At 45.4% G+C, this 64,260-nt stretch overlaps 1 protein-coding gene across 1 annotated transcript; it reads left to right on the forward strand.

Annotated features, from left to right (window-relative positions):
* The first annotated feature begins 25,170 nt into the window (after window positions 1-25,170).
* On the forward strand, window positions 25,171-60,716 carry LOC137618770 (zinc finger protein 782-like). Its single transcript, XM_068348954.1, has 3 exons — window positions 25,171-25,346; window positions 29,086-29,207; window positions 51,377-60,716. Exon 3 carries the CDS (start codon window positions 51,535-51,537, stop codon window positions 52,522-52,524), a length of 990 nt encoding a protein of 329 aa, XP_068205055.1. The 5' UTR covers window positions 25,171-25,346; window positions 29,086-29,207; window positions 51,377-51,534; the 3' UTR covers window positions 52,525-60,716.
* Window positions 60,717-64,260: the final 3,544 nt, after the last annotated feature.

Genomic DNA, 64,260 nt, shown 5'->3' on the forward strand with positions numbered 1-64,260 from the left:
AAAACGTTTTAGTTTTTTATTCTCGTCCCCAGGCTATGTGCGGTGAGAGATTGAAAACGTAGTTATATGAACTAGTGTTTAGTCTCTTTCTCAGCCACTGATTTTTTTATCTTTAAATATGTTTTCTGTTTTTTGCTGGTATTAATGAGCTTGCATTTTACGACTGATTTCGCAATTACTACCTTTTAATGAAGGGTAGAATTGCGTGTTTCAGGTAGAAATCAGTAAAAATTTCAGTGAAATAAGTGCAAAACAGAAAATCGAAGTGATAAAGTGATATGCGCAAAGTGTTACAGTGTTGCGTCCGAGGGTTCGTCTGTTCGTGCCTGTCGTTCACCTAGTTCGGGACCTCTTACATGCTCCCAAGCCCAGGGGAGAAGTAATGTCAAACGACTTATGGGGTTCGAGAGGCCTTGACCAACGAACAGACGTTTTCCCTCTATGGTATCGGGTGTATCTTACCAAGATCTCCCCTACCATAAGACGAGAGAGACGTTGTTTCTCCTCGTCATCCGAAGGCTTTTCGCATAAGAAACCTGTCACAAGGTTTCGAAGCCCTTAAGCGAAAGTCAGTCCTTTCAGGACAGGTCCAGCGTCCTGGTTACAACCATTAGGACAGCTCTGACCCTATGCAGTCATCGGATAACTGCTCGCCGCCTAACAAAAGCGTAACACAGACTCCGAGAGTCTTTTTTTGTAGGCAAAGTGTTGCGGTCACAGGGACCCTCGTCTCTTACCACAACCATTTCCGTTGATCCTTAATGGGTTGTATGGCAAGACATGCAGTATATGCTTGCCTCCCTTATGGAAGACTATTCTGCCGATTAGTCCGTTGAGTCTAGCCGTTTATCTCATCGATATCCTGGCTTTCAGCCAACCTAACGTTCCTTTGTGCTTACTGTTGACGTTGGCGTAGCTTAGTCACGTCAGTCAGGTTGTTTAGAACCACACTCGATGCGGTCTCGTGTGGTTTTTCAGCCGCATTTGGACGTTAGGCCACTTGCTGAGGCTCCTGTTGACGTTCAAGACGTTCACTAACAATCGGAGTTGACTTGTTTTGACGCTGTGCGTCAACCTCCGCATTCTAGAGTTGTTTTGACTGCTCAGTCTAGGCAGTCAAAGCAGTCTCGAGTGGACGCTGTGCGTCCTCACGCACCTGTTGTGGTTGACAGTTCAGTTGTTGACAGTTCAGTTGTTGACAGTTCACAGACTGTCAAGCAGTTACATGACGTTGCGTTCTGGTCCGCTACTAATGCACCAGTGAGTGTGGACTCTGCTTGTAAAGCATTGCCACCACGGTAGGTCTCTCCCTTGCTTGAGACTCAGCTTTTATCGGACAAGGTTCCTGTAGATGAGGAAGTTGCTGTTCCCCCTCCTACTGATAATCCCTTGAGGACTCTGTCAGATGGAGAGGAGCCTAAAGCTGCTTAGCCTCCTATGGACTTTAATTAAATCATGATGATTTTTTTAAGGATCTTTGTCCGGATCTTTTTGTAACTGCTGCTCCTCGTTCGCCTAAACGTCAGAGCTTACACTAGGCCTAGCTACTTCGAAGCCGTTGTTTTTAAGCTAGTGCTCTCTCGCTCTCCTAGAGAGCTTTACGTTGGCTAGGCGACTGGTTTTTCACCAGGAGGAGTTTGGGGGATACAGCCTTTGCTTTCCCTTCTTTTAAACTGGTTTATAGAGCGAGAGTCTGATATGACACGAGAGAAGTTCTCGGCTTGGGAGTTCATGCCTCTGCCCAGATAGACTTCTCAATTCTCGTAGACTCTCCCTGGCGCCTGGCCAGGAGACGCTCCAAGTTGTTTACAGGTCAACTTCACAGCTGTTTTCGAGCCTTTGAAGTTTTGCTTTACAATTATGTCACGCATAACAAGGCTTTCAGGGATGGTAAACGGTACCGCCTCAGTCGCTAACCCCGTCTGTTGCCACACCTGCTCCCGTAGACCCTAAATGGGCTTTGCTGCAAGACGTGCAGTCCAAGCTTGCGTCCTTGATAGAGGACTTTAATGCGGAGAAGGTTGCTACCGAACCTTCTGGCCAACAACCTTCCAACCGGTCGGTTGTGCGCCCTGTTGACGCTGAGGTAACCTACTCGCGTCTGCCAGTTGAGGTGGTTCCTCCACCGATGCGACCCAGTGTGGGTTGCCAGCCGCACGTTGACGTTAAGCGACGCTCGGAGGTGGTTGTTGACGTTCAGGACGTTCAACAACCAGCAGAGGTGACTTGTTTTGACGCAGTGCGTCAACCTCAGCAACCCGGTAGGGTGTTGACTGCACAACCCAGACGGTCTAGACAGTCTCGGGTTGACGCTGTGCTTCCTCGCGCACCCATGGTTGTTGACAGTTCACAGACTGTGCAGCAGTTCCATGATATTGCGTCCGGCTCCGTCACGCATCCACCAGTGCGACCGGACTCAGCGAGCCAGACGTTGCCCACTCCGTTGCCGTTTCCTCATCAGTTTTCGGATGAGGAACCCTCTGATGAGGACGTTGCTGAACAACAAGACGATCAGCCCCCAGAATAGATCAAGCCCTGCTATCCATCCAGAAGATGCTGAAGAAGGAACGCTGCTCAGTCAGGCTGTGGATGAGTCTGGTAGGGACGCTGTCATCCGTGGAACAATTTGTGTCACTAGGAAGACTACACCTCCGTCCTCTTCAATACCATCTAGCTTTTCACTGGAAAAAGGACAAGACGCTAGAAGCGGTCTCGATCCCGGTTTCCGAAAAGATAAAGTCTTGTCTGACTTGGTGGAAGGACAATATCAACCTAAGAGAGGGTCTTCCCCTGGCTGTTCAGACTCCCAACCACGTTCTCTTCTCGGACGCATCGGACGTGGGCTGGGGCGCGACACTAGACGGTCGGGAATGCTCAGGACTGTGGAACTCGAGTCAGAGGAGCATGCATATCAACTGCAAGGAGCTGTTGGCAGTACATCTGGCCTTGAAAAGCTTCAAGTCTTTCCTTCGAGGCAAAGTGGTGGAAGTTAACTCGGACGTCACCACGGCCTTGGCGTACATCTCCAAACAAGGAGGTACCCACTCACTGACGTTGTACGAGATCACAAGGGACCTGCTCATCTGGTCAAAAGGTCAAGACATCTCCCTAGTAACGAGGTTCATCCAAGGCGACTTGAACGTCATAGCAGATTGTCTCAGTCGGAAAGGGCAAGTAATTCCAACCGAATGGACCCTCCACAAGGATGTGTGCAAGAGACTTTGGGCCACTTGGGGTAAAACCATCCATAGATCTCTTTGCAACCTCGCTGACCAAGAGGCTTCCAATCTATTGCTCTCCAGTCCCGGACCCAGCAGCAATACATATAGATGCCTTCCTCCTAGATTGGTCACATCTGGATCTCTACGCATTCCCACCGTTCAAGATTGTCAACAAGGTACTGCAGAAGTTCGCCTCTCACGTAGGGACAAGGTTGACGTTAGTTGCTTCCCTCTGGCCCGCGAGAGAATGGTTCACCGAGATACTTCGATGGTTAGAAGACGTTCCCAGTAGTCTTCCTCTAAGGGTAGACCTTCTACGTCAGCCACACGTAAAGAAGGTACTCCAAAGCCTCCACGCTCTTCGTCTGACTGCCTTCAGACTATCGAAAGACTCTCGAGAGCTAGAGGCTTTTCGAAGGAAGCAGCCAGTGCGATTGCTAGAGCAAGGAGAGCTTCTTCCATTAGAGTCTACCAATCGAAGTGGGAAGTCTTCCGAGACTGGTGCAAGTCAGTTTCTGTATCCTCGACCAGTACCTCTGTAGCTCAAATAGCTGTTTTTCTCTTATACCTGAGAAAAGGACGATCCCTTTCAGCTCCCACTATCAAGGGCTACAGAAGCATGTTGGCATCGGTCTTCCGGCATAGAGGCTTAGATCTTTCCAAACATAAAGATCTGCAAGACCTCCTTAAGTCTTTTGAGACCACCAAGGAGCGTCGTTTGGCTACCCCTGGATGGAATTTAGACGTGGTACTAAGATTCTTCATATCAGACAGGTTGGAGCCGTTACAATCAGCCTCCCTGAAAGATCTCACTCTTAAGACTCTTTTCCTGGTATGCTTAGCCTCGGCTAAAAGAGTCAGTGAGATTCATGCCTTCAGCAAGAACATAGGATTTTCGTCAGAAAAAGCCACTTGTTCGCTACAACTTGGTTTTCTAGCCAAAAATGAGCTGCCTTCTCGGCCTTGGCCTAAATCTTTCGATATCCCCAGCTTATCGGAGATCGTAGGCAATGAACTAGAAAGAGTCTTATGCCCTGTTAGAGCTCTTAAGTTCTATTTAAAGCGTACTAAACCTTTACAAGGCCAATCTGAAGCTTTATGGTGTTCAGTTAAGAAACCATCCTTGCCTTTGTCAAAGAATGCTTGGTCAGACTTTATCAGATTGTTAATACGAGAAGCTCATTCACATCTGAGTGAGGAAGACCGAACTTTGCTTAAGGTGAAGACGCACGAAGTTAGAGCTGTAACAACTTCCGTGGCCTTTAAGCAAAATATATCTCTGCAAAGTATAATGGACGCAACCTATTGGAGAAGCAAGTCAGTGTTCGCGTCATTTTACTTGAAAAATGTCCAGTCTCTTTACAAGAACTGCTACACACTGGGACCATTCGTAGCAGCGAGTGCAGTAGTGGGTGAGGGCTCAACCACTACAATTCCCTAATTCCATAACCTTTTTAATCTTTCTCTTGAAATGTTTTTATTGTTGTTTTTGGGTTGTCCGGAAGGCTAAGAAGCCTTTCGCATCCTGGTTGATTTGGCGGGTGGTCAAAGTCATTTCTTGAGAGCGCCCAGATTAGGGGTTTGATGAGGTCCTGTTGTATGGGTTGCAACCCTTGATACTTCAGATCCTAGGGGTCGATCAGCATCCTAAGAGGATCGCGAGGCTCCGTAAGGAAGACGTACTTAAAAAGGCAGAGTAATTGTTCAAGTCGACTTCCTTACCAGGTACCTATTTATTTTGTTTTTGTTATTTTGATAACTTCTAAAATGAAATAAAAATTCTTAGCTCATAATAATGTAAACATATTTTGCTGGTCTCTACCCACCCCCCTGGGTGTGAATCAGCTATTATAATCACCGGCTAAGTTAAATATTGAAAAATGTTATTTTTATAATAAAATAAATTTTTGAATATACTTACCCAGTGATTATAAATTAAAGGACCCTCCCTTCCTCCCCAATAGAGACGCAGTGGGACGAGGAGAAAATTGAGTTCTTTGTTTACATTGAGTACTGGGTATCTGGACGACAGATGGCGCTGTTGGGCACACCCGCAACCTGTGTAGCGATCGCTGGCGAATTTTACCTTAGAGTTTTCTGTCGAGCAACAGCTATTATAATCACCGGGTAAGTATATTCAAAAATTTATTTTATTATAAAAATAACATTTTTAAATATTTAACTTAGCCGGTGAATATATAATAGCTGCTACTCAGCGGCTCGACAGAAAACACACTCAAAAACTCGCGAGCGATCGCTATGAAGGTTGCGGGTGTGACCACCAGCGCCAACTACCGGCCAGATACCACTCTTGCATGTAAACAAACCCTTCAATTCTTCTCTGTCGACGTTGACGACAAGACGTATCATTACTCGCTGTAGAACCTGGAGTTTTCTCAACATATTTGGTGAAGTACTTCATTTTGGTTTGAGCTTTCGCAGTACAGGTGTTTTATCTTCAACTTAAATCTTGAACTCGTTTTTGGATAGATTTAATTTTTGATGACTTTGGATTGTTTTTTGGACTTTCCTTGACTTTTAAATGGCCGACCCTTTCCTTAGTACGGAAGTGTGTTTAGGCTTTTAGCAATATCTTATCACGTTATAAATTAATTATAGATTTTCCTCTATATATTTTATATCTCACCCGCCTTTATTAGGCCTCTTCGATTAGCTTTCCATTTATAATAAACATCAAGATAAATTTTTCAATATTAATCTTACCCGATGATCATGTAGCTGTCAACTCTGTTGCCCGACAGAAATCTAAGGTCGGGATACGCCAGCGATCGCTATACAGGTGGGGGTGTACACAACAGCGCCATCTGTGAGCAGGTACTCAAGTACTTCTTGTCAACAAGAACTCAATTTTTCCTCTGTCGTGCCACCGGCAAGACCTACTAATACGCCGTCCCTAACTGGATTTGTTTTCACAACTTTTTGGTGAAGTACACTATTCCAGTTTTGAGCTTTCGCTATGCAGGGGTTTTATCTTCATTTCAAAACTTGAACTCGTTTTGGATAGATTTAATTATGGTGACGAAGAGAGTATGGACTCTCTTTCACTTTTAAATGGCCGACCCTTCCCTTAGACGGAAGTGTTGGTGACGAAGAGAGTATAGACTCTCTTTCACTTTTAATGACCGACCCTTCCCTTAGACGGAAGTGTGTTTAGGTTTTTGGTAATTTTGCTTAACAAAGTTATAGATTTATTTTATATCTCTCCGCCATTTATAGGCCTCTTCGATTAACTTTCCATTTATTATAAACTTATAAAAATTAATTTTTCAATATTAAACTTACCCGATAATCATGTAGCTGTCAACTCCGTTGCCCGACAGAATTCTACGGAAGGGATACGCCAGCGATCGCTATACAAGAGGGGGGTGTACTCACAAGCGCCACCTGTGGCCAGGTACTGCAGTACTTCTTGTTGACACCACTTCAATTTTTCCTCTGTCGTGCTTCCGGCAAGACGTTCATGGATACGCTTATAATTTTGGAGTCTTGTTCACGGTTTTTAGTGAAGTATTGCTCTAAGATTTCAGCTTTCGCTATTCAGGAAGTTTTATTATTAGCTTAGCTAACTTTTGGAATTAATTTGTTTAATTATGGTGACGAAGAGAGTATGAACTCTCTTTCACCTTTAAATGGCCGACCCTTCCCTTAGACGGAAGTGTTGGTGTCTAAGAGAGTATAGACTCTCTTTCTTAATTTTGCTCACAAAAGTTATAGATTTATTTTATATCTCTCCGCCTTTTATAGGCCTCTTCGATTAACTTCCTTTTATTATAAACTTATTAAAATTAATTTTTATATTTGTTTATATTCGACCTTTCCTAATAGTAGGCGGTCTTTTCTTGGTTCCGAGTTTTATTAACATTGAGCCCGTCATTTCGGTTTTACCTGTTAACATATTATGCTATTTTAATGTTTTTGAAAGAATTTCTTTGATAGTCTCGTACTGTTTTCAAAGTTGAACTAACGTTTTGTTTTGTCTCTGCAGTTGTTGACGTTCAGAACGTTCAACTTGCGCTCTATCGTTACGATAGAGAGAGAATTTTCACGGTGTCACGTTGCAGTAAGAGTAACCGTGTCTAGCGTTTTGTTCATTCTTTCTTAACTTAATGGTTTTAATTCTAATAAAGGAACTTTTCATTTGGGAAATATTTCAGTTTTTTCCTTTAACAATATGTTTTAACGATATATATGATTGGGCTCTTCTCTCAGGTTCTAAGTCAAGAGAGAGAGAGAGAGAGAGAGAGAGAGATAGAGACGGAGGGAGAAAGAGGAGGATAAACGTTTCGTTCAAGCGAGTAACGTTGTTATCGTTTTTGCTCTTCTCCCTAGTCTCTTTAGGGGAAGAAGGTAAACGTTTCTAGAGTTTCTTCTTGTTCTCAAGCTTTATGCGGTGAGAGATTTTAAACGTAGTTTATTTGATCTAGTGTTTAGTCTCTTTCCAGCCACTGAATTATTTATCTTTCATTAGATTTTTCTGTTACATTGTAATTCTCTTTTCGCAATTACTAACTTTTGAGAAAGGATAGAATTGCGTGTTTCAGGTACAAACCACTTAAAGTTTCGAGTTCAGTGAAATAAGTGCAAACAGAAAATCAAAAGTGATAAGTGATTAGCGCAAAGTGTGTCAGTGTTGTGCGTGAGGGTACTTCTGTGCGTGCCAGTCGTCCTCCCAGTCCGGGACCTCTTGCAAGCTCCCAAGCCCAGGGGAGAAGCAATGTCGAAGGGCAGAAGGGTTCAGCAGGCCTTGATCGGCGCACAGAAGTATCCTCGGTGGTTGTGGGCGTGTCTTACAGAGACCGTCACTCCCACCCGCAGACGATTGAGCCCTTATTTTGCTCGTCTGCAGAAGAAATTTCGGGGAGAAAACGCTGGTCTCAGGTCTCAAGACCTCTTAAACGTAAAGTCCAGACCTATGCCAGACGTACGAAGTTAGAGTTCTACAACCCGGATGCAGTCATTGGGTTAGCTCTGACTCCTCAGTCATCAGGTGACTGCACACCTCCTAAGAGAGGTAAGGCGATGCCTCAACAGACCTCATATTCTATTAAGGCTTTGCCTCAACAGACCTTATCGTCTGTTGATCCCAAGACGACTTTGCTGCAGTCCATGCAGTAGCAGCTTGCGGTCTTAATGCGTGAGTTTCAGGCTGAGAAGGTTACACCTCCTCCTGCGAACGCTCCGCCTCTCCGCAGTCCAGTCTGCCAGGCGTACGAAGTTGAGGTTCCTCAGGCTACCTTACCGCGTTCTGAGTTGCTAGTTACCAGCGGTGTGCAGCAACCTCCGCCTCCTCCTGCGAGAGCTCCGCCTCACCGCAGTCCAGTCTGCCAGGCGTACGAAGTTGAGGTTCCTCAGGCTACCTTACCGCGTTCTGAGTTGCCAGTTACCAGCGTTGTGCAGCAACCTTAACCTTCCTTAAGGCAACCTCAGCAATGGGAGCAGGAGTCTTATGCCTTTCTTCCTCCGCTTCCGCTTGCGGTTCCACCAGCGAGGCAACAATCTCTTGAGGTACGACAACCTCTTCCATCAATGAGGCAGCCACCTCAGTACTCGCTGCAGTACCTCAACTCTCGCAGCTCACACCTCAGGAACCTTAACTCGTTCCTCAGGAACCTGCTACTGCGCATCCGCAATCCTTACAGCAAGCGCAACTCTTGAGGCAGCAACCTCATGCTATGAGTCAGCCACCTCAACGCATGCATCTGCCACTTTTTCCTCAACTTGAGCTTCTTCCCATTCAACTTGGGAATAACAAATGACAATAATAACACCTCATTACTTTCATAACTTGCATTTGTAATCATATACATGTATGCCTACACAAACATTATGATAATGGAGGTTATTTGTATTACTTATATAAAAATATATATGTATTCCTTGCAATATATTTTTAACAAATCGCAAAATATGGCAAAAATATCTTCTAAACAAAAATGAATCATGAGTTATGAATGTAAGGTAATATTATGTTGATTTTAAACCCCATGCAAGCATGCATGTAGTAATGCAGTGTTGCCAACAGGGCGAGTTTCCCTTTCCTGAGGTGAAGTAGATTATAGTACATTTAGTGTAGCTTAATTCTACGATTATCATGCCGGCTATCAAATTCATCAACAAAACAGTCTAAATCAATTCCCTCGGCACGTGCACTTTCAATGGACGGTAATGCGATATTACTCACTCCAGCACTGGTCATGGAATTTCTGAGAAATGTTACACGCCATGCAACACGCTCTGCTTACCTTACAGCATGCTCTACATACAGCATGCTCTGCATACAGCATGCTCTGCATACAACATGCTCTGCATACCTTACCGCATGCTTCTCAGTCACACATCTTTGGTTGTTGCCAACTCACTAGACTGTCAAGCAGTTTCATAACGTTGCCTTCTAGTCTGCTGCTTTTGCACCAGTGAAACCCTCACTGAGAGAACTTAGCTTTTCTCGGATATGGTCCCTGTAGATGAGAAAGTGCTTTTCTCCCTCCTTCTGATATTCCCTTGAGGACTCTGTCATTTGGAGAGGAGCCTTTAGCTGCGTAGCCTCCTATGGACTTTTATTTAAGCATAACATGCTCCCAGGGAAGGTAATGGTTCCACTTCAGTCGCTAACCCCGTCTGTTACCACACCTGCTCCCATAGACCTTGAGCTGTGTTGCAAGACATGCAGTCCTAGCTTAGTCCTTGTTAGAGGATTTTTTTGTTTACGGAGTCAGTGTGTCACTGGGAAGACGTTCAACAACCAGCAGAAGTGACTTGTTGTGACGCAGTGCGGCAACCTCAGCAACCCGATAAGGAGTTGTCTGTACGACCCAGACAGTCTAGACAGCTTCGGGTTGTCACTGTACTTCCTCGCTTCCCCATGGTTGACAGTTCACAGACTGTGCAGCAGTACCATGATCTTGTGTCCGGCTCCGTCAGACGACTGGCTTTTAAGAGCTCCCACAAGTCGTCGCTGTCTGGAGATTCTCAGATGGACTATGGATCTGACCAAGGAACTGGGCCTCCTGGTCAATTTTGAGGAGTCTCAGCTCGTCCCATCCCAGACCATTGTCTCCCTGGGTATGGATCTTCAAAGTCGAGCTTTTCGGGCTTTTCCGTCGGCCCCAAGGATCTTCCAAGCCCTAGAATGCATCCAGAGCATGCTGAGAAGGAACCGATGCTCAGTCAGGTAGTGGATGAGTCTAACAGGGACACTTTCATCGCTGGCCCTGTTCATCGTGTTAGGGAGACTCCACCTCCCCCCCTTCAGTATCATCTAGCTGCTCACTGGATAAAGGACATGACGCTAGAGACGGTCTCAGTTCCTGTTTCCGAAGAGAGGAGGTCTTCTCTCGCGTGGTGTAAGAACAGCTTTCTTCGCAAGGAAGTCTATCTTTGGCTGTTCAGAAACCCGACCGCCTTCTCCTCTCGGACGCATCAGACACGGGCTGGGGTGCGACTTTGGACGGACAGGAATGCTCGGGAACATGGAATCAGGAACAAAGGACACTTCACATCAATTGCAAGGAGTTGTTGGCGGTTCTTCTGGCCTTGATAAACTTCAAGTCCCTCCAGCTTAACAAAGTGGTGGAGGTGGACTCTGACAACACCACAGCCCTGGCTTACATCTTCAAGCAGGGAGGGACTCTTTCGTGAAGTTGTTCTAGATCGCAAGGGACCTCCTCATCTGGTCTAAAGATCGAAAGCTCACGCTGGTAACGAGGTTCATTCAGGGCGGTATGAATGTCATGGCAGATCACCTCAGCCGGAAGGGTCAGGTCATCCCCACAGAGTGGACCCTTCACAAGAATGTTTGCAGCAGACTTTGGGCCCTGTGGGGTCAGCCAACCATAGATCTGTTCGCTACCTCGATAACCTAGAGACTCCTGTTGTATTGTTCTCCGATTCCAGACCCAGCAGCAGTTCACGTGGATGCTTTTCTGCTGGATTGGTTCCATCTCGACCTGTATGCATTCCCGCCGTTCAAGATTGTCAACAGGGTACTTCAGAAGTTCTCCTCTCGCAAAGGGACACGGCTGACGTTGGTTGGCTCCGCTCTGGCCCGCGAGAGAATGGTTCTTAGAGGTACTGCAATGGCTGGTCGACATTCCCAGGACTCTTCCTCTAGGAGTGAACCTTCTACGTCTACCTCACGTAAAGAAGGTACACCCAAACCTCCACGCTCTTCGTCTGACTGCCTTCAGACTTTCGAAAGACTCTCAAGAGCTAGGGGCTTTTCGAAGGAGGCAGCCAGAGCGATTGCCAAAGCAAGGAGAACATCCACTCTCAGAATCTATCAGTCTCAAGGGGAAGTCTTCCGTAGCTGGTACAAGACCAATGCAGTTTCCTCAACCAGTACCACTGTAACCCAGATTGCTGACTTCCTGTTATATCTAAGGAAAGTAAGATCCCTTTCAGCTCCTACGATCAAGGGTTACAGAAGTATGTTGGCAGCGGTTTTCCGCCACAGAGGCTTGGATCTTTCCACCAACAAAGATCTACAGGACCTCCCTAGGTCTTTTGAGACCTCAAAGGAACGTCGGTTGTCCACTCCAGGCTGGAATCTAGACGTGGTCCTAAGGTTCCTTATGTCATCAAGATTTGAACCTCTCCAATCAGCCTCTTTTTAGGACCTCACATTAAAAACTCTTTTCCTCGTGTGCTTGACAACAGCTAAAAGAGTAAGTGAGATCCACACCTTCAGCAGGATCATTGTTTTCACATCTGAAACGGCTACATGTTCCTTGCAGCTCGGTTTTTGCTAAACGAGCTTCCTTCACGTCCTTGGCCTAAGTCGTTCGAGATCCCAAGCCTGTCCAACTTGGTGGGGAATGAACTGGAGAGAGTACTTTGCCCAGTTAGAGCTCTTAGGTACTATCTAAAAAGGTCTTAACCTTTACGAGGACAATCAGAAGCCTTATGGTGTGCTATCAAGAAACCTTCTTTTCCAAGTTCTAAGAACTCAGTTTCTTACTATTCAGGCTTCTGATTAGAGAAGCACATTCTCATCTGAAGGAAGAAGACCTTGCTTTGCTGAAGGTAAGGACACATGAAGTGAGAGCTGTGGCTACTTCAGTGGCCTTCAAACAGAGCCATTCTCTGCAGAGTGTTATGGATGCAACCTATTGGAGAAGCAAGTCAGTGTTCGCATCATTCTATCTCAAAGATGTCCAGTCTCTTTACGAGTACTGCTACACCCTGGGACCATTCGTAGCAACGAATGCAGTAGTAGGCGAGGGCTCAGCCACTACATTCCCATAATCCCATAACCTTTTAACCTTTCTCTTGAATACTTTTTATGGGTTGTACGGTCGGCTAAGAAGCCTTCCACATCCTTGTTGATTTGGCGGGTGGTCAATTCTTTCTTGAGAAGCGCCGAGGTTAAAGGTTGTGATGAGGTCCTTTAGTATGGGTTGCAGCCCTTGATACTTCAGCACCTTAGAGTTGTTCAGCCTCCTAAGAGGAACGCTGCGCTCAGTAAGGAAGACGAACTTATTTAAGGCAGAGTAATGGCTCAAGTCGACTTCCTTACCAGGTACTTGTAATTTCATTGTTATTTTGAATAACTGATAATATGAAATACGGGATACTTAGCTTCTTGATATACATGTACACTGGTTTTCACCCACCTCCCTGGGTGTGAATCAGCTACATGATTATCGGGTAAGTTTAATATTGAAAAATGTTATTTTCATTAGTAAAATAAATTTTTGAATATACTTACCCGATAATCATGATTTAATTGACCCACCCTTCCTCCCCATAGAACCTGTGGACCGAGGAAAAATTGAAGTGGTGTCAACAAGAAGTACTGCAGTACCTGGCCACAGGTGGCGCTTGTGAGTACACCCCCCTCTTGTATAGCGATCGCTGGCGTATCCCTTCCGTAGAATTCTGTCGGGCAACGGAGTTGACAGCTACATGATTATCGGGTAAGTATATTCAAAAATTTATTTTACTAATGAAAATAACATTTTTATGTTTGTTTATATGCGACCTTTCCTAATAGTAGGCGGTCCTTACTTGGAACCGAAGTTAATTAACATTGAGCCCGTCATATCGTATTTCCTTTTAAGAATTTATGCTATTTTAATTTTAATGTTTTTGAAAGAATTTCTTTGATAGTCTCGTACTGTTTTCAAAGATGAACTAACGTTTAGTTTAGTCTCCGCAGTTGTTGACGTTCAGAACGTTCAACATGCGCTCTATCGTTACGATAGAGAGAGAGTATTTCACGGTTTCACGTTGCAGTAAGAGTAAACCGATTCTAGCGTTTCGTTCATTCTTTCTTAGCTTAAATGGTTTTAATTCTAATAAAGGAACTTTTTATTTGGGAAACCTTTCAGTTTTTTTCCTTTAACAAATAATATGTTTTAAAGATATATAATTGGGCTCATCTCTCAGGTTCTTAGTCAAGAGAGAGAGAGAGAGAGAGATAGAGACGGAGGGAGAGAGAGGAGAATAAACGTTTCGTTCAAGCGGGTAACGTTGTTCTCGTTTTTTACTCTTCTCCCTAGTCGCTATAGGGGAAGAAGGTAAAACGTTTCTAGAGTTTTATTCTTGTTCCCAGGCTTTATGCGGTGAGAGATTTTAAACGTAGTTTATTTGATCTAGTGTTTAGTCTCTTTTCCAGCCACTGAATTCTTTATCTTTCATTATGTTTTTCTGTTACATTGTTAAACTGTTTTCGCAATTACTACCTTTTAATGAAGGATAGGATTGCGTGTTTCAGGTACAAATCACTTAAAGTTTCGAGTTCAGTGAAATAAGTGCAAACAGAAAATCAAAAGTGATAAAGTGATATGCGCAAAGTGTTACAGTGTTGCGTTCGAGGGTTCGTCTGTTCGTGCCAGTTGTTCACCTAGTCCGATACCTCTTACAAGCTCCCAAGCCCAGGGGAGAAGTAATGTCGAAGGACTTATGGGTTCCACAGGTCTTGATCGACGAACAGACGTTTCCCTCCGTGGTTTCGGGTGTATCTACACACGTTGCCGACGTGATCACCCCACCCACACAAAGACGAGAGAGCCCATTTATTCCTCGTCTGCAGAAGAGGTTTCTCGCTGAAACCATGGACCAAATCTTGCAGCTTTTAAGTGCAAGTCGGTCCCTTCCGCGCAAGTCCAACGGCCTAGGTGTAGCCACTGGGTCAGTTCGGACTCGCTCCAGTCATCCGACGACTGCACACCTCCCAAGAGAGGCAAGGTGGTACCGCAACAGGCAGTAACTCCGTCTGTTGCCGCACCAGCTGTTTTAGACCCTCAGTCACAACGGACAGTAGCTCCGTTTGTTGCCGTCTTTCATAGACCCTAGTGGTCCATGCTGCAGACTATACAGTCTCAGCTTGCTCCTTCATGCAGGAGTATCGTGCTGGAAGGTTGACAATGCACCTGTTTATCTACAACCTGCCACGGTTGTGCGCTCAGCAGATACTGCGGCTGCCTGCTCCCACACTCCACCTGTGAGAGCTCCACCTCCGATGCGCAGTCGACCCTGCCAGACGCATGTTCATGCTGCACCCTCCATTGACATGCGTGAGCTACCGCATCAGCAGTGGGAAGGTGCTGTAGAGCTGCCGTGTTTTGACACAATGCGGCATGCTCCGCAATCCATGCGGCATGCTCCGCAACCCACGGCAGTCCCTCCCACGCACCAACACTCTGCTTTTGTTGTTGCCAGCTCCCACACTCCGACTGCGGAGAAGGTTGACGATGCACCCGTGGGCCTACACCTACCACGGTTGTGCGCCCGTCATGGCTTCCTGCTCCCACACTCTTGTTGTGAGAGCTCCTCCACCCATGCACAGTCAACCCTGCCAGATGTATGATGACTCCCACAGACACACGGAGCACTCCGTTGCCGTGCGTGAGCTACCACAAGCTGCCGTGTTTTGACACGGTGTGTCAGCCTCCGCAACACACTGTGGTTACCGCCACTCGCCCGCAGCAAACTAGTCAGTCAGGAGTTGAGGCTTCCCCACACAACTTTGGTTGTTGCCAACTCACAGACTGTCAAACAGTTACATGACGTTGCCTTCTGGTCTGCTACTAATACACCAGTGCTGTATGTCCTCACGCTCCTGTTGTGGTTGACAGTTCAGTTTTTGACAGTTCACAGACTGTCAAGCAGTTTCATAACGTTGCCTTCTGGTATGCTGCTTTTGCACCAGTGAAATCCTCACTGAGATAACCTAGCTTTTCTCGGACATGGTTCCTGTAGATGAGAAAGTGCTGTTCTCCCTCCTTCTGATATTCCCTTGAGGACTCTGTCATTTGGAGAGGAGCCTTAAGCTGCTTAGCCTCCTATGGACTTTAATTAAAGCATAACATGCTTCCAGGGAGGGTAAATGGTTTCGCTTCAGTCGCTAACCCCGTCTGTTGCCACACCTGCTCCCATAGACCTTGGGCTTTGTTGCAAGACATGCAGTCCAAGTTTAGTCCTTGATAGAGGATTTTTTACGGAGAAGAACCTTCTTGCCAACGACCTTCCTACCGGTTGGTTGTACGCCCTGTTGACGCTGAGGTATCCTACTCACGTCCGCCAGTTGAGATGGTTCCTCCACCGGTGCGACCCAGTGTGGGTTGCCAGTCGCACGTTGACGTTAAGCTACTCTCGGAGGTGGTTGTGGACGTTCAGTGTGTCACTGGGAAGACGTTCAACAACCAGCAGAGGTGACTTGTTGTGACGCAGTGCGGCAACCTCAGCAACCCGATAAGGGGTTGTCTGCACTACCCAGACAGTCTAGACAGTTTCGGGTTGTCGCTATTCCTTCCTCGCATCCCCATGGTTGACAGTTCACAGACTGTGCAGCAGTACCATGATCTTGTGTCCGGCTCCGTCACGCATCCACCAGTGCGACCGGATTCAGCGAGTCAGACGTTGCCCACTCCGTTGCCGTTTCCTCATCAGTTTCGGATGAGGAACCCTCTGATGAGGACATGGCTGAACAAGACGATCAACCCCCAGCCCTGCTATCCATCCAGAAGATGCTGAAGAAGGAATACGGCCCTGTCAGGCTGTGGATGAGTCTGGTTAGGACACTGTCATCCGTGGTTCAATTGGTGTCACTTGGAAGACTACACCTCCGTCCTCTTCGGTTTCATCTAGCTCTTCACTGGAAAAGGACAAGACGCTAGAAGCGGTCTCGATCCCGGTTTCCGGAAGATAAGTCTGGTCTAACCTGATGAAAGGACTTTATCAACCTTTTATAGGGTCTTCCCCTGACTGTTCAGACTCCCAACCACGTTCTCTTCTCAGACGCATCGGACGTAGGCTGGGGTGCGACCTTAGGCGGTAGGGAATGCTCGGGATTATGGAACTCGAGTCAAAGGACAATGCATTTTAACTGCAAGAAGCTTCTGGCAGTACGTCTGACCTGGAAAAGCTTCAGGTCTCTCCTTCAAGACAAAGTAGTGGAGGTCAACACGGACAACTCCCTGCTTTGATGTTCATCTCCTAGCAAGGAGGGACCTACTCTCTGACATGGTGCAAGTTTGCTAGTGACCTCCTCTCCTGTTCAACAGGTCTAGACTTTTCACTAGTAACAAGTTTCTTCCAAGGCAACTTGAATGTCTTAGCAGATTGTCTCAGTAGGAAGGGACAATAATTCCAACATATTGGACCCTCCACAGAGATGTATGCAAGAGACTTTGGGTCACCTGGGGCCAGCCAACCATAGATCTCTTCGCAACCTCGATGTCCAAGAGGCTCTCAATACTTTGCTCACCTATCCCGGACCCATCAGTGGTTCTTTTAGATGCCTTTCTACTAGATTAGTCTCATCTAGATCTATATGCATTCCCTCCGTTCTAGATTGTCAACAAGGTACTGCAGAAGTTCGCCTCTCACGATGGGACAAAGTTGACACTAGTTGCTTCCCTCTGGCCCGCGAGAGAATAACTTACCGAGGTACTTCGATGGCTAGTAGACGTTCCCAGAACTCTTCCCCTAAGGGTGGACCTGCTACGTCTGCCACGCGTAAGAAGGTACTCCAAGGCCTCCACGCTCTTTGTCTCACTGCCTTCAGAGTATCGAAAGACTCTCGAGAACTAGAGCTTTTTCGAAGGAGGCAACCAGAGCGATTGTTAGAGCAAGGAGAACATCCACCCTTAGAGTCTACCAATCGAAGTGGGAAATCTTCCTAAACTGGTGCAAGTCAGTATCCGTATCCTCGACCAGTACCTCTGTAACTCAAATAGCTGACTTCCTCTTATCTCTGAGGAAAGAGCGATCTCTTTCAGCTCCCACTTTCAAGGGTTACAGAAGCATGTTGGCATCAGTCTTCCGTCACAGAGGCTTAGATCTTTCCAACAATAAAGATCTACAGGACGTCCTTAAGTCTTTTGAGACCTCGAAGGAGCGTCGTTTGGTTACACCTGGTTGGAATTTAGACGTGGTTCTAAGATTCCTTATGTTAGACAGGTTCGAACCACTTCAATCAGCCTCCCTGAAAGATCTCACCTTTAAGACTCTTTTCCTGATATGCTTAACCACAGCTAAAAGAGTCAGTGAGATTCATGCCTTCAGCAAGAACATCGGATTTTCATCCGAAACGGCTACATGTTCTACATCTTGGTTTTCTAGCCAAACACGAGCTGCCTTCTCGGCCTTGACCAATATCGTTCGTTATTCCAAACTTATCGTATGGTTGGAAATGAACTAGAAAGAGTATTATGTCCTGTAAGAGCTCTTAAGTTCTATTTTAAAAACCTTTACGAGGCCCGTCTGAAGCTTTATGGTGTTCAGTTAAGAATTCATCTTTGCCTATGTCAGAGAATTCTTTATCCTATTATTTTCAGACTGTTAATACGAGAAGCTCATTCCCTTCTGAATGAGGAAGACCAAGCTTTGCTGAAGGTAAGGACACACGAAGTTAGAGCTGTCACAACTTCCGTGACCTTTAAACAAAATAGATCTCTGCAAAATATATTCGACGCAACCTTTTGGAAAAGCTAATCATTGTTCGCGTCTTTTATCTTAAGAATGTCCAGTCTCTTTACGAGAACTGCTACACTCTGGGACCATTCGTAGCAACGAGTGCAGTAGTGGTGGGGGCTCCACCACTACAATTCCCTAATTCCAGAACCTTTTTAATCTTTCTCTTGAAATATTTCTGGGTTGTCCGGAAGGCTAAGAAGCCTTCCGCATCCTGGTTGATTTGGCGGGTGGTCAAATTCTTTCTTGAGAAGCGCCTAGATTAGAGGTTGTGATGAGGTCCTTTAGTATGGGTTGCAGCCCTTCATACTTCAGCACCTAGGAGTCGCTCAGCATCCTAAGAGGATCGCTAGGCTCAGTAAGGAAGACGTACTTAAAAAGGCAGAGTAATGGTTCAAGTCGACTTCCTTACCAGGTACTTATTCATTTTATGTTTGTTATTTTGAATAACTGCTAAAATAAGATACGGGATACTTAGCTTCTATGTTAACATGTATGCTGGTCTCCACCCACCACCCTGGGTGTGAATCAGCTACATGATCATCGGGTAAGATTAATATTGAAAAATGTTATTTTCCTTAGTAAAATAAATTTTTGAATATACTTACCCGATGATCATGAATTTAAGGACCCTCCCTTCCTCCCCATAGAGAACCAGTGGACCGAGGAGAAAATTGAGTTCTTGTTGATAAGAAGTACTTGAGTACCTGCTCACAGATGGCGCTGTTGTGTACACCCCCACCTGTATAGCGATCGCTGGCATATCCCGACCTTAGATTTCTGTCGGGCAACAGAGTTGACAGCTACATGATCATCGGGTAAGTATATTCAAAAATTTATTTTACTAAGGAAAATAACATTTTAATGATTTGTTTATATGCGACCTTTCCTGAGAGTAGGCGGTCCTAACTTGGAAACCGAAGTTAAAGAGCCCTTTCAATCGTAAATAACGTTTACAGAGCTAATGATTTAAAACTTATTAAATGATTTTTTTTTTTTAGTAGATATTTTATGAAAGATTTTCTTTGAATAGTCTTCGTACTGTTTCAAAGATGAACTAACGTTTAGTTTATTCATGCTACGCAGTTTGCGCTCTATCGTTACGATAGAGAGAGAGAGTATCACGGTTTCACTTTGCAGAAAGAGTAAATCGATTCTGAAGTTTTGTTCATTCTTCTTTCAAAGCTTAAATGTTTTAAATTCTATTTTAAAGGAACTTTTTAATTGAAAAACCTTTCAGTTTTTTCCTTTGGTCAAATAACCTGTTTTTTGACGAAACGTAAGTGGGCTCTTCTCTTCGGTGTGAAATCAAGAGAGAGAGAGAGATAGAGACGGAGGGAGAGAGAGGAGAGAGAACGTTCCGATCTTTATCTCGTCCCAAGCGAGTAACGTTGTTCTCGAGTTACTCTCGTCCCTAGTCTCTGTACGGGGAGAAAGGATAAAACGTTTTTAGTTTTTTATTCTCGTCCCAAGGCACTGTACGGTGAGAGATTGAAAACGTAGTTTTTGAATGAACTAGTGTTTAGTCTCTTCCCCAGCCACTGATCTTTTTATCTTAAAATATGTTTACTGTTTTTTTGCTGGTATTAATGTGCTTACATTATACGACTGATTTCGCAATTATAACCTTTTGATGAGGGTAGAATTGCGTGCTTCAGGTAGAAATCAGTTTTATTCATACCTAATGTGAATTGTTAAAAAATTCGATTTCAGTGAAATAAGTGCAAAACAGAAAATCTTAGTGATAAAGTGATATTGCGCAAAGTGTTATCAGTGTTGCGACCGAGGGTTCGTCTGTTCGTGCCTGTCGTTCGCCTAGTCCGAGACCTCTTGCAAGCTCCCAAGCCCAGGGGAGAAGTAATGTCGTACGACTTATGGGTTCGAGAGGCCTTGATCAGCGAACAGACGTTCCCTCTATGGTATCGGGTGTATCTTACCAAGATCACCCCTACCATAAGGCGAGAGAGACGGTTTTCTCCCCGTCATCCGAAGGCTTTTCGCATAAGAAACCGTGGAACAAGGTTTCGAGACCCTTTAAGCGAAAGTCAGTCCTTTCAGGACAGGTCCAGCGTCCTGGTTTTAACTATTAGGACAGCTCTGACCCTATGCAGTCATCAGAAGACTGCTCGCCGCCTAAACAAAAGCGTAACACAGACTCCGAGAGTCTTTTTGTAGGCAAGGTTTTGCAGTCGCAGACGTTACCCTCGTCTCTTACCGCAACCATTCCCGTTGATCCTAAATGGGTTGTACGGCAAGACATGCAGAATAAGCTTGCCTCCCTTATGGAAGACTATTCTGCCGATTAGTACGTTGAGCCTAGCCGTTTATCTCATCGAGATCCTGGCCTTCAGCCACCCAAACGTTCCTTTGTGCGTCCTGTTGACGTTGGCGTAGCTAAGTCACGTCAGTCAGGTTGTTTAGAACCACACTCGATGCGGTCTCGTGTGGATTTTCAGCCGCATTTGGACGTTTGGCCACTTGCTGATGCTCCTGTTGACGTTCAGGACGTTCGCCAACCATCGGAGTTGACTTGTTTTGACGCTGAGCGTCAACCTCCGCATTCTAGAGTTGTTTTGACTGCTCAGACTAGGCGGTCAAAGCAGTCTCGAGTGGACGCTGTGCGTCCTCACGCACCTGTTGTTGTTGACAGTTCACAGACTGTCAAGCAGTTACATGACGTTGCGTCCTGGTCCGCTACTAATGCACCAGTGCGTGTGGACTCTGCTTGTAAAGCATTGCCACCACGGTAGGTCTCTCCCTTGCTTAAGACTCGGCTATTGTCGGACAAGGTTCCTTCAGATGAGGAAGTTGCTGTTCCCCCTCCTACTGATATTCCCTTGAGGACTCTGTCAGACGGAGAGGAGCCTAAAGCTGCTTAGCCCTCTATGGACTTTAAATAAATCTTACGGATTTTTAAGGATCTTTGTCCGGATCTTTTTGTAACTGCTGCTCTTCGTTCGCCTAAACGTCAGAGTTTACACTAGGCCTAGCTACTTCGAAGCCGTTGTTTCATAAGCTAGTGCTCTTCTAAGAGAGCTTTACGTTTGCTAGGTGACTGGTTTATCACCAGGAGGAGTTTGGGGGAGACAGCCTTTGCTTTCCCTACTTTTAAGCTGGCTTATAGAGCGAGAGTCTGATATGACACGAGAGAAGTTCTCGGCTTGGGAGTTCCTGCCTCTGCCCAGATAGACTTCTCAAACCTCATAGACTCTCCCTGGCGCCTGGCCATGAGACGCTCCAAGATTTTATGGTCGACTTCAGAGCTATTTTCGAGCGTTTGAAGTTTTGCTGTACAATTATGTCATGCATAAACAAGGCTTTCAGGGATGGCTCCTATGATCTGACAGCCACGTTCTCTCTGGCAGCCATGTTCACTGCAGGAGTACGTAAGAGGCAAGTGCGCTCAATGTGTTCATTGTCAAGACAAACTTCACGATGAATTCTACCAGGCTGTCTTGACAGCATTTATGGAAGGCGACTGGATGGTCTCTCTCGACATTCAGGAGGCATACTTCCACATTCCTATACACCCGGATTCCCAACCGTTTCTGAGGTTTGTTTACAGGAATGTGGGGTACCAACGAGCCCTGTGTTTTGGCCTCAGTCCTGCTCCTCTCGGGTTTACGAGGCTCATGAGGAATGTGGCAAAATCCCTCCATCTATCGAGGATCCGAGCCTCCCTGTACTTGGACGACTGGCTTCTCAGAGCATCGTCCAGTCTTCGCTGTCTGCAGGATCTACATTGGACGTTGAGTCTGGCCAGGGAGTTGGGACTTTTGGTCAACCTAAAAGTCCCAACTGATCCCATCCCAGATTATTCTATATTTGGGGATGGAGATTCGCAGTCCAGTTTTTTTCGGGCTTTTCCGTCTGCCACCGAATAGAACAAGCCCTGCTTGAAGTCCAACTAATGCTGAAAAGAAAACGTTTGTTCAGTCAGGAGTTGGAACAGTCTCGTAGGGACTCTCTCATCCCTGGAGCAGTTTGTCTCACTAGGGAGACTACACCTTCTGCCTCTCCGGTTCCATCTAGCCTCTCACTGGAACTAGGACAAGACGTTAGAGACGGTATCATTCCCAGTCTCCGAACCAGTAAAGGCATGCCTGAAATGGTGGGACGGCAATATCAGTCTGAGAGAGGGACTAGCCCTAGCAGTCAAGAACCCAAACCACGTGTTGTTCTCAGACGCGTCGGATTTGGGTTGGGGTGCGACCCTGGACGGTCGGGAATGCTCGGGTCTGTGGACCTCAAGTCAGAAGAGCATGCACATCAACGGCAAGGAGCTATTAGCAGTCCACTTGGCCTTGATGATATTCGAAAGCTTCTTCGAAACTTAGTGGTAGAGGTCAACTCAGACAACACCACAACTTTGGCGTACATCTCCAAGCAAGGAGGCACACACTCCTTCACGCTGCTCGAGATCGCAAGGGACCTTCTCTTATGGTCAAGAAATCGAGGCATCTCCCTGTTGACGAGATTCATCCAGGGGGACTTGAACGTCTTGGCAGACTGTCTCAGTCGGAGGGGTCAGGTGATACACACGGAATGGACCCTCCACAAGGACGTGGGCAAGAGTCTTTGGGCTACTTGGGGTCAACCCACCATAGACCTCTTTGCCTCCTCGTTGACCAAAAGGTTACCAATCTATTGCTCTCCAGTCCTAGATACAGAAGCAATCCACATAAACGCGTTTCTACTGGATTGGTCTCTTCTGGACTTATATGCATTCCCACCATTCAAGATAGTCAACAAGGTACTGCAGAAGTTCGCCTCTCACGAAGGGACAAGGTTGACGTTGGTTGCTACCCTCTGGCCCGCGAGAGAGTGGTTCACCGAGGTACTTCAATGGCTGGTAGACTTTCCAAGAAGTCTTCATCTAAGGGTAGATCTGTTACGTCAGCCCCACGTAAAGAATGTCCATCAAAGCCTCCCCCGCTCTTCGTCTGACTTCCTTCAGTCTATCGAAAGACTCTCAAGATCTCGAGGCTTTTCGAAGGAGGCAGCCAGTGCGATTGCAAGAGCGAGGAGAGCTTCTACCATTAGAGTATACCAGTCGAAGTGGGAAGTCTTTTGAGACTGGTGCAAGTCAGCATCTGTGTCCTCGTCCAGTACCTCTGTAGCCCAAATCGCAGATTTTCTTTTACATCTGAGAAAGGTTCGCTCCCTTTCAGCTCCCACGATTAAGGGCTACAGGAGCATGTTGGCTTCGGTCTTTCGACATAGAGGCTTAGATCTTTCCAACAATAAAGATCTCCAAGATCTCCTTAAGTCTTTCGAGACCTCTAAGGAACGTCGTTTGGCAACTCCTGGATGGAACTTAGACGTGGTCATAAGGTTCCTCATGTCAGACAGATTTGAGCCATTACATTCAGCCTCCCTGAAGGATCTCACCCTCAAGACACTTTTCCTAGTGTGCTTGGCTTCGGCTTAAAGGGTCAGTGAGCTTCATGCCTTCAGTAAGAACATCGGTTTTTTCTACAGAAAAAGCCACTTGTTCACTTCAACTTGGTTTCCTGGCCAAAAAATGAACTGCCTTCTCGTCCTTGGCCTAAATCTTTTGATATTCCTTGCTTATCAGAGATCGTAGGCAACGAACTGGAAAGAGTATTATGTCCTGTTAGAGCTCTTAAGTTCTATTTAGCTCGTACTAAGTCATTACGAGGTAGATCTGAGGCATTATGGTGCTCAGTTGAGAAACCATCATTGCCTATGTCAAAGAATGCTTTGTCATATTTATCAGATTTTTTAATACGAGAAGCTCATTCTCACTTGAATGAGAAAGACCGATGGTTGCTTAAGGTTAAGACGCACGAAGTTAGAACTATAGCAACCTCCGTGGCCTTCAAGCAAAATAAATCTCTGCAAAGTATTATGGACGCGACTTTTTGGAGAAGCAAGTCAGTGTTCGCGTCATTTTACTTAAAAGATGTCCAGACTCTTTACGAGGACTGCTACACACTGGGTCCATTCGTTGCAGCGAGTGCAGTAGTGGGTAAGGGTTCTACCACTACATTACCCTAATTCCAATATCCTTTTTAATCTGTCTCTTGAAATGTTTTTTGGGATGTACGGAAGGCTAAGAAGCCTTTCGCATCCTTGTTGATTTGGCGGGTGGTCAAAGTCATTTCTTGAGAGCGCCCAGATTAGGGGTTTGATGAGGTCCTGTTAGTATGGGTTGCAACCCTTTATACTTCAGCTCCTGGGAGTCTTTCAGCATCCTAAGAGGATCGCTGGGCTTCGTGAGGAAGACAGACTTACAAGGCAGAGTAATCGTCTAAGTCAACTTCCTTACCAGGTACCTATATATTTTGGTTTTGTTATATTGATAACTGTCAAAAACTCTTAGCTTATACGCTGTAAACTTAATTAACTCTGGTCTCTACCCACCGCCTTGGGTGTGAATCAGCTATTATATATTCACCGGCTAAGTTAAATATTTAAAAATGATATTTTAATTATAAAATAAATTTTTGAATATACTTACCCGGTGAATATATAAATTAAAGGCCCTCCCTTCCTCCCCAATAGAGACGCAGCGGGACGAGAAGAATTGAAGGGTTTGTTTACATGCAAGAGTGGTATCTGGCCGATAGTTGGCGCTGGTGGTCACACCCGCAACCTTCATAGCGATCGCTCGCGAGTTTTTGAGTGTGTTTTCTGTCGAGCCGCTGAGTAGCAGCTATTATATATTCACCGGGTAAGTATATTCAAAAATTTATTTTATAATTAAAATATCATATTACAGTACAGTACTTCCAAATTTGTGATGTTTGTATGGTAGTCTGGAATAATACAGATTACTTTTGAAATTTGTGATATTGCTTCAAAATTTAGTTGTTCTTACAAATACAAACTATTTGCCTTTTACTATGGGTATGCAGTTCCGGCTTCGCTGGCAAACGTTTTCCAGCTAAGCCAGAACACTACTGTATATCTATAGTGAAGAGTGAAGGTTTTGTGTAGTTGGGAAAGATATAGATTACTTCTAAATTTGTCATATTTCTCTAGGTACTGTGTGCTATCCTGAGCCCTTCACCACCTCAACCACTCCTTTCAGTTCCGAGTTGAAGATCAAGAGTGAAGAGTCTTTGACAGAAAAGTGGACGTGGCTACTGCCCTCACTCAGATGCACTACGTACCTCATCGGTGAATCGATTGCCCTTACGGTAGTGCTGAAGACATACTCAGGTTTGTAGAGTGTGGGAGAAATAAGAAACAGAATTAAAAGGGTAAAATTTATTGTTTGTTCTGGCACCAGATACAAACCTTTCAACTCTACTATTTGGCAACAGCTGAAATTAGCCGTAAAACTTTTAGCAAGGTGTAACTACCCACAGCTAGTTAGCAGGGGGTAGGACCGGCCACCCTACTTACACACTAGCCATGACAAGCCACTTTTTATTTTGGCTCGTAAGAGAATAGGTGTTGTCTATGCTTTACTCTTGTATGTAAGAGTATTTGCATTTTTATGTAAAAATGCGGGTTTGTCCACGCAGGGAAGGGCTCTGTTGCGGAACCTTCATATCTGTACTGGAAACGGATCCTTAAGTCCTTTGCCCTGCGTGCAGAGGTCACGCTTGTAGGCCAGAGTCCGCCTTTAATGTGTGTTGGAGTGGCCTCCCTCCTAGTGGCAGCGATTTAGCAGACGGCGGAAGAAGGAAAAGAGGAAATCTTCGCCTTCGTAGTCATCCTTGAAGTCGAAGAAATCTAGCCAACTTTCTTTGCCGGCTCAGTCCTATCACTCCAACTCTACCCGATCGGTCTGATCTCGGGGCCGCTCAGGTATTAGTGGTGGCCCCTGACCCTCGAACAACCTTGCGTGTCTGAAGTCCCTGTTGCTTCCCATAGAGGATCAGCGCAGACTTTTTGACCGAAGGGTAGTTTCTCTCTGTTGACAAGGTGCATCAACTGTGGCCGTCTTTGGGGCTCCAGGGATCCCCTTTAAGGAATGGCTTTTTGAGGTCCTTCAACGATGACACAGGGTGATGGCATAGTTGCTGTACCTAAGGATGCTTACGATCCTTTCCCCTGATACTCCGTCTGGTACTTAGGGAATCTCTTGTCTCTCGCCGGAGTGCTGTCAGCGCCTGCTCTTGTTCATTCTGCTTCAGTGGACGGATGTCACTACTGTAGTTGCAGACGGACATCCTTCAGTGTCTCCGTCAAGGATCCCTTCGGAGGAATGCCTCCAGGTGTCGGACAACCGTCCCGTTTGCGGGATGGGTCCTTCCACAACTTCACCAGCTGTTGCGAGACTGTCTTCCCATTCGCAGAATGACCCTCCCACTTCAGCAACTGGTATTGATTGGCCTTCCCACCCCGGGAGAGACATCGTTCACCTACGTAGTCGCCCCTAAAGGCTTCCGGGAACGAGCACAAGATTCATCAGTGCCTTGTTCCACCTCTTCATAGCGTAGTTTTTTGGAGGAAGACAGTGGGTCAAGTGCACTTGACCTATTGAATAATGGATCAAGTACAATATGTAAAAGGAAAACAAAGAATGCAAAATAAGATAGGAATTCTTCCTCTAAAAAATACAAAAACTCTGGCTCATTGGAAGAGGATTCCTTGTCTTTGGCTTCACACTTGTTGCCAAAGAGAACTCACGAAGATGTTCAAAGAACGGAAGTTCCTTCATCGAAGATTAACGATGAATTGGCAAAGGAGTTGTGGTCCTCATTTGGATGGAATAAAACTCCATCATTAGAGAATTTAAAGAATTTACGAAAATATGCTCTTGTAGATGGCAAAGAGTTGGTGAGTCTGCTGGCTTCTCCTCTTGCTCCACATCCTCCTTCAACTCTTTTATCAGTCCCAGGTCCAAATTTCTAATCCCCAGTGACTCCTCCTTCCACTGCTACAAGAGCAGGGAATAGCATTGGACCTGCTGCAACACTGGGTAGGACACTGAATCTACCACAAAGGCATTGTAATCGTACGTCTTCCTGGGACAGGGAGGAGCAAGCTGTGAAATAGGAGAGATCGCCAAAAGATCTGAATCACCTGCCGAAGGGGACCGAAAGACCCTGTTCATCTGACATGATCCTAGTACTCACGAAGGTCTTTTGCTGTAACAATCGTTGCTAGGAAGATGAGTGCCACGTGATGTATTGTCACTATGGAGAAGAGCGGGCAAGTTCGAGCCATTCTATTGGGGTTTACTCGCCCTTATTACGGTTACCAAAAGATCGTCATCAATACATAGACGATCCTTTTAAAATGAGAATGGGTACAACACGAGGGAACCACGTGGTAACACCAAGGGTCAGACGGGGTGTGAGAGAGTGGCGAGATGTGAACTACGCCGCGACCAGAAGCTTACTGACGACCGAGACCTAGCACCATGCTCTCGCACGCTGACCCGGGTCGCCTCAGGGCGAGTATCCATCTGCCACAGAGGGACCCCACTAGGAAAAACGGAGATAGGGGAAACTACACAAAATTCTGGTCGGTTGGGAGGAGAATCCCAGATACTCCTAAGAAAGTAGTTCAAGGTAAGTACTGTTAGGAACAATAGAAATTACTTAAAATTGTGATGTTTTTGTCGCAGGCATCATGACCGGCACTCATAGCAAGGGGATGACTGTTTGCAGTCATCCCCTTGCTACGAGTGCCGGTCAATGGCACCTGCGCTGTGGGTAGTAGTTTAGTAAGAAGAATATAAAGAAAACTGATTTGTCAGCTTTTGACTTGATAATGCCCAAACTGGTGCCAAAGTAACTCATTAGTAGTTCCTTTTTCTCCTTCCTCTTCCTAACCTATTGTGTCTCCTTCGGATTCATACAGGCCCAGGTTCTCGGGAGGAATTCGTAGGGGGTGATAGAACCCTGGCTTGTGCTTGAAATATGCATCACGAAAAATGAAAGAATCGCCTTTCCCTCCCAAGTTAATACAGTACTGTACTCCTTTAACTTTCTTTTGAAGTATGTATTCTTCTGTACTGACGGACATCTGGAAGCACTTGCCCCTATGGAAGTTTTATCCTTCTTTGGGCATCACTGATGTTCCCCCTGCAGAAAGGGTTTTGGAGGTGCTCGCTAATGATGCTAGGGCCTGGGTGTCTTCCATGTCTCCTCCTCCTCCATCTGTGAAGGCACCAGAGGATGTGACGTCCGGCGACATGTTGCTGTTGAGAAGGATCTTGTCACCTCGCCTGCTGCAGTATTGTTGCCGTCCACCAACACCTCGACTCTTTGTTTTCTTCTTGAACCTCATCCTTGACGGCTGACCCTCCTGATGCTATTCCTTCTTTCCCATAGAAGAAGTTGCTTAAGTCCAGGCGACCGTTCAGTCGGAGTCTCGTGAGATTCCAATCGATCTCTCCGCACGTAGAGTACGAGTGAGAAAGACGATGCCGTTCCGAGAATCAACCCGGCTCGTCAAATTTCAACGGCTGTTATGGCTTTACTGGAATCATTCTTTACTCCTATTAAAAGACTCAGGTTTGTGTGGTAGTTTGTAGCCTAGGTGGAAAACGAGCCATCATCTCGAGTGAAAAGTTTATGGCTTATTTCCAGGTAAGCCAGAAGGCTATATCAATTGAAGAGCGAATGGTTTGTGTGGTTGGGAAAAATACAAATCACAGAAAGTCCTCAACTAACTTAATTGGTTTCAAGAAGCTTTTTGGAAGTTGAAATTCGTTAGATTTCGGCCTAGGGTAGGTCTAACCTGACTCCCAAGTTTGTGATTTCCAACTGCAAAAGTAAAAGAATATTTGGGTTTCATATGAAATAGATATCAGGTTATTACAAATTTTGTTTTATTACAATATTTCTTTATCTTATCTTTGTTATCTTCAGTTGGATTTGTGTTTATCTGATTATTTATTAGTCAAAATTTTGTAATTTGGGGACCTCCTATATATTATATTTCTCTATGTACACTATGTAATCCTTGAGCTCTTTACCACCTCAACCACCCTTTTCAGTTCCGAGCTGAAGATCATAAGAGTCTTTGACAGAAAAGTGGGCGTGGCTACTGTTGGCACTCGCATGCACTACATACTCCCTCGATGAATCAATGGCCTTTCGCTGCTGAAGACATACTCAGGTATGTATACTGTAGACTCTAGGAGAAATAAGAAACGGAATTAAAATGGTAAATTGTTCCGTACACTAAATACAAATCCTTTCGCTCCTTATTAGGGAACATACTTTTGGTGAAGCTAGAAGACTAGCCATAAGACTTTAAACGAGGTCTAACTATCCCACCGCTAGTTAGGGGGGCTTAGTACTGGATACCCTGCTCTCACACACACACCTGTGTTCTCTTGTCACTTGTGCTTTCTGGTAGAAAGGGTCTTTAGAGGCTGGAGACTGGTGATAGACTTTTCAGGCCTGAACGAGTTTGTTCAACAGACTCCATTCAAGACGGAGAAGGCCCAGACGGTCAAAGAGGCCATCCGACCAAACAACTTCATCATCTCACTGGATCTCAAAGATGCTTACTTACAGATCCCCATTCATGCATCCTCGAGGAAGTACCTAAGATTCTCCCTGAACAGCAGGATATACCAGTTCAAGGTACTATGTTTCGGCCTGTCCACAGCACCACAGGTTTTCACTCCAGTCTTCTTTCTAGTGTGAACATGGGCTCACAAGAACAGTATCCGTCGACTTCATGGTAAATATCGACTCAGAACTTTGTATACCTAGGGATGGACATTAATACAAATCTAGGCAAAGTCGTTCCATCATTAGCAAGATTGGAGAGGATGAAATGAGCCACAGGCCTGTTCCTAACGCAAGATAAACTGCCAACACCTCTGTGGCAGTTGCTGGGATACCTCGCCTCACTGGAGGCCCTGGTGCCTAATGGTCGTCTCCGTACCCGAGCTCTCCAGTGGCAGCTGAAGACCTTTTGGTCACGGCACAAGGATCCTCTGGACCTGCTGGTCCCGATAGGGTCGGAGCAGAAGAGAGACCCGAAGTGGTGGGTATCAGAAACCAACCCACTCAGGTGAGTAGACCTTCTCTCTTCTACCCCGTAATTGATGCTCTTTACGGATGCATCAAAAGAAGGGTGGTGACTCATCTGTTGCAGCACACGACCTCCGGGCTTTGGTCCAAGGCCGAGCAACACTCCCACATAAACCTCCTGGAGATGAGAGCAGCCTTCATGGCTTTCAAGCATTTCCATCAGCTCGTTTCGGGACACTGTGGTGCTGATGAGCGACAACACCACAGTGGGGGCTTATATAAACAAGCAGGGAGGTACTTTTTCACAGTCCCTATGCCATCTGGCTATGTAAATAATCATATGGACAGAAGACAACTCGATAGCCCTCTCAGGCCACTTCATGCCAGGTAAGAGAAACATCTTGGCAGACAAACTGAGCAGGAGGACTCAGATATTAGCTCCGAGTGGTTTTCGAATTGTCAGATAGCTAAAAAAAGTCTTGACTTTGTGGGGTTTGCTGACAGTAGACCTGTTTTGCGATGTCCCTCAACCGGAAATTTCCGATGTACTGTACTGTTCGCCAGTACCATATCCTCGGACGTTCTTGTAAGACATTTTCCAACACCCTTGGAACAACCTAGTCTTCTATGGCCCCCTTTCTGCCTAGTAAAGAGGCCTCTGAAGATCTATCGATGATCCTAATAGTTCCGATGTGGCAACATGCAGTGGTTGCCGGACCTTCTACCTCTGCTCACAGAGGCACTAAGAGAGCTCCCTCCACTCATGATCTACTCAGACAATCACATGTACAGGTTTTCCACAGAGCAGTAGCTTTGCTACGTCTTCATGCTTGGAGGTTTTTTGCAACCAGTTGTGAGAAGGATGGCTAGATACCTCCGAGAGTCATCTTCCGCCATCTATCAGTTGAAGTGGTCTATCTTCTATGCTCGGTGTGGTGGAAGGTGCATCGTTCCTTTCAGTGCCACTATCCTAGTGATGACTGAGTTTTTTTTGTATCTTAGGGAGGAAAGAAACTGCTCAGTGTTGGTTGTGAAAGGCTGTCGCTCAGCCTTAAGTCTTACCTTTAGACTGAATGGAATCGTCTCTCATACGAAGCTTCGAGCTCATTTTCCCGCAGTTAGAAGTCAGGCAGCCCCCTTAGAATGTACGTGTACTTCCAAGTCGGAACTCAGACCGTGACCTAACCCTAAAGACAGCTTTCCTGTTAGCCCTGGCACATGCTAAAAGAGTCGGTGAGGTACACGGTCTGTTAAGGACATCGCCCATTTAAGGGGATTGGGGCAAGTGACAATCAATTTTGTCCCCGAGTTTGTAACTTGGACACAAAATCTGACTAGCGGATCCTGGATTCAGGCCCTTCCTGTTTGAGTCTCTCCTTACTGTAACATATGACCTAGATCAGCTGTTACTATGCCCTGCTAGGGTGCAGAGGAAATAAATTAAACGTACCATTTGAGCTCGTCAGCAGGCCAGTAGACTGTTTGTAAGCACAGGCAGAGTCAAGAGGAGAATTACTAAATACTCGGTCTCTACCTGGATCAAGAAAATAATAGAACAAGCCCTCCACTCAGATTCGACTCTTCATGACATCAGGGTTGTTAGCACATCCCTGCCATTCAAGAAGAACTGCAATGAGACGCAGGTCTTACAAGCGGGCGTGTGGAAACGTCAAACAACGTTCACGGCCCACTACAGCACCTGCAAGCCGTAACCCACAGGAGCCTTGACACATTCTCTAGGTCCTGTGGTACATACATCATACATATACCAAAGGCACTTCCCCCAATTTTGGGGGGTAGCCGACATCAACAATGAAACAAAACAAAAAAGGGGACCTCTACTTTCTACGTTCCTCCAGCCTAACCAGGGACTCAGCCGAGTTCAGCTGGTACTGCTAGGGTGCCACAGCCCAACCTCCCACATTATCCACCACAGATGAAGCTTCATAATGCTGACTCCCCTACTGCTGCTACCTCCGCGGTCATCTAAGGCACCGGAGGAAGCAGCAGGGCCTACCGGAACTGCTTCACAATCGCTCGCCATTCATTCCTATTTCTAGCACGCTCTCTTGCCTCTCTCACATCTATCCTCCTATTACCCAGAGCTTTCTTCACACCATCCATCCACCCAAACCTTGGCCTTCCTCTTGTACTTCTCCCATCAACTCTTGCATTCATCACCTTCTTTAGCAGACAGCCATTTTCCATTCTCTCAACATGGCCAAACCACCTCAACACATTCATATCCACTCTAGCTGCTAACTCATTTCTTACACCCGTTCTCACCCTCACCACTTCGTTCCTAACCCTATCTACTCGAGATACACCAGCCATACTCCTTAGACACTTCATCTCAAACACATTCAATTTCTGTCTCTCCATCATTTTCATTCCCCACAACTCCGATCCATACATCACAGTTGGTACAATCACTTTCTCATATAGAACTCTCTTTACATTCATGCCCAACCCTCTATTTTTTACTACTCCCTTAATTGCCCCCAAACTTTGCAACCTTTATTCACTCTCTGACGTACATCTGCTTCCACTCCACCATTTGCTGCAACAACAGACCCCAAGTACTTAAACTGATCCACCTCCTCAAGTAACTCTCCATTCAACATGACATTCAACCTTGCACCACCTTCCTTTCTCGTACATCTCATAACCTTACTCTTACCCACATTAACTCTCAACTTCCTTCTCTCACACACCCTTCCAAATTCTGTCACTAGTCGGTCAAGCTTCTCTTCTGTGTCTGCTACCAGTACAGTATCATCCGCAAACAACAACTGATTTACCTCCCATTCATGATCATTCTCGCCTACCAGTTTTAATCCTCGCCCAAGCACTCGAGCATTCACCTCTCTCACCACTCCATCAACATACAAGTTAAACAACCACGGCGACATCACACATCCCTGTCTCAGCCCCACTCTCACCGGAAACCAATCGCTCACTTCATTTCCTATTCTAACACATACTTTACTACCTTTGTAGAAACTTTTCACTGCTTGCAACAACCTTCCACCAACTCCATATAACCTCATCACATTCCACATTGCTTCCCTATCAACTCTATCATATGCTTTCTCCAGATCCATAAATGCAACATACACCTTCTTACCTTTTGCTAAATATCTCTCGCATATCTGCCTAACTGTAAAAATCTGATTCATACAACCCTTACCTCTTCTAAAACCACCCTGTACTTCCAAGATTGCATTCTCTGTTTTATCCTTAATCCTATTAATCATTACTCTACCATACACTTTTCCAACTACACTCAACAAACTAATACCTCTTGAATTACAACACTCATGCACATCTCCCTTACCCTTATATAATGGTACAATACATGCACAAACCCAATCTACTGGTACCATTGACAACACAAAACACATATTAAACAATCTCACCAACCATTCAAGTACAGTCACACCCCCTTCCTTCAACATCTCAGCTTTCACACCATCCATACCAGATGCTTTTCCTACTCTCGTTTCATCTAGTGCTCTCCTCACTTCCTCTATTGTAATCTCTCTCTCATTCTCATCTCCCATCACTGGCACCTCAACACCTGGAACAGCAATTATATCTGCCTCCCTATTATCCTCAACATTCAGCAAACTTTCAAAATATTCCGCCCACCTTTTCCTTGCCTCCTCTCCTTTTAACAACCTTCCATTTCCATCTTTCACTGTCTCTTCAATTCTTGCGCCAGCCTTCCTTACTCTCTTCACTTCTTTCCAAAACAACTTCTTATTCTCTTCATATGACTGACCCAGTCCCTGACCCCACCTCAGGTCAGCTGCCTCAGCTCCCTCGTAGGACAAGTAGCAGCCGGATCAGGACAGATGTTACCCCTTTGTAGGTCTAGAATTAATGTGCGAGTGACTGGCCTCTTTGTCTTTCATTCTCCCCTTACTTGGGATTTGAGCATCCGAGGAACTGCAAGCTGACATCTTCTGACTGCAGGTGGGTACCATTGTCCCCTGTGTAACCCGATATATGTAGTATGTATTTAAGTCTCTGATATCCCAGGGAGTTAGGAATTGGGTAGTGTCTAGGTGAGAAAGGAGCTTAACTCTAAGATATACAGTGGAGCCTCTACATACGATCTTAATTCATTCCCGGACGTGCTTCATATGTTAAAACGATCGTATGTCGGAGCGAATATTCCCATAAGAATACGCTATAATTCGTATAATTCGTTCTACAGCCCAAAACCTATGATAACTTCTTAATAAATTACTACACATAATTACGCATAACAATAATACAATTGCATTATATAAGAGAGATGTAAAAAAGAATAATTATTTTCATATATATTTTTTTTTAAATATTAAACTTAGCCGGTGAATATATAATAGCTGACGTCTCGGATGGCTCGACAGAAAAACACAAAAACTCGCGAGCGATCGCCATGAAGGTTGCGGGTGTGCCCACCAGCGCCAACTATCGACCAGATACCGCATATACATGTAAACAGCTCCAGTTCTTCTATGTCGGTCTTGTCGACAAGTTGATTCCATTACTCGCTGTTGACCTGGAGTTTTTCGTCCTTCTTGGTGAAGTACTTCTTTTTGGTTTTGAGCTTTCGCAGTGCAGGTGTTTTTATCTTCAATTAAAACTCTTGAACTCTTTTTTGGATAGATTTTATTGTTGATGACTTTGGATTGTTTTTGGATTTTCTTTGACTTTTCAAAATGGCTGACCCTTCTCCAATTCCTAAATTTCGTAAATGTAATGCTAGGGATTGTAACAAACGTCTTCCAAAGGCCTCTCTCGACCCACATACCGTGTGTTCTAATTGTCGGGGTAAAACCTGTCAATTAGGAGATCGGTGTGATGAGTGCGTGGTACTTTCGGAATTCGACTGGCTAGAGTTTGATAAGTATTCTCGTAAGCTAGAGAGAGATAGGGTGAGGAGAAGTTCCTCTAGATCATTAGAATTTTCCTCCTCCCATGCCCCTGAACCTAATCCTTCCCCAGTAGTAGTTGTGCCTGAACCTTCTACTAGCACTCATGAACCATCAATGCGGGATATGTTGCGTGCCATTCAAGCGTTGGGCGAGAGAGTTGAATCTTTGGCTACGGACCGTAATCAACTCATGGCGGATGTTAAAGAGTTAAAGTGTCAGAGTGCCACATTAGAAAATCGTGGGGATAAAGTGATTAGTGCGCAAAGTGTTATCAGTGTTGCGACCGAGGGTTCGTCTGTTCGTGCCTGTCGTTCGCCTAGTCCGAGACCTCTTGCAAGCTCCCATGCACCAGGGAGAAGTAATGTCGTAGGACTTATGGGGACGAGAGGCTTTAACCAACGAACAGACGTTCCCTCTATGGTTTCGGGCGTGTCTCGTCAAGACCGCCCCTACCATAAGACGAGCGAGGCGGTTTTCTCCTCGTCATCCGAAGGCTTCTCGCGTAAGAAACCGTGGAGCAAGGTTTCGAGACCCTTAAAGCGGAAGTCAGTCCCTTCAGGACAGGTCCAGCGTCCTGGTTGTAGCCATTGGGACAGCTCTGACCCTGTGCAGTCATCGGAAGACTGCTCGCCGCCTAAACAGAAGCGTAACACAGGCTCCGAGAGTCTTAGTGTAGGCAATGTTTTGCAGTCACAGACGTTACCATCGTCTCGACCCGCACCCACTCCTGTTGATCCTAAATGGGTTGTACTGCAGGATATGCAGAATAAGCTTGCCTCTCTTATGGAGGAGTATACTGCTGAGCAGGTTCACGATGATCCTCGCCGTTTAGCTGATCGAGATCCTGTCCGTCAGCCGCCCAAACGAGCCTTTGCTCGTCCTGTTGACGTTGACGTTACAAAGTCACGTCAGTCACGTGACTTAGAGCCTCACTCGATGCAGTCCCGTGTTGACTTTCAGCCGCTTGTGGACGTTCAGCCGCTGCCGCATGCTCGTGTTGACGTTCAGGACGTTCGCCAACCAGCTAAGTTGACTTGTTTTGACGTTGAGCGTCAAGCACCGCAGTCAAGAGTTGTTTTAACTGCTCAATCTAGGCAGTCAAGGCAGTCTCGAGTTGACGTCGAGTGTCCTCCCGCTCCTGTTGTTGTTGCTAGTCAGTCTGTTAAGCAGTTACATGACGTAGCGTCCTGGACTGCTACTGATGCTCCTGTGCGTGTGAACTCTGCTTGTCAAGCATTGCCACCAAGACAGGTCTCTCCCTTGCTTGAGACTCATCAGTTGTCGGACGAGGTTCCTTCAGATGAGGACGTTGCTGATCCTCATCCTAATGATAATCCTTTGGACGTTTTGTCGGATGTAGAAGAACCTAAGGCTGTACAACCTTCGATGGATTTTAAGAAAATTATGATGATTTTCAAGGATCTTTTCCCAGATCATTTTGTTGCTGTTGCTCCTCGTTCGCCTCCGTCTGAGTTTGCGCTAGGCTTAGCTGCTACCAAGCCTGCCTTTACTAAGCTAGTGCTTTCTCGCTCTTCTAAAAGGGCTTTACGTCTTCTAGGCGACTGGTTGGATACCAGGAGGAGTTTGGGGAAGACGGCCTTTGCCTTCCCACCTTTTAAGCTAGCTTCTAGATCGAGCGTCTGGTATGACACGGGAGAAGTTCTCGGCTTGGGAGTCCCTGCCTCTGCCCAGGGTGACTTCTCAAGCCTCGTAGACTCTCCCCGTCGCCTGGCCATGAGACGCTCGAAGATTTGTTGGTCCTCCTCGGACCTTGACCATCTACTTAAAGGCGTATATAGGGCCTTTGAAGTTTTTAACTTTCTAGATTGGTCTTTAGGAGCATTAAGTAGGAAGATCTCGTCTGCTGACCAAGATGTATCCTTACTTATTATGTCCTGTATGGACAAGGCCATCCGCGATGGCTCCAATGAGCTCGCCTCCACCTTTACGTCTGGAGTCTTGAAGAAGAGAGAAACCCTTTGCTCTTTCCTTTCAGCAGGAGTTACTCCCTGTCAAAGATCGGAACTGCTCTTTGCTCCCTTATCGGCTGCCTTGTTTCCACAACAGCTGATTAAGGACATTGCTGCTTCGCTTGTGCAGAAGGACACACATGACCTGATGGCTTCTTCTGCTCGCAAGGGAGCTCCTTCTTCATCCTTTGTTGTGAGACCCAGAATCGAGACTCCTGCATCTAGATTTATCCCGCCCTTTCGTGGCAGAGCTCCCAGCAGGGGAGGCTCTCGTGCCGAGGGAAAGAGAGGTAAGAAGAGAGGAGCCAAGTCCTCCCGTGGCAGAGTCTGACTGCCCACGGCCTCAGACAGCGGTAGGGGCCAGACTGAACAGCTTCTGGCAGGCCTGGGAGAAGAGGGGTGCAGACCAAGAGTCTGTTCTGTTGCTCAAGGAGGGGTACAAAATACCGTTTGTACGCAGACCTCCTCTAGTAACAGTTCCCATAGACCTCTCTCCCAGGTATCGAGAGGAGTCAAAGAGACAAGCCCTACATCACGAAGTGTCTCTGTTGCTAGAGAAGGGAGCGGTGGTGAAAGTCTCGGACCTTCAATCACCGGGGTTTTACAACCGTCTCTTCCTAGTCCCAAAGCATACAGGAGGTTGGAGGCCAGTGCTAGACGTCAGTGCGCTCAACGTTTTTGTTACGAAAACAAAATTTACGATGGAGACCACGAAGTCCGTCTTAGCAGCGGTCAGAGAGGGAGACTGGATGGTCTCTCTCGACCTGCGAGATGCGTACTTCCACATTCCTATACACCCGGATTCCCAACCGTTTCTGAGGTTTGTTTACAGGAATGTGGTGTACCAGTTTCGAGCACTGTGCTTCGGCCTCAGTCCTGCTCCTCTCGTGTTTACGAGGCTCATGAGGAATGTGGCAAAATTCCTTCATCTTTCGGGAATTCGAGCCTCCCTGTACACGTACTTGGACGACTGGCTTCTCAGAGCATCGTCCAGTCATCGCTGTCTGCAGGATCTACATTGGACGTTGGGTCTGGCCAAGGAGTTGGGACTTTTGGTCAACTTAGAAAAGTCCCAACTGATCCCATCCCAGACGATTCTATATTTGGGGATGGAGATTCGCAGTCTAGTTTTTCGGGCTTTTCCGTCTGCCACCCGAATAGAACAAGCCCTGCTCAAAGTCCGACTAATGCTGAAAAGAGAACGTTGTTCAGTAAGGAGTTGGATGAGTCTCGTAGGGACTCTGTCATCCCTGGAGCAGTTTGTCTCACTAGGGAGACTGCACCTTCGGCCTCTCCAGTTCCATTTAGACTCTCACTGGAACAAGGGCAAGACTTTAGAGGCTGTATCAATCCCGGTCTCCGAACCAGTAAAAGCATGCCTGAACTGGTGGGACAGCAACATCAGTCTGAGAGAGGGCCTGTCCCTAGCAGTCAAGAACCCAAACTACGTGTTGTTCTCAGACGCGTCGGATTTGGGTTGGGGTGCGACCCTGGACGGTCGGGAATGCTCGGGTCTTTGGACCTCAGTTCAGAAGAGCATGCACATCAACGGCAAGGAGCTATTAGCAGTCCACTTGGCCTTGATGATATTCGAGAGCATTCTTCGAAACAAAGTGGTAGAGGTCAATTCAGACAACACCACAGCTTTGGCGTACATCTCCAAGCAAGGAGGCACTCACTCCCACACGCTGTACGTGATCGCAAGGGACCTCCTCATATGGTCAAAAAATCGAGGCATCTCCCTGTTGACAAGATTCATCCAGGGGGACTTGAACGTCTTGGCAGACTGTCTCAGTCGGAGAGGTCAGGTGATCCCCACGGAATGGACCCTCCACAAGGACGTGTGCAAGAGTCTTTGGGCGACTTGGGGTCAACCCACCATAGACCTCTTTGCCACCTCGTTGACCAAAAGGCTCCCAATCTATTGCTCACCAGTCCTAGATCCAGAGGCGATCCACATAGACGCGTTTCTACTGGACTGGTCTCACCTGGACTTGTATGCATTCCCACCATTCAAGATAGTCAACAAGGTACTGCAGAAGTTCGCCTCTCACGAAGGGACAAGGTTGACGTTGGTTGCTCCCCTCTGGCCCGCGAGAGAGTGGTTCACCGAGGTACTTCAATGGCTGGTAGACATTCCAAGGAGTCTTCCTCTAAGGGTAGATCTCTTACGTCAGCCCCACGTAAAGGATGTTCATCAAAGCCTCCCCGCGCTTCGGCTGACTGCCTTCAGACTATCGAAAGACTCTCAAGAGCTCGAGGCTTTTCGAAGGAGGCAGCCAGTGCGATTGCGAGAGCTAGGAGAGCTTCTACCATCAAAGTATACCAGTCGAAGTGGGAAGTCTTTCGAGACTGGTGCAAGTCAGCATCTGTGTCCTCTTCCAGTACCTCTGTAGCCCAAATCGCAGATTTTCTCTTACATCTGAGAAATGTTCGCTCCCTCTCAGCACCCACTATTAAGGGCTACAGGAGCATGTTGGCTTCGGTCTTTCGACATAGAGGCTTAGATCTTTCCAATAATAAAGATCTCCAAGATCTCCTTAAGTCTTTCGAGACCTCTAAGGAACGTCGTATGGCAACTCCTGGATGGAACTTAGACGTGGTCCTAAGGTTCCTGATGTCAGACAGGTTTGAGCCATTACATTCAGCCTCCCTGAAGGATCTCACCCTCAAGACACTTTTTCTAGTGTGCTTGGCTTCGGCTAAAAGGGTCAGTGAGATTCATGCCTTCAGTAAGAACAGCGGCTTTTCCACAAATAAAGCCACATGTTCACTTCAGCTTGGTTTCCTGGCCAAAAATGAACTGCCTTCTCGTCCTTGGCCTAAGTCATTTGATATACCTTGCCTGTCAGAGATCGTAGGCAACGAACTTGAAAGAGTACTGTGTCCAGTTAGAGCTCTTAAGTTCTACTTAGCTCGTACTAAGTCCTTACGAGGTGGATCTGAGGCCTTATGGTGCTCAGTTAAGAAGCCATCATTACCTATGTCAAAGAATGCTTTGTCATATTTTATCAGATTTTTAATCCGAGAGGCTCATTTTCACTTGAGTGAAACAGACCGTTGCTTGCTTAAGGTTAAGACACACGAAGTAAGAGCTATAGCAACTTCCGTGGCCTTTAAGCAAAATAGATCTCTGCGAAGTATTATGGACGCGACCTTTTGGAGAAGCAAGTCGGTATTCGCGTCATTTTACTTAAAAGATGTCCAGACTCTTTATGAGGACTGCTACAGCCTGGGTCCATTCGTTACAGCGAGTGCAGTAGTGGGTAAGGGTTCTACCACTACATTCCCTTAATTCCAATATCCTTTTAATCTGTCTCTTGAAATGTTTTTAATCTTGTTTTTGGGTTGTACGGAAGGCTAAGAAGCCTTTCGCATCCTGGTTGATTTGGCGGGTGGTCAAATGTCATTTCTTGAGAGCGCCCAGATTAGGGGTTTGATGAGGTCCTGTTGTATGGGTTGCCGCCCTTGATACTTCAGCTCCTGGGAGTCTTTCAGCATCCTAAGAGGATGGCTGGGCTTCGTGAGGAAGAGACTAACAAGGCAGAGTAATCGTCAAAGTCAGCTGCCTTACCAGGTACCTATATATATTTGGGTTTTGTTATGATATAACTGTCAAGAACTCTAAGCATATACGCTGTAAACTGTATTAATACTGGTCTCTACCCACCACCATGGGTGTGAATCAGCTATTATATATTCACCGGCTAAGTTTAATATTTAAAAATGATATTTTGATTATAAAATAAATTTTTGAATATACTTACCCGGTGAATATATAAATTAAAAGCCCCCCCTTCCTCTCCTCCCCGATAGAGACCCAGCGGGATGAGAAGAACTGGAGCTGTTTACATGTATATGCGGTATCTGGTCGATAGTTGGCGCTGGTGGGCACACCCGCAACCTTCATGGCGATCGCTCGCGAGTTTTTGTGTTTTTCTGTCGAGCCGTCCGAGACGTCAGCTATTATATATTCACCGGGTAAGTATATTCAAAAATTTATTTTATAATCAAGATATCATTTTTACATTTTTTTTCCTTTTTGATTTTTAATTTTCACCACTTTCGCTCAATTCAATCTTAGTTTTCTTTGCTTCACTTTCTCTCTCTTCATCACGATCACTAGACCGCTTCGTAGATTTTTTAAAGAAACTATCAAGAGAAAGTTGCTTGGTACGGCTTTTCAGAATTTTTCTGAAATGGATTAAGCAGACATCATCGAATTGCGAAACTACACGGCAAGCCTGAAGTTTCTGTGGGTGATACTTATCAATGAAATCAACCACGTGTTGATGATGTGCTAACGTCTCTTTTATTGCAGCCGAACTTAAGATGTGCTCTACCCCCTTCCTTGATGTCCTCGGACTCACTCAACTGCGCTTGGAACTCATCATTCTGCATGGCATGCAACTCCTTGAGTTCCTCGGTGGTGAGCTCTTCATAATGCTCATCGATGAGTTTGGTGATGTCATCTTCATCCACCTCCAGACCCATGGACTTGCCAAGGGATACAATCTCTTCGACGTATTTCTCTACGGCAAGCACAGGTTCAGGCTCGGGGCCAAAACCTTCAAAATCTCTGGGAGACACAGCATCAGGCCAAAGTTTCTTCCAAGCTGAATTCAGTGTCTGTCGAGTTATTCCCTCCTAATCCATGACCTTCAAGCAGTGCACGATATTGAAATGGCTCCTCCAAAATTCACGCAAAGTTAAGTTGGTGCTTTGCGTGACATTAAAGCACTGCTTAAATAAGTGCTTGGTGTAGAGCTGTTTGAAATTAAAGATGACTTGCTGGTCCATGGGCTGGAGGATAGGGGTGGTGTTCGGTGGAAGATACAGCACTCGAATGAACTTGAACTGGTCGATGATATCATCTTCGAGTCCTGGGGGGGTGAGCGGGAGCATTATCCAAGCAAAGCAAGCACTTTAAAGGCAAATTCCTCTCCTGAAGGTACTTCTTGACAGCAGGGCTGAAAACTTGGTTAACCCATTCAACAAAGAAATGCCTAGTAACCCAAGCCTTAGAATTAGCACGGCAGAAAACATACAGCATGTCCTTATTGACTCTTATGTGCCTTAAATGCCCTAGGGTTTTCGGAATGATGAGCCAATAACAGCTTTATTTTGCAGTCCCCGCTGGCGTTAGCACATAGGGCAAGAGTCAACTGATCCTTCATAGGCTATTGTCCAGGCATTTACTTCTCTTCGGCGGTGATGTATGTTCGACTAGGCATCTTTTTCCAAAACAGACCGGTTTCATCACAATTGAAAACTTGCTGCTGTACGTAGCCTTCATCCTCCACAATCTTTTTGAACTTCTTAACAAAATCGATAGCAGCCTTTGTGTCCGAACTTGAAGCCTCTCCGTGCTGAACAACTGAATGAATCCCGGTCCGTCTTAAATTTCTCAAACCAACCGTGAGATGCCTTGAATTCCTCCGTTGTAGGATCGGTTGAATTCTCCCCCGCGTCACCCCCAGGGCCCGCTGCCTTCAAGTCACAATAGATAGCGCTGGCCTTCTGACACATATGATCGTTTCAGTGATCGTATCGCCAACTATCTCTTTGTCCTTTATCTATATCAACAAAAGGTATTCCATCTCTTCCAGGGTAGGGCTGCGATGTTTTGAAATAGTGGTGATCCCCTTCGATGGTTTGACTGCTTTAATTGCTTCCTTCTGCTTGATGATCGTCGAGATCGTAGACATATTCTGGACATATTGTTTAGCCAGATCACTCACACGCACACCGCGCTCATGTTTTTCTAGAATTTCTTGCTTCAATTCTAATGAAAGCATTGCCTTCTTCCTTTTCTCACCACTACTAATACCTGTACCAAAACTAAGCTTCTTAGGACCCATGATTATACTTAAAATAAAAAATGAAACGTGAGAAAAGGAAGATAATAAGCACTGTTAATAACGGACCGAACAGAGGACAACCACACGATGCGCACGAGAACAGAGAACTGACCAATGCGATGCTCAATAGCGTCCCTCCGACGTGCTGCCGTCTTCCGGCGTAAACAAGAAACTACGACCGACACTTCGAGAAAATTCTGCGCGTATGGTCTACGCTAGATGTTGGAGCATGACGTCGGGTGTCGAGACGAGAATTCGATCGAATTTTACTTTGGATGTTGGAACAATCATATGTAAAGGCAATTGTATGTAGAGGTTCCACTGTATCTTACATGGTCGAGTCACAATGCATGGTTCTCACATCCTCACACAATTGCTCAGGACTTTATCTTTCAGTGAGAGGTAGCAAGGCTCAGGCCTTTCCAGATTTTGAGTCTTCGAGAAGTGAGTAGCCATCCTTGGAAGGCTGGGCTTTTGGAGGTGATAGTTTTGAGGGCGCAGCAGGAGAGTGTCTCTTCTCCTGCCGGGATTGGCTTCGGCACTTCCCATTCTAGAGCTGACAGGAGGGAGTTCCTCCTGCTCGATCTCGTGCCTCCAGGACCTTCCACCTTCGAAGTAGGTTCTCTCCCACCCAAGGACCTGCTGGGTGGCACTTGCTAGAGTGTTCCCCTGGCTCATTTACCCTCCAGGGTGAATGACAGGCACCCTTGTCTCCCTTGTGAGCTTTCCAACCCTTCGGGACTTACAGGCAGATTCTCACATGCGTGAACTGATGTCTACACCCGAGAGTCAATCTCCCCAGGTAGCTCAGAAGTGCCAGCGTGCCTCGTCGCTAGAGCGCTCTACTTCATCGGAGCCGAGCTCCTCGGAGTTTGTGGATAATCATGCATGTAATCCTCCTGCTTTACTTGTTGTTGTAGAGCGCGCAAGCCATGTTTGCGGTCCTGTGGCGCCAGACTAGTTGGCTTAATCGTACAGTTGCATTCTGCTCGCGAGCTAGCGGTGCCCGAGATGTTTCGCCAGGCTCTCTTGTCGCAAGAGAATTTGAAGCCCTAAGGCTTCTGGTACAGAGGAAGTTGAGCCTGAGTATATCTTCCTGCAGGTTCTCACCTGCATTAAGATGGTTAATGTACTCGGTGAGGCTCCTTGCTCTCTTCCTCGGGAGGAACGCAGCAACAAATCTGTTTTGCTGGTTCCCTAGAGCCAATAAGTCTAGCCTGGAGCTGCCATGGTCCATATTGGCAACAGAGTTCATTAGTAAGGTTGACATGCAAAGTTTTGCAGGGAACCCCTTTGGGCCGAAAAGTCATCTAAACTGCTTCTCTCTACGTCTGTGAGGCAGAGGAAGTTCTGAGAGTTTGGAGAGGTTGGCGGCACAGCCGCTAGGGTTCCCTACAGCTGATGCCCTGAACGTGGAGAAGAAGGTGATGGCTCGCTTCAGGCCTCCTCTCGGATGGACCACTGGTCGGGGACTGCTGGCTACCTATTCACGATGTAATTCGTACCCTGAGAAGTGGGAGGTGTTCAAATACATCGTCCTTACTGGTGCGAGGTAAATGGAATCCCTGACGCACAATTCTGAAGAGGTGTGATGCCGTTATCTCTATGTTCCAAAAGCAGGTGTCGAGGAGGGAGACACTCCACCTTTGGAATACCTCATTTAAGAGTCCCTCCTCCACTGAGCCTTAACGTCTCGACCCATGGATCTGGCACCTGCCTTGCCTGAAACTAATATGGTTGCTGGGCAAGTACATAGTCCTTTGAGCAGGGTTCTTGGCAGTCCACCTCCAGGAAATTGAACCCTCAGTGACTTCCCTTTCAAGGTAGGAAGGCCAAAAGGACTGTGTGATAAAGGAGGTTAAAGTACCTTAATCTAACTTACCTCCTCAAACCACCTTTCTAAGTACTGAGCTGAAGTAGCAAAAATGAGTTATGAGCCCACACCCTCTCCATTCAGATAACTGCTCGTTATCCATTTCAACGACCGATTCCAACTCTCGCCAAAGTTATCTCCCCTAATTAAAGGACTCAGGTTTGTCTGGCTAGGAGAAATGCATATTACTTTTAGAACTTGTTATTTTTAAATATTAAACTTAGCCGGTGAATATATAAATAGCTGACGTCTCCGACGGTCGACAGATTCCAAAAACTCGCGAGCGATCGCCATGAAGGCTGCCGGGTGTGCCCACCAGCGCCGACTATCGGCCAGATACCGCATATACTTCTCAACCAAACCAGTTCTTCTCTGTCGGTGTTACAGACAACACTGGTTCCGCTCGCGCTTGACCTCGAGTTTCTACCGATTGGTGAAGTACTTGGTTTTGGTTTTATTGCTTTCGCCGTGTTGGATTATTCAATACTATCTTCAAAAGAAATGCTTTTGAAAGGAGAGGAAAAGTTTTTGCCCTTGCTTTTTTAATCTCGCTCTGGTTTTTCCATAGAGAAAAGATGGCCGACCCTTCCCTCAGTGTACGAAAGTGTGTTAAAGGCTTTTAGTAATTATTTTATCACTTTATAAATTATTGTTGATATTTATAGATTTACCTCTATATATTTTATATCTCACCCGCCTTTATTAGGCCTCTTCGATTAGCTTTCCATTTATACTAAACACCGAGATAAATTTTATGTTTTTGTTTAGAAGCGGTCTTTGCCTATTCTTTGTAGGCGGTCCTGACTTGGAAAGCGAAGTTAAACAACGTTGAGCCCATTCAACTTTTATTTTTGTTTAGATTGATGAGATGAATATTTTTAGAAAATATTTCAAGAAATTTATTCTTTGAATAGTCTTCGTGCTGTTTTTCAAAGATGAACTAACGTTTGGTTTATTTATGCTACGCAGTTTGCGCTCTATCGTTACGATAGAGTAAGAGAGAATCACGGTTTCACTTTGCAGAAAGAGTAAATCGATTTTGACGTTTTGTTCATTCTTCTTACAAACTGAAGTTTTTTAGATACTAATTTAAAGGAACATGTTAATTTTCAATTTCTTAGTCCTTTTAGTTTTTTCCTTTAGTCAAATAACCTGTTATTGACGAAGAGTGAGTGAGCCATTCTCTTGTGAGTGACAAGAGAGAGAGAGAGAGAAGGAGAGAACGATCCGATCTTTATTCTCGTCTCAAGTCTCTGTACAAGGAGTTTGGGAGCGAGTAACGTTGTTCTCGATTCAGATTTTTACTCTCGTCCTAAGTCTCTGTACGGGGAGAGAGGATAAAACTTAGTTTTTATTCTCATCCCAAGGCACTGTACGGTGAGAGATTGAAAACGTAGTCTTTGGTGAACTAGTTTTAGTCTCCTCCCCAGTCACTGATCTTTTTAACTTTATATATTTCCGTTTTATTCGATATATATGTATATGTTTATTAATTTTTGCATGTGTGTTTCATTTTGTACTAATGTGCTTACATTATACGACATATTTCGCAATTCTAACCTTTTGATTTAAGGGGAATTGCGTGCTTCAGGTAGAAATCAGCTTTATTCATGTCTAATGTGAAATTATTAAAAAATGCGATATCAGTGAAGAAAGTGCGAAAAACATGTTCAGTGTTGCGGAGGGTTCGTTTGTTCGTGCTTGTCGCTTGCCTAGTCCGAGACCTCTTTCAGGCTCCCCTGCACCAGGGAGAAGGAATGTCGTAGGACCTAAGGGAGTGAGAGGTGTAAACCAACGAACAGACGTTCCCTCAAAGGTATCAGACGTTGCTCGTCAAGCACGTCCTTGCCATAAGACAGGAGAGATGAAGTTTCTCCTCGTCTTCCGATGATTCGTCTCTTTAAAAACCTGGGCGTAAGGTTTCGAGACGGTTGAAACGTTTATTAGTTCCTTCAGAACAAGTTCAACGTCCTAGCTGTAGTCATCATGAGAGTCCCGTTCATAGCGATGACGTTCATGTACAGACGTTTCTGCCACAGACTCGGCGTGACGTTGAGCGGTAGACACGGTAGACACGACGTGACGTCGAGTGTCAGTCACCGTAGTCACGATATAGCATCGATCAGCAGTCACCGCTGTTACTACGTGACGTTTGAACGTCAGCCACCGCAGTCACAGGTTGATCCGAAGTTAAGTGTTTTGCAAGATATGCTGTTAAAGTTTTCTTCTTTAATAGAAGCTTACGATCCTGTTCCTGTGCGAAATGATCCTTTGCTTTTTGTACGTCACGGTTCTGGGATAGTGATTCAGGTCTTCAACCTTCTAAACGAGCTTTGTTACGTCACGCTGACGTTATCCCTAGTGACAGCTTTGCTGTTTAACGAGATGCGGAGCATAAATCTCGATGTAACTTTGATCGCTTTGAACATCAGCCACCGCAGTCACAGCGTGACGTTGAGCTGCAGACACCGCAGACACGACGTGACGTTGAGCGGTAGACACCGTAGACATGACGTGACGTCGAGGGTCAGTCACCGTAGTCACGATATAGCATCGAACAGCAGTCACCGCTGTTACTACGGGACGTTTGAGCGTCAGTCACTTCTGTCACGACGTGTAGTAGAATAACATTCTCTGCAGTCACAACGTGACATCGACCCTCCAACTTTAACTTCTGTTCATATACAAGTTGATGTAGCCTGTCAGGCCTTTCCTTCACGTCATTCTGAATATAAATCTCCTTCTCGCAAGACTTTAGATTTATCAGATGATGTGCCTTCTGAAGAAGTTGATTGACCCCCTTTCAACTAATGTACCTTTGGGGAGTCATTCAGAAGAGGAGTAACCTAGGGTGGTCCAACAATCCCTTGTTTTATAATTATGAATTTCTTTAGGGGAATTTTGTCCTACTCGTTTTGTAACGGCTGCTCCTGGCATGACTTTCTTCGACTCCTACATTTACGAAGTCAGTTCTCTCTTGTCCTTCCAAGAGAGCCATGCTCTTACTGGGAGATTGGTTGGAATCCAGGAGAAGTTTAGGAAAGTCTGCTTTTGCTTTTCCTCCTTCTTAATTAGCTTCTCGCTCGAGCGTCTGGTGTGACACAGGAGAAGTTCTCGGTTGGGGAGTACCTGCCTCTGCCCAGGGAGACTTCTTAAGCCTAGTGGACTCTCCTCGTCGTCTAGCCATGAGACGCTCCAAGATTTTATGGTCTGCTTCAGAGCTAGACCATCTCCTGTTAGGAGTTTTTTCGAGCGTTTGAAGTATTTATTTGTTGGATTGGTCCCTGGGAGCCTTAAGTAAGAAGGTCTCTCCAGCTGTCAATGTATTGCTGTACAATCATGTCATGCATGAACAAGGCTATCAGGGATGGCTCCAATGAACTGGCAGCCACGTTCACTGCAGGAGTACTTAAGATGTAAGTGCGCTCAATGTGTTCATTGTCAAGACAAAGTTCACGATGAAGACTACCAAATCTGTCTTGGCAGCGGTAAGGGAAGACGACTGGATGGTCTCTCTCGACCTTCAGGATGCATACTTCCACATCCCGATTCATCCAAACTTTCAACAACATCTGAGGTTTGTGGACGGGAAAGTAGTGTACCAATTTCGAGCACTGTGCTTCGGCCTCATTCCTGCTCCTCTTGTTTTTACAAGGCTCTTGCAAAATGTAGCAAGCTTTCTACATTTTTTGAGGATTCAGAGCCTCCTTTTATTTTGACGACTGGCTAATCAGGGCGTCGTCATTGAATCGCTGTCTGGAGAGCCTCTAATGGACATTAGACCTAACCAAGGAGCTAGGTCTCATAGTGAACGTAGAGAAGTCGTAACTTACAGTACCCCATCCCAGACTATTCTTTATTTGGGGATGGAGATACAGTGTCGAATTTTTCGGGCCTTTTCGTCTCCCACAAGAATGGAACAAGCTCTGTTAAAAGTCTGTCACTTGCAAGAGAAAAACAGTTGCTCTGTAAGAGTTTGAACGAGCCTCGTGGGAACTCTTTCATCGCTGGAGTAGTTTATCTCTCTGGGGAGACTCAACCTTTGCCCTCTCCTATTTCACCTAAACCATTGGAACAAGGAGAAGGGCTTAGAGAGTATCTCTTTCCCAATCTCCAACTCAGTCTAGACATGTCTGACTTGGTGGGACAGCAACATCAGACTTCGAGAAGGTCTTTCTCTTGCGATCAAGAACCCAAACCATGTGTTGTATTCAGATGCATCGGATTTGGGTTAGGGAGCTCCACTGGACAGTCTGGAATGCTCGGGTCTTTGGTTCACGGATCAGAAGGAACTCCATTTAAGGCAAGTAACATCTCTCTTTTGACGAGATTTGTGCAAGGAGAAATGAATGTCTTAGCGGACTGCCTCAGCAGAAGAGGACAAGTCATCTCCATGGAGTGGACGTTGCACAAGACTGTGTGCGAGAAGCTATGGATGACATGGGGTCAACCCACCACAGATCTTTTTGCGACTTCACTGACAAAGAGGCTCTCAACTTACTGCTCTCCAGTTCCAGATCCAGAGGCAGCCCACATAGACGCTTTCCTGCTGGACTGGTCTCACCTGGACGTTTATGCCTTTCCACCTTTCAAGATCCTAAACAAGGTGCTGCAGAAGTTCGCCTCTCACGAAGGGACCAGGTTGACGTTGGTTGCTCCCCTCTGGCCCGCGAGAGAGTGGTTCACAGAGGTACTTCTATGGCTGGTAGACGTTCCAAGAAGTCTGCCGTTGCGGATGGATCTCTTGCGACAGCCTCACGTAAAGAGATTTCATCAAAGCCTCCCCGCGTTTCGTCTACCAGCCTTCAGACTATCGAAAGACTCTAGAGCTCGAGGGTTTTCGAAGGAGGCAGCTAGAGCGATCGCGAGGGCTAGAAGATCCTCTACCATCAGGATCTAACAGTCGAAATGGGAGGTATTTAGAGACTGGTGCAAGTCCTCCTCTATTTCCTCTTCCAGTGCATCTGTAGCGCAGATTGCGGATTTTCTGCTTTATCTGAGAAACGGTCGCTCCCTCTCTGCATCATCTGAGAAACGGTCGCTACCTCTCTGCATCCACCATTAAAGGCTACAGAAGCATGTTAGCTTCTGTTTTCAGGCATAGGGGTTTGGATCTTTCTAATAACAGAGATCTCCAAGACCTGCTTAAGTCTTTCGAGACTTCCAAGGAGCGTCATATTTCGACTCCTGCTTGGAACTTGGACGTGGTCCTACAGTTCCTTATGTCAGACAGGTTTGAACCATTAAATTCAGCCTCCCTGAAGGATCTTACCCTCAAGACACTTTTTTTGGTGAGCTTGGCTTCGGCTAAAAGGGTTAGTGAGATACATGCTTTTAGCAAGAACATCGGCTTCTCCGCTAATAAAGCAGTATGTTCTCTTCAACTTGGCCTAAATCATTTGAAATCCCCAGTCTTTCTGAGATTGTGGGGAATGAAGTTGAAAGAGTGCTGTGCCCCGTTAGAGCTCTTAAATTTTATTTATCCAGAACTAAACCGCTACGAGGTTGTTCAGAGGCTTTATGGTGCTCCGTTAAAAAGCCCTCTTTGCCCATGTCTAAGAATGCGTTGTCTTATTTTATTAGACTTTTGATTCGGGAGGCACACTCTCAATTAAGTGAGAAGGATCATAATTTACTTAGTCGAGGCTCAGGAAGTTAGAGCGATAGCAACTTCAGTAGCGTTTAAGCAAAATAGATCCATTAAAAGTATTATGGACGCGACCTTTTGGAGAAGCAAGTCGGTATTCGCTTCATATTACTTGAAAGATGTCCAGACTCTTTATGAGGACTGCTACACACTGGGACCATTCGTAGCAGCGAGTGCAGTAGTGGGTGAAGGCTCTACCACTACATTCCCTTAATCCCAATATCCTTTTAGTCTACTCTTGAAATTTTTAATCTTGTTTTGGGTTGTACGGGAGACTAAGAAGTCTTTCGCAATCTTTTTGATTTGGCGGGTGGTCAAAATATTGTTTCTTGAGAGCGCCCAGATTAAGGGTATTGATGAGGTCCTGTTATAGGGGTGTTCACCCTGGATATAGTAGCTCCTGGGAGTCTTTCAGCATCCTAAGAGGATCGCTGGGCTTCGTGAGGATAGCGGACTAATGAGGCAGAGTAATCATCAGAGTCAGCTTCCTTACCAGGTACCTATACTTAAGTTTGTTTTTTGAATATTTGTCAAAAACTCTTGAGCATATACGCCTTTATTGTTTTAATACTGGTCTCTACCCACCACCATGGGTGTGAATCAGCTATTTATATATTCACCGGCTAAGTTTAATATTTAAAAATGATATTTTCATTTTAAAATAAATTTTTGAATATACTTACCCGGTGAATATATAATATTAAAGGCCCTCCCTTCCTCCCTGATAGAGACCCTGCGGACTGAGAAGAACTGGTTTGGTTGAGAAGTATATGCGGTATCTGGCCGATAGTCGGCGCTGGTGGGCACACCCGGCAGCCTTCATGGCGATCGCTCGCAAGTTTTTGGAATCTGTCGACCGTCGGAGACGTCAGCTATTTATATATTCACCGGGTAAGTATATTCAAAAATTTATTTTATAATGAAAATATCATATTAGTTTAAAAAGTTGTCTTTTTATCTCAGAATACTCCAACATTTCCATCTTGCCTTTTCCACTGATATTTGTTTTCTATTATTTCAGACTTTTCACCTCTTGTGACAAGATTGTGTAAACTACGAAAGATATCTTGAAGAGATACAGGACTGGGAGAAAGGAAGAAAGGTCTGTGTTGGTTCATGCTATAGGAAGTTTAGCGTTAGCTTTATATTTATAGACCGTAGAAGATAACATTGAAGAAGATGGCATCTTGTGATAAGGAGAAGATGATGAACTCTGAATCATCAGAAGTTCTAATAAAAAGCGAAATTGAAGATTCGTTTCCGCACCCCGAAATTAAGTTAGAAAATAACGATATTTTTGTGAGTGACGGACTCTGTGATGATGGCTCTCTCACAATGGATCCACTCATGGAATTCAAAGCAGAGCCAGAAATAGAAATCAAAGTGGAGCCAGAAGTATTTGAGTCAAGCGAAGGTGACTTGAAATATCCTTTGGACTCTGATGCGTCAGTGAGTGAGGAGGATTTACAAATTGGCAAGAGGGAAGACGATCAAGAGGAGAAGAGTGTAGAGATAGGTATGGAAGAGGAATGTGACATACTGTTAGGATCCAGTAGGGAAGAGGACGAAGGAGAGGGAAGAGGAAGGGAGAAAGAGGAGCAGATCCAAACTCTCCCTGGGAAGAAGCCATTCAAGTGCAACTTCTGCGACAAAGCGTATTCTAGGAAGCATCATCTCGAACTGCATCACAAAGTTCACACCGGTGAGAAGCCTTTCAAGTGCAGCATCTGCGACAAAACATTTCGTCAGAGAATGCATTGTACGGCTCATGAAAGCACCCATGCAAAAAAGCCATTAGAATGTCACTTTTGTGGCAAGGAGTTTACTTTGAAACACCGGCTCAAAGGCCATATGTTATCTCACACTGGCGAGAAGCCATACAAGTGCAGTCTCTGCGACAAAGCTTTTTGCAATAAAAGTTATCTCACGGCGCATCACAGAACTCACACCGGGGAGAGGCCTTTCAAGTGCACTATCTGCGACCAAGCATTTTCGCAGAAATGTTACCTCAGAGAACATTATAAAAGACACACCGGGGAGAAACCCTTCAAGTGCAGCTTCTGCGACAAAGCGTTTGCGCAGAGAAGTAGTCTTAATTTCCACGAAGGAGTTCACAACAGGGAGATGTATAAGAAACAGATTTGGAACTCGCTAATGAACGATAGCTAATCGGTAAAACAATACTAGAAGACTGTAAGAAAAGGCAAAGGAACCTCAATTATAAGAAGGCATTTGACATCGTGCCACACACACACGAGGAAGTAAGATCATTCCTGACAGCCCAGGTGGTTTAAGAATAAGACCAAAGTCCATCTTAAACACACTGAAGGCGGCCGGATAGTAATTCTGCTTGACCATAGATCTGCTAAGTAAAATCTTGTATGACCTTAACACTGGCTATGACCTAAGCAAAAGCAGAAGTAGAAAAGACAACCGAAGAGTGAACCACCACCACCTGCTCTTCATGGATGACCTCAAACTATATGCTGACACAGAAGGAAAATTTGGAAGATCTAGTTTGGACAGTCCACAGATTTTCAAGTGACATCTTCATGGACTTTAGATTAGATAAACATGCTAAGATTTCCATCAAGAAGAGGAAGAAAGTGACAGCAGAAGGAATAGAAGTAGAGGAAGGTATGTTTGTAGAAGATCTGTCAAAGGAGTCTGCATATAAGTACTGGGGAATAGAAGAAATACTTGTATAGAACACAAGAAAATGAGAGAAAAGGTAAAGAAAGAGTACATCTGCTGCCTAAAGCTATGTAAGTCAGAATAAACACCGAAGAATAAGATCACTGCCGTAGGTCAACTGGCCACAAGGTGAGATAGGGTAGATGTTAAGACCAAGAATATTCTAACCCTCATGTAGAAACCAGTGCATGGATAGAATATACCTCCTACGCAGAGGTGGACTGGGTTTATCTGATATCAATCAAGCCTACAGAGCTGCAACAGTAAGTAAAATCTCTGAGGATAAAAACATCAAAAAGCTCTAAGCCAACTAACATCAATAACAAAGCAGGTGAAGAACTTTGCAGGAGACTTGCTAGAGGAAACAAAGGACACTGAAGAGACTTCAGCAACAACGATAGCCAGGAAGACCAGGCAGAAATTCAGTTCTAGAGAGGCAAAACTTAGAATGGAAAGGTGAAAACACCAAGATCAGGAAGAATCCAAGAACGGAAAAAGGTTACATAGACAAAGAAGAATCAACCTGATAAATAATGGAAATTTCAATTTTGAATGAGAAAGGATGATGATAGGAGCACAAGACCAAGGCCTCCTAACAAACGGCTTTAAGGGAGTGACGGGTATATCGGGAAACGACCAGTGCAGGTTTTGTCATGCAGCAGTTGAGAGTATTGGTCATCTGGTTTCAGCCTGGCAGACTCTATGCGCAGATGGTCACTACACAGCTCGCCACAATAAGATCTGTAAATATATATATTGGAAAATATGTAAAGAATACAAAATGGAAGTCAACGATAACTATGGGAGCATGAACTAGATCCAGTTACCTCCAGCGCGACTATTAACATCTTTTATGATAAGATAGTTTCAACAGGAAGATATATATAAAATACTGTACATGGGAACTGAAAGAAATAGGAATAATAATACCTGTGGTGGTGGGTGCAGCAAGACTTATGAAGAGAAACGTGATACAATACCTTCAGGCAATACCAAGTTGCCCAAGCATAAATGAGGAGCAGATTGCTGCCATCAAGGGAACGATGACCATCTTAAAAAGATCCCTCGGATACACGGCTAGTGGAGCGTAGAGGAGCAATCGTAGACCCTAGGGTGGGGTCCCCAATTAAGGTATTAAGACAAAAACGGAGAAGCCATGAAGTGCAGTGTCTGAGACAAAAAAAAAGTTATAAAAAATCATGTGTAAGACATGAGAAGATTCATGCAGGAAAGCTATACAAGTGCATGTTTGAGAAAGCATATGTCAGCTAAGCTTGTCTCGCAAGCCATTTGGAGATTTGTGCTGGAGGAACCTGGTAAGGATCTGGGGAAGCCGTGTTCTTTTGGAAAGAGAAGGATGCTGTTACAAATTGATTAGATTTCCATACTTGATAGACTGTACTTATATTCTCTCTTGTTAGTTTAATCAACTAGAATTGAGACAGTTCCTCTGTAGAGGATTCTTTTTAGGAAATTTAGAAACAAGTTGAATGGAATTTTGATCAAGCAAGAGAGACGTATCTGATTGAATGAGATCATCTGTTTCCATTGTGGTGTTCAGCTGCTTGTTAGATAGTTATGCACCTCCCCTTTGTACTGTACCATTTAATCACTAATTATTTACATCCTTTGTTGCTTAGGAACATTTAAAACTTAGAAACCAGTGGCCTCTTTTGTTGTTCAGTCAGAACCTGTTTCCCAATACTGAATGTGCTTGAACACCAAAGTACCGTGATACGCTAACATTCTATTGTGGATGCACATTTGTTCCTACACATACAAACCTTTCGCTCTTCACTATAGATATATTGTTCCAGCGTAGCTGGAAACTACCCGTAAATTTTTATACCAGGTTAAAAGCCCGCCGCTAGTTAGTGGGGGTAGACCAGTCACCCCACTCACCTAGTCAATCTATTAAACCCTTTTGTTTTTAGCTGGGTGGAAGGCAAATGTTCTGTCCCTCTTCACCACAAATAATGAAACTAACTGTAAACTATTCTCGAGCCTCCCTCAGGGTTTTCTTCGACGGCGAAGAGTTTCCAACTTATTTCCTTGGCGCCTCTTTTCCTCCCCGCGGCTGTTGCTTGTTCTGTTTTCTTACGAGGACAAATGAGCAAGAGTGTCACTTGTTGACCCCTGGATACCCCTCAGTTTCGGAGGGCCCGGCTGCTTCTCCTAGCGAAGTGGCGGCACCCACGACTGCAGGGTAGTCTCTCCCATTCACAATTGTGTCAACTCTTGCCTTTCTTGGGGATTTCTGGCAACAATGCTAAGAAATGGCACACTTTGGCCGCTGTCTTCCCCACCCCCTGAGCCTCTGGATCGGTTTTCTATCTAACAGGTCTTGTGCCCATTGCTGATGCGTTCACTGCAACTCCTCGGCAGCAGAGGAGTTGCTGGAAGGTTCTCTCTTGAGTACCTGTCAGGCCTGTGTTCCCTTCGGGGTGAGAAGGCAGGCTTAGCTTGCTCACCGTACCAAGCACGCTCAGCCGTCTGAGCTTGCTTACCATGACTGATTCCCTCAGCAGGAGAAACTTCTCCCTGCCTTTCACATCCAGTTGCTGCCTCTCACCATTGTGCCCCCATAGTACGACGAGTCTCGTGAGACATAACCCCTTCAGGTTTATTGCTGCAGATATCTACTCTCTATGAGATAGAGATTTTGGAGCACCCAGATGGTGATGGCCTCCGACCGCTTGTGGTCCCGCCTATCACCATCGTGCTCCCACGGTATGACAAGTCTCGTGAAACATAACCCTTTGGGGCTATTGCTTCAGGCCTCTATTCCCTCTGAGGCAGAGCCAGCTTGTCCTGACATTCACGAGCAATGGCAGATGAACGTTCGCTTATAGGTGTGCGTCATTGCACACACTTTTGTCTGGAGAGCTCCTACTGCCGACGTAGGTCTGATCGCTTTCATGTGCTACCTTGCGGGCATAGACACATTCGCAAACAGAACGATCACATCCTTTTCAGGGAGCGAAGTTGCATCTATCCCGCTCACCAAGCTTCTACTGCTGACAAACAAAGGCTGTTCGCTTCGCCAGAGCATATGTTACTTCGTGGGTGTTCGCACGATTGTGAGGAGTAGCAAGTGCAGTCAACTCCCCGTTAACAGGGCTATGTTCCTGAAGGTGTCGTGCCTGGCTCACACCATGATGTAATGTCAACGACGCCACCTGTACTAAGGGCAGAGCGAAAGACAGGACCGCCCCGCTAATGATGGATATGCCTTCACCCGTCCAACCTGGGGGAGGATGGAGGGAAAGTAGGAGATAAAAATGAGAGAGACGCTAGTGTCCGATCCTCAGATAGCTCCAATCCTCCACACGAGGTGCCACACCCTGCTTCTTTTCCTCTCTCTCTCTCTGTTGACTCAACATTCAGTGATACCCTTTCCCTTTGGGAAGATATCAGGATAGTTCCTCACCCTTAGAGTGGTGATGGTCAGAAGGTCCACCAGACCAATTGACTGCTTGTTATCACAGGATGTTAATCGCCAAGGAAGTACGTAGAGTCATCCTTCGAGAGATGATTTGCCAGTATGAGGTGCTGGGCTATGGCTTACTCTCAACCCCTCGAATGTTCACTCAAGTTGCAACACGAGTCAATGCCAACAGCGTGCGTCTTCCTCGTCCCTTAGAAGGGGGGTAGATTCTAGCAGACTCGGGGGAGATTCTTCTCCGAGATCGAGTAAATCTTTTTGGTTTTTGCCTCACCCGCGGATTGGCTTGAATCGCTAGACTTCATCCCTGCAACCTTCAGTAAAACTTTCATATCTAGAAACGCAAATAGCCACTAAAAAGGCAAAGTCGTTCCATCTAATCAGGGAGGAGAGACTTGGGCAAGCATGTGCCTTCCTTAAGCGAGGCTTCTTACGGGCGTATTGATGGCTGCGCTCGATGCGGCACCTGACCTTCCATAACGTCTGGTGCCCGGCAAATGTTGGAGCTTTAGTCCCCCTCTGGTGGCAACTGAAAACCATTTAATTTATTATTATTATTATTATTATTATTATTATTATTATTATTATTATTATTATTACAAGCCAAGCTACAATCTTAGTTAGAAAAGCAGGTTGCTAAGCCCAAAAGCTCCAACAGGGAAAAATGGCCCAGAAAGAAGAAACAAGGAAATAAACAAAACTACAAGAGAAGTAATGAACAATTAGGATAGAATATTTTAAGAACAGTAACAACATTAGATTAGATATTTCATATATAAATTATAAAAGCTTATAAACAAGAGGAAAAGAAACAAGATAGAATAGTGTGCCCGAGTATATCCTCAAGTAAGTGAACTCTAACCCAAGACAGTGGAAGACCATGGTACAGAGGTTGTGGCACTACCCAAAACTAGAGAACAATGGTTTAAATTGGGAGTGGCCTTCTCCCAGAAGAGCTGCTTACCAGGGCTAAATAGTCTCTTCTATCCTTGCCCTTAACAAGCACCTTGCAGTAGTTAACCCCTTGGGCGAAGAAGAATTGTTTTTGGCAATCTTTGCATTGACAGGTGTATGAGAACAGAAGAGAATGTGTAAAGATTAGACTATACAATTCAGTATATGTGTAGGCAAAGGAGAATGAGCCTTAATGAAAGAGGGGGATCCAATATAGTACTGTCTGTCCAGTCAAAGGATCCAATAACACTCTAGCAGTAGTATCTCAACAGGAATTCCCCTGACTTCCGAGTCCAGTAGGATCAGAGTAAAAGAGAGACCTGAGTTGGGAGTAGACCTTCTCTTCCCTTCCTCGCATTCAACACTTCTGGGATGCATCAAAACAATGTTGGGAGGCTCACGTGTTGTGACATATTGCCACGGGGCTATGTTCCGACTCCGATCAGCAGTGCCAAGCTATTTTTTCCTGGATGTGAGCTCAGTTTTTCTGGCTCTGAATCTATCCTAATAACTTCTTTCTTAACGCACTATAGTGTTCTTGTCAGAGAACACGGCGGTAGTAGAATACCCGCACAAACAAAGGTATTCTTTGTACAGCTGTTTAACCATCTAGCCGCAAGAATGTGAAGTTGGATGTAAGGCAACTTGATTGCCTTTTCAGCCTGATTCATTGCAGCCAAGAAAAGCTTTTGTTTCCATTAATCAACCATTAAAAGTCCTGACCCCTTGGGTGGGGTGCAGACGAGATGTCGGTCTAGGACGTCTCGTACCCGGAAGTTTCCGCTGGACTGCTAGCCTGTACGGTATTGCCAGGCACCTCTACTAGAGGCACTCCTATATCCATTTTCCCCCATATTGTCTGATAAGGACTCATTATTAAGATAAGGGAATTGAGAGATTGGTTGATGACCCTGATAGCTCCTCAGCGGGAGTAAAGTTAACAGTACCCGGAACTTCTGCTCCCGCCTGCAGGCATCGAAAGAGCTTCTCACTCCTTTCTTGACCAGCTCATACAGTCTTTCAGAGATTCCTCACTATCAGTTGTGTTCCTGCGACTTTTCACGTGATCATCCAACATCTCTTTCAGAGAAACCTTTCGTGAACAGTAGTGAAATGGATGACTGGATACCCTCATAGGTCATCTTTCGCTGCCTGTCGGGTGAAGTGGTATATTCTCGAAGGTTGATGTTGTGGAAGGAGCCTCGCGCCAATCAATATCACTTTCCCTAGGATAGCAGAGTTCTTTCTATACCTCAGGGAGGAAAGATCTTCCTCTGTCGCAGCCATGATAAACTACTGCATGGCCTTAAGCTGTGTCTTTGGAATGAACAGAGTTTTCAATTCCTCCTCGATGGAATTTTCCCCCCTCATATAGTCGAGCTTACTGATCCCCAGTCAAAAGTCAGACCGCCTCCTCGGAGCGTAGTTCCTGTACCACGCTCTCGGAAAGGAGTACTACTTTACCACTTTTCAGTCTTCAGATCATGACTTGACTCTTAAGTCGGTTCTTCCTTCTCGTTTGGACCTCCGTTAGGAGAGTCAGCAAGGGACATAGTATCTTCCTCAACATAGCCCAACCAAGGTAATGGGTGACAAGTTACACTCAGGCAAGTTCAAGAGGAGAATCATTAAAAGATGATCTCAACAGGTCATCGTTCGGGCTTGGTACCCTGACTCTTGTCAAGAACGCTGACCAAGAATTCTCTACGTTAGGTGCGTGAAATGAAACTTCTCTGTGGTACAGATTCTTCAGGCAGGTTTCTGGCATCCTCAGAACACCTTTACAACCTGTTACCTGCAAGACATAGCCCACAGGAACCTGGATATCTTCTCCATAGATCATGTAGTGGCAGCCCAACAAGTGGTGTAAGCCAGCTTAGTTCCCATACTGGAAAAGTAGCAGTTGGTTAAGGGCAGATGCTACATGGTGTTACTCTGGCGTGAACGGACAGAATGACAGGCCTTTTCTTCCTTCATATTCCCCTCTCTTGGGGCACAGCATCTGGTGACTCGGCAAGGTGGCCTACCTCCGACTACAGATAATCCCCATTTCCCTTGTGTAGCCTGAAATATGTTATATATTTTTTATGTTCCCGTCCTCCATGCGTAAGAGGAGTGCTTTCACCCCAATATTCCGCTCATTCAGCTCTCCAGCTTATCAGACCGAGAGTTCGCAAGGTGTCAAGGGTACCCGTCCCAGAGTTTGCGAAGTGTCAAGGGTACCCGTCCCAGAGTTTGCGAGGTGTCAAGGGTACCCGTCCCAGAGTTCGCGAGGTGTCAAGGGTACCCGTCCCAGAGTTCGCGAGGTGTCAAGGGTACCCGTCCCAGAGTTCGCGAGGTGTCAAGGGTACCCGTCCCAGAGTTCGCGAGGTGTCAAGGGTACCCGTCCCAGAGTTCGCGAGGTGTCAAGGGTACCCGTCTCATGCTTGCACGAGCTCAGAGTCGTACCCCAGGTCAAGTTTCCAGTCTGCTGGATTTTGGATTTCCACTCACCCTAGGGAAGAGCGAATGGATTGTATTTGTGTAGGAACAAATGACAAATTTAGAATTCATTTGTATTCTTAGCAATACAAGCTTAAGCTCTTCATTCACACTTGGCCTGCCATCACTTGTCCCCCTAGAAAATCGTGCCAGCAATCAAAGGCGGATCAATAGACTAAATGAGTCTAGTGACTGGCCTACCTACGCTAACTAACGGCTGGTTGTTTACCTCGCGTAATAAATTTATGGCTTATTTTCCAGCTGAGCCAGAACATTACATCCATAATAAAGAGCTGAGTTTTGAATGAATAGGAAAAATATAGATTACTTCCAAATTTGTCGTATTGTTTTGTGTATTATTTCAGTGACTACTCATGATCACCATTTCACACCTTTCAAGTTAATCAGTGATCTTTCCAGTCAACCCCAATCATCTATGACTGGCTCTCTGACAATCTTTGGACAGACTGTGCCAAAGTGAGTGGTGCGGAACCGAGTTACAGTACTGTATTATACAGTTTGTATGTTCTCTTCAGTTACATAGATAATGTGTCAAACTTTGTGTCAAACTTTAGCTCTAGTTTTCATACCTGATCTGTGTCCTTGCTGATAGAAAGGTTCCTTTTTTTTATTTTGATTCAGAGGGAAAGTTCATATTTCCTAAATTAATATTTTTGTTAGTTGGACTATGAATTTTTTTGTCTGTAAAATTTGAACTTTACTGAATGTTCTTTTCCTTTTTTATGATTATTTGTATGTAATTGAAGTGTATGTTGTAATATTCTTTACTTATAGTAAATAATTTTTAATTTTAGATGTATTTTCAACATGTATTTTATAATTGAATAAATTATTTTCATAAATGTTCATATTTGATTTACACTTTTGTTCCTTTCACAGTTCCCTTAAAAGAGATAGTGTCATTTCCTATACAGTGTTATTTAATGCATTTTAAATCTGAGGCGTTGGCAGTTAACAAATGAATATTCAAAGAAGAAGAAGAGCAAAAGCCATGGAGCTCTGAACTCGCATGGGCAAGTGGGTGAAAGTTAGATTGTATTAAAACTCCTTTATAATAATGTAGGGGACGTGGTTATACTGTTGAATCCGCATTGGTAAACAATTTAGGTGATTTGTCAATACTGATTACTCCAAGAAATTAAAGTATTTTGGTTTTGTTTACATAACTATTACTCTGCAGCCATTCTTCAAAAGCCCTCTTTTTCTCTTTCACTTTTACCTTCACTCCATTCCACCATTCACTGCCCTTCCTCATGCTGCCTCCAACAACCTTCTTGCCACATACATCACTGGCAATCCCAACAAAATTTTCTTTTGCTAACTTCCATTCCTCCTCTAAATTACCAGTTTCTCTTACTCTCACCTCGTCATATGCCATTTTCAACCTTTCCTGATATTTACTTTTTACCCCCGGTTTTATTAGCTCTTCAATCCTCACTACCTCCCTTTTACATCCACCTACTCTATTCCCCCACTCTTTTGCTACAACTAATTTTCCTTCCACCAAAAAATGATCAGACATACCGTTAGCCATACCCCTAAACACGTGCACGTCTTTCAATCTTCCAAACATTCTTTCAGTTATCAACACATAATTGCTGAAGATGGATTGTGAAAATAATTTTCCTCTTCACTTTTGATCTATCAGGTGTGTCCCACCAAGATTCTCTGTTTTTTTTTATGCACAGTAATATGGTGGGGAATCTGTCCTCTGTCCTTTAAGGCATGGCTGATCTCGTAGGCAGAGGGGGGAATAACACAAGGAAATGGCAAATACGGTTTTGCTGTCCTTTTCAATTTACACTGGAGCAGAGGTCTCACCTGTCAACCTGAAAAATCTTTACTAGTTTAGGATCTGACCTGGATGTAGAACCAATATTATCATCTCTGGATGTACCTTAACGGGATGCATCAACCTAAACGATGGTATGTTGGTTTCATACACTTGAGCGTGTTGTTGACATTTGTGAAGTGATGCGAGTGTATTCTGCCTGCGGGCGTGAGCTGTTATCGGCGTGTTCAGCTGGAGTGCTTTTTACGGTGGTGCGTTCAAGCAGTGCAAGTATCCCTGACTGCAAGCGCTTTTCTTTTCCTGTTTGGGGAAGCAAATGCCAGAGTTGTTTGTGTGTATGCAGAAAAAGGGAGAAATAGTGTTCCTTTTATGATCTGGAGAAAATGAGTTCCCTTTAAGGGGAAGATGATACTGGGTCCTCGTGAGGTATCCGTAAGAGATGATGCTTTTCCTGGACAAAAGCTAGCCGCTAGGAACAAGGAGGGCTAGACAATGGATGTTAATGACTCAGCAGATACACCAATAGGCTCCCCCAAACACCCCATCCTTAGCTCACAAGGACGGTGAGGTTGCAGCGATCAAAAGAACTAACAAGTTTGAGCAGGACTCTAACCCCGCATTGATTAATTTTGGGCAATAGGGGCCCGGCGCTGAGTCCTAGGAGGCCATTAACTGGAAGTAGAAGGCTACATAGTGGATGCAGCAATGCACACAGTGCCCCGTGCAATGTGCAATACCGCAGTATTCGGCATCAGAGAGGGACACTAAGCCTTCTCTCCGATCTCCCATCTTCTTACAAACACAAGCCTCCAACTTGTAATAATAGGTACTACAGCTATTCATCCTCTTTAGCTTCTAAACACACTTCAAGAGTAACGCAAGAGATGGTAAAGAACCATAAGATTTTCTGAAACAGGAACCCGGACCATCAGAGACCAGACCTACAGCCAGATCCTTCGGCGTTGATCGTCGTAGAGGACTTCCCAGAACAAGAGGCTGAAGTAGCAGAAGAAGAAGCAGCAGGAGACGTTTCCTTAGAGGTACCAACGTTGGTTCCGGATTAAGTGTCTCATTTTCTCAAAATATTGAGCCTATTTCATCATATCGATGGGCTTGGTGAAGCACCTCGTGCCCAGGTTGCACCGTTGATGGTTTCTTCCTAGAACCCCAGATCACACACCATAAGTTCGATGTCCCTTTTTCGAATTAGGCTCAGGTCACCAGGGACCTTGTAAGCAAACAGATCTCTGGCACACAATACTCTTTGAGACTGAGTTAGTCATCGAAGTTACAGCTGCCTGCCCTATCTCAACAAAAGAAGTTCTATGTACACACAAGGGCACACACTATTTCTCCTCTGGTCGACCCAGACGTTGCGAACTTAACACTGGGCACGTCCATTGAGAAGCTGATTTACTTATTTCCATTTTTTTCTGCTCCAGAGCTGCAAAACATGGCGGCAGCAGCTTTGCCAGCATTTCAGGCTTGCTCCTGGCTGGACCATTGGGCAGAGACAGCATTGGAAAATTTGACAAATCCTGAAACAAGAAAATAATATGATCTTGTCCACTCAGGAGTTAAATGTTAGAGGTTGTTCTCCATCAAACAGCCTTCATCTGGAGCCATTGTGCGCTGAAGAGGAGCGACACAGTAATTATGAAGTTCACCAAGCATATGATGCATAGATATACTCTGAATCTGAGAAACTCGAACATTACAGATCGCTCAACTTATTTTCCCTCGCAGAAGTAGTAGCAGTGGAAAAATATGAGAGAACTAGCCAGACATCCTTCCTGAGAAGAGCAGCAGCATCCAGGTTCTCAACTCCTCCTCAGCAGATGCAAGAACGGTCTCCTTTGAAAAAAAGTTCCTCAATGATATCTTCTACCAGAGTCAGATAATGTTCAACCAGACTCTCGACTTCCTGTTGCAGCAGAGGACAACCCTCCGCTTGTAGGATTAGTGATGTATAGGCATTTGTTAGGGACTGTGAGTTCCTCGACCTACCACCTGCAGGGGGATGCCTGCAACTTTACTGAACAAGGTGGCAGTTTTTTGGGGCAGATCCCTGGTTCATGGAAATACTTCGCTTAGGGAATGGCGTCCCGTTCACATGTCGCCCTCCACTAACTCAGACTCCAATGATCCCGAATGGTGGAGAAAGATGCGATGGAGGAAGTCTTAGACAGGTCCCCAGGTTTCTTCAGCAACCTCTTCCTAGTAAAGAAACTCACAGGAGATTGGAGACCTGTCAGAACTCTCCCACTCAAATCAGTTTGTGCTTCAAACTTGCTTCAAGATGGAGACCCCAGCATAGTAATACAGGCAATGAGAAAGAAAAACCCAGAGCTTGATCTTGCTTGTTTGCTTGTTCTTGTCGACACTCTCTCATCCTTTGATCCCTGTAGCGAATCCTTTGCTGGATCGGACAAGACCTGTTGCCAAACCCCCGTGGTGGTATTGAGGATCTTAATTCATGGAACTCGTGTTCAGGTGATCCAAGTTAAACGAAGAGTGG

The sequence above is a fragment of the Palaemon carinicauda genome, chromosome 25 (genome assembly GCF_036898095.1).
Source record: "Palaemon carinicauda isolate YSFRI2023 chromosome 25, ASM3689809v2, whole genome shotgun sequence".
Lineage (NCBI taxonomy): Eukaryota > Metazoa > Arthropoda > Malacostraca > Decapoda > Palaemonidae > Palaemon > Palaemon carinicauda.

Coding starts and splice junctions, on each gene's coding strand:
- LOC137618770 (XM_068348954.1), top strand. CDS start 51,535: ATGGCATCTTGTGATAAGGAGAAGATGATGAACTCTGAATCATCAGAA.